The following is a 72089-nucleotide window of genomic DNA, read 5'->3' as shown; positions in this document are numbered from 1 at the left end:
AGCCCATTCCTATGAAGAGAAACCTTGCTCAACCCAGATGAGGGGGAGGGCCTTGGTCCTGCCTCAGTGTAGGGATGTGACAAAATTCCTTGACTCCCCATGGGAGGCCTCACCTTCTCTGAGGAGCAGATGGGGCAGTGGGGTGAGAGGAAGGTGGGGGAGCAGGAGGGGAGAGAAGAAGAACTGGGATTAGTATGTAAAAAAAAAAACATAAAAAAGAGAACAGAGAACATTCTAGTCCTTTAAGTATCTACGTGAGGACATTTGTTTGGAAAGAACTTAGTGCTCTCCACTTAAAAGCCCCAGCGAAAGCTGACCTAGCAATGAATGCTCTTCATATCTAGATTGTGGTCTCTAAGCACCATATCTTACCAACTTCTGCTCTTCATAGACCTGCCTGGTGCCGTGAGACAGCCTGGAAGCCCTTGGCCTTCGTTCCCAGACTTTCCTGAGTCACAAGAGTGTCTCCAGCTGTTCACAGCGACCCCTGTCACTCACACCTGAGTTGATGTGACACAATGACCATTGTTGGGCTCTGGATGTCAGATGGGACCGAGTTCCCAGCAGAAACAAAAGGTTTGGAACTCCCATTCCTTTCTCCTTATTAGCTGCCTTGCCATCTCTGTGACAAAGAACCCAAGGTAGTCGTCTCAGACAGACCCACAGTTGTAGTGATGGGGCGAGCAGGCCTGCTTTCATCCTGCCAGGCTGCTGCCCAGCTAGCTTTACACCCAAAATGACAAGACACAAATTGTATTCATTTAAACACTGCCTGGCCCATTAGTTCTAGCCTCTTATTGGCTAATTCTCACATCTTGCTTTAACCCATATTTAGTAATCTGTGTAGCACCACGAGGTAGTGGCTTACCAGGAAGATTCTAACCTGCATCCATCTCGAAGAGGAAAACTATGGTGTCTGACTCACTTCCCTTCTTCCCAGCATTCTGTTCTGTCTACTCCACCCACCTGTGTTCTGACCTATCAGGCCAAGCAGTTTCTTTATTAATTAAACAATGAAAGCAACACATAGAAAGAAGACCTACCTACATTACAGTCAGAGGTTACCATGGCTGCTTGTGTCTTTTCCATTGTCCTTGTGGTATCTTGTTCATCTTTCTAGGGGCCATGGTGAGGAGGCTTGATTACCTCCTGGAAGCCAGGAAATAAAGACCCAGGAAGGGCATGAGTTCCCATTGTGCCTTCCAATGACCTAAGTTCCTCCCAGTGGACCATGGCTCCTAAAGTTTCCACTATTGAGGACTAAGAGACGACCACATGGGCCCTCCAGGGACATCTTAAACCCAAACAGCAGCATCCCTAGTCTTCTGCGGACAGAGGAGGGCAGGGTAGGCTGTTTATTCACCAGGGGTCAGTGGTCTAATTAGTTATTCCACAGAATGTAGTTTTTGTGGTGAGTTGTAAACAAGGATGGAGCTGCTGTCATTGCCTGTGCATTCTGCGTGGGGAGGTGGGGAGAATGCCCAGAGAACATGGTAGTGAAGGATCCCTAGGATCAACACCTTTAGAGGTTGGACAGAGAAATCAGGCAGAGACCCTGCTTACCTTACGGCCTTGCACTCTGACCCCTGGCTCCTAGCCCTTTGCTGTTGACAGATCCCTTGATACTGCTGCCCCAGGGAAAGACTGAAGACCCGGTGACTGGTGACTGATGCCTGGCATCTGCAGCTAACTGGGCTACCCCTCACTTGTAATGGGACAGATGCTCAGTACAATTCAATGCCCCGGCGGATGCTTGAGAAGGGTGAGGAAACTTTGACGATTCTTTACAGCCATGCTTTAAAGTTTTCTGTTAGTGAAATGTGGGGGCATAGACCTGTAATCTCAGCCTTGGTAGGTAGAGATAGGAGGACCAAGACGTCATGGTTATCTCAGGGTACATAATGAGCCAGAGGCTAGCTGGGTACACAAAGTTCTACGTCAGGCCCGCCTTTTAAACCAAACCAAATGGTATTTATCTTTTAGACATAGCGGTCAGAGACACAGATAATTCCTAATGAAGTGGTATCACAGATGTAATTTACCTAAAAAGAATCTGTGTGTGTGTGTGTGGGGGGGAATGTGAGGGAAAAATAAACTGCAGGTTGGTAATTGTTGAGTTTGGTGACGATGTGTGAACTTTGGCATACTACCAAACTTTTCTACACCTTGGATATATTAACTTTTTCCATAATTAGAAAAGTAAAAGATAATACAATTAAAATTTTCCTAATGCATGTCTGTCAGCAGGCAATAGATGGGGTGGATTCCTGGGAATAGGGGGTCACACTGTCTTCAGCTGGCCCTTCCTTTCTGTATAACACTTATTGGGTGGACAGTCGCCTTGCATCTGAACTTCACGGTGAAGGTGGTAAGTCAGCTGTGTTGGAGAGGGAAGAGTTTATGTTGGAGTGAAGAATCAACCAGTTCCCCTGGAAGAAAAATGTTATTAAATATCGGACCAGATCACTGGAGAAGTCTTGGAAGAAAAATGTTATTAAACATAGGCCCAGCTCACTAGGAGAAGTGCAACACAGATGTCACACTGTGTGACAGATGATACACTCTGACACACGCGGTCAAGACACAGCCATCACGCTGCCGCCGTGAGGTTGGACTGTTCATCTTCTCAGTGCAGGTCGGCTTTTCCCCTTTGAAGTGCACCGTGGAAAAAAAGATAGTTTTTTTTTTTGTTCTTGGAAACAAAAGGTTTGCATATCCAGTTTCAGAATCCATACTTGATGAAGACAAGTTAAAAATAACAGAGCATTAGTGTCCACATCTTTTTTTGTTCAAATGAAATTCTTACCCACAGAATGTTTCCTGGATGTGGTCTCTAATGGTTGTCATTTATCTGAATTGAGATATCATGTCACTATAAGACATGGGCCATATGAACCACAACTAGAAGTGGTGTGCGTGTGTGTGTGTGTGTGTGTGTGTGTGTGTGGTGTGTGTGACAGAGAGAGTTGTGCTGAAATCCTTTGTTTTTATAGCTTTAATTAAGCTTGTAATCCACATAGCAATCTCCCTTGTGTGTCCCACATCCATCATTAATAATTGGAAAATCCACAGCACTGTGTGGCATTGTGTCATTCCAGTGGGGACTTGTCTCCGTGAGAAGAATAGAGGAACATCTGTTCGAGGCCCCTCCCCGGGGCCTGATTTGGCTCTCCCTGTCTGTGCTAGATTCCTACCAACATGGGGTGTGGGCCTCAAGTCTTCTAATTAATCTTGCCTTTTGCGTGGCTATGTCTCTTCTCACCTCGCCTTCAAGTCCCTGTCTGAGATGTCAGCCAAGACAAGTTGGGGACCCACTGGGAGGCCAGAGGAAACTTTATAGATACCATGGATTTCCCAAAAAGTTGAATTTAGACATGGCTACGCAGAGTAAAAGTGGAACATTGATGCCCTGCTGAGGCAGCATTGGTGTTCATTGTCTTGCAGATTCCCTGGCTGTCAGTCAGGAAGACATCTGCTCTGTTCATGGAGCAGACAGCTGTTTCTCCCAAATGCACCCCCTTCCCTGAAGCACTTTGCACCCACACCATATCCTTGGGGTGCGCGGTCTTCTGTCCTCTGTACATGTGAGTTCTTCATTCTCCTGTCATTTTCTTTACTCTGTCTCATTCCTTTATCCTTCCTGTATCATGTCACTGTCTCCCAAGGCTAGCCACAAGTATGACGTCGAAGAACGTGCCTTCCCCTCCTGTATCATGTCATGACCTCCCAAGGCTAGCCACAAGTATGACGTCAAAGAACATGCCTTCCCCTCCTGTATCATGTCACGACCTCCCAAGGCTAGCCACAAGTATGACGTTGAAGAACGTGCCTTCCCCTCCTGTATCATGTCACGACCTCCCAAGGCTAGCCACAAGTATGACGTCAAAGAACATGCCTTTTCCCTTCTGTATCATGTCACGACCTCCCAAGGCTAGCCACAAGTATGACGTCAAAGAACATGCCTTCCCCTCCTGTATCATGTCAGGACCTCCCAAGGCTAGCCACAAGTGTGACATCGAAGAACATTCCTTCCCCAGTGCTCCCTTATTTTTGTCCCCTGAGTCTGTTGCTTGTCATCCTGTTAGTTCCATGGCGGCAGCACGTTATCTCCTTTTACTTCTTCCAAAGGGGTTGGATGAATAAAAGTTTCCTTTCTTTTTTACTTCTTTGACACTTTTATACATGTATACCATGTACTTAGCCAGATCCATTCCTTTCTCTTCTCATCTATCTCCCCCAGGACACCATTGCTTCTTCCTCCCAACTCCATGTCCTCCTTACTGTTATACCCTTACCTGTGGCTTCCTCCTTGTGGGTCATGACATCTTAAATCTTCCACCTTAAAAGGGAAATCTGTGCCTAAGTCAAGAAAGTAGAAATATTTTTCCTTTGTAATTTGTTTTCTAGAAACTCAGAACTCCTGTCGACAATAACTGACATACTTACCACAGAAAGAGATTACTGCAGATCCTCAGGGGTCACAGATGTCAAGAAGGGGAAAACACACACTCTTCAGAGAGACACCTCCAGTGACTCAACTCCTCTAGCTGGATTCCCACTTTGCAGTGTGTAGAAGGAGAGAGCTGCTTGTTGGTTCCTGGCTGCACAGCTAGCTTAGACCCAAAATAATCACACAGAAACTGTATTAATTAAATCACTGATTGGCCCATTACTCTAGCTTCTTATTGGCTAACAATAATATTAATTTAACACATTTCTATTAATCTGTATATCGCCACGTGGCTGTCGCTTACCAAGTAAAGTTCCAAATTTCTATCTCTAGCGGCTCCATGGCTTCTCTCTGACTCCACCCTTCTTTCTCCCAGCATTCAGTTTAGTCTTCTCCACCTACCTAAGTTCTACCCTATCAGGTTAAGGCAGTTCTTTATTTATTAACCGATAATAGCAACACATAGACAGAAGGACCTCCCATAGTGTTTATACCACCTCCAAGAATACTTCCAGTCAGGGACCAAGTCTTCATCACGTGATCCTTTTGGGGGACATTTGGTCTCCAAGCCATGATGCTAGCAGACTCAGAACTTTGGGCTATTCATGAGACTTGACTAAACCAGACGGCAAATGCATCAGAATGCAGAGCTGGTCCACTGCAAGTGCCTTTCAGATACCAACTAATTCAATCCTCACAACAGTCGGTAGAGACAGGCAGAGCAGGAAACCAAGGTATGGGGACATCTGAGAGTCAGAGCTAGTACTGTGTAGGACAGTGTCAGAATTCCAGCTGGTAGTGTGGATCAGTGTGTGCTCTGATGGACAGGGCCATATGCACAGTGGGCTCTGTGCTGTGCACGTGTGAATGGGTGCGCTTGCGTGTGGAAGTCAGAAGGTAACTTCAGGTGTGGTTCCTCAGGTGCCATCTACCTGGCTTCTTCAGACAGGTTCTCTCACTGAACATAGAGCCCACTAGTTTAGCTGAACTGACTTTTCAGGAGCACCAGGGACCTGTTTGTCTCCACCTCTCCAACCCTGTAATTGCAAGTATTTGCCACCATATCAACCTTTTACACACATGTGGCAATGGAATTTAGGACTTCACTGTTGAAGGCAAGTGCTTTATTAACTGGTCCCCATCTGGCTCTTTGTAATAAAAAAGTACTTACAGATAGATGTTTTAGATCTTATTAATCTTATGTATGTGAGTTTTGCCTGCATGTATGTCTGTGTACCATGTGCATGCCTGGTGCCCATGGGGGTCCGAAGAGTGTGGTGTGTCAAATGCCCTGGAACTGGAGTCAGGGATGGTTGTGAACCTTCCTGTGGTTCCTCTGCAAGAGAAGCAAGTGCTCTTAACCGCTGAACCACACTTCCAACCCCTCAGCCAAATACAGGACTCTGATAATCTCATCCATGTTGGGGAGATTTTAAGTGGCAATTAATACTCCCACCGCATGGGGGAGCCTGGGGAGCCCGTCCATACCTGTCCCCATTCAGATGTGACAGCCAGGATGCAGAAGTCACTGCCACACAGAAGCCAGCAGCTGGCATCTCGGGAAATTGGATGCCTGGACGTAGTTCCCAAGAAGTTATTCGAAAGCCCTTGACTTTATTTTTAGTTTCCTGTAGATTCCTCCCCGGAGCCCATCTCAGCAGTGTCTCCCTGACACCCCTCCACTTTTCCAGAAAGAGAGACACTGAGCCCTCTCTCCTCCACACTAAAACCTCTTTGTCCGGAACCACACATGTCGATTTTAAACAGAAAATAATATGAAAACACAGAGATGCCTTTATGCGCTTCCCGCAGCCCTCGGTTCCAGCGTACCTGGATTTACGATGTGCTCCGCGCTTCCCACCTTCTCAGCACTGCTCCCCCACATTTGAAGGAGAAATGATCAAGAGATTTGTGCAGGGGTAAATTTATTCTGTCTTGAGCTGGGTGAGGTTCCAATCCGGCACAGCATGGAAACTAGAAACGCTGCGAGCATAGTTTTCTTCTAAGGTGGGCGGGCAGACAAGGGCCAGGCAGAGGGGTCGCTCGCACCTTCTCACAGGGGTCCGCTGCTCACAGCTAGGGGGCTTTTCAGAGTTGGGAAACAGGAGCACAGGGAGATGTCATGACCTTGACAGTTGACTGGGAGACAATGTCATTGTGCCCCCTTAACACCTTCCCTCCCCAGAGTGAGGAGAGTGACATGGGCTTTGGTCATGGAAGAGTCATAAGTCGGGATATTGCGGGAACAGCACACGAGTGTGTGAGAGACATTCAGTCATTTTCCCGAGATCACAGGTTATTCTGTTCCTCAGGAAAATCTGGGGGCAGCCTTCTACATGGTGGTTTGCTGGAGGTCAGGGACATTGTCTTCTGGGTTCCTTGGGTACCTTGCTCTTAAGCATTGTGTGAATGTCTGCTTTCTTCTGTCATGTCAAGAAATGTCCTTATCCAAGGGACTTAGCCCTTTGACCAGAAGAGGCCATTGCAGGTTCTTTGGGGCTCAGTGGACAGGTGAAGAATGGAGCCCTTCAGCTGACATCTGTAGTCATGAAATCCCCCACCACAAACAGGTTTTCAAGCTGTTCTATTAGCATATATCTATTGCGTGTATGGTTTTGTTGTCAGGCATTTGATCCCTTTGCCCTCCCTACCTTGTCTCCTTGGCTCCCAGCCTCTTCCTGAGCAACACTCCTACTTTCATGCCTACAAAACAAAACAAAAACAAAAGAAACCCCTAGGTTTCATGTATGGCAGAAATTTCTGAGTCTGGTTTATTTTGCTTATGATGATGATCTCTGTTTTTTAAAATATATTTTCATGAAAGTGGCACAATTTCATTCTTCTGTATTACCCAACAATACTCTATTTTGTTTGTTTGTACATGTAAATTGCACTACATTTTCTTTTTAAAAATTTGTCATTTTATGTGTATATGTATTTACCATGAATGTATGTTTGTGTACCATGTCCATGCCTGGTGCCTGTAGAGGTTAGAAGAGGGGTTCTATCCCCTAGAAGCTGGAGTTATGGATAGTTGTGAGTCTTCATGTGGATGTTGAAAACAGATGTGTGGACCTGTAGGAACCAACTGGTGTCCTGAGAGAATGAGTGTATGTATTAACATGGGCATGGCCACATCAAGGACCAAAGCCTCAGAACCATGGGTAATGGCAAAGTGTTTTATTTGCTTGTTTGTTTGTTTGTTTTTCTTTTGTCTGGGTGAAGCCCAGAGGGATGGCACAGCCTGCTTCTGGTCTGAGTGTGAATGTTGACAGTGTGTGTAGAAAATGTCACTTTGGTACCCTCTACCCTCACACTGACCTTATAGGGTGCTGTGGCTTCTCCATTGGAGATCCTAGATCAGCTGAACACTGTGTTACTCTGTGTGTGTGTGCGCGCGCGCACCTGTGCCTGTCTATTCTCCCTGCCTTCCCTCACTGCCCCTAGTCTTGGCTTCTTGAGTTCTTTATGTAGTTTTGACATGAGTCCTGTTGGGTGAATGGCTGGGACCCTTTTGTAATATTCTGTCAATCATCTCTTCATTCTGGTGACTGTTTCCTTTGCTATGTAAAGCTTTCAATTTGATGTAATATACTTATCGATTCTGTCATTGTTTCCTGAGCTATTGGAGTTTCATTCAGGAAAATCCTTGTACGTGTGTCCACTTAAAAAATCTCTTCCCTGACTTCTTCAGAAGTTTCAAGCTTTGTATTAAGGTTTTTCATCTGTCTTCAGTTGACTTTTGTGTAGGGTAAGAGATTGTCTTAGGTAGGTTTTCTATTGCTGTGAAGAGACACCATGACCATGACAACTCTTTTTTTTAAAAAAATATTTATTTATTATGTATACAATATTCTGTCTGTGTGTATGTCTGTGGGTTAGAAGAGGGCACCAGACCTCATTACAGATGGTTGTGAGCCACCATGTGGCTGCCGGGAATTGAACTCAGGACTTTGGAAGAGCAGGCAATGCTCTCAACCACTGAGCCATCTCTCCAGCCCCCATGACAACTCTTATAAAGGAAAACATTTAATTGGCTCATTTACAGTTTCAGAAGTTTAGTCCATTATCATCATGGTGGGATATGGTGGTGTGCAGGCAGACATGGTGCTGGGGAAGGAGCTGAGAGTGCATCATCCTGACCCACAAGCAATAAGAGGTGAACTGTGTCACTGGGCGTAACTTGGCATAGGAGACCTCAAAGCTCATCCCCACAGTGACACAGTCCCTCCACCATGGACACACCCACTCCAGCAAAGCCACACCTCCCAATATTTCCACTCCCTATGAACTTATGACAGTCAGTTACATTCAAACCATCACAGAGATAGAAATTCAGTTTTGCATTGGCACAGGAGACCACTTCCTAAATACAACCCCATTAGTACAGACACTGAGATCAACAACTAGTAAATTAGTAAATGTGATCTCCTGAAACACAGAAGCTTCTGTAAAGCAAACAGCATGATCAATAAGACAAAAGGGCAGCCTACAGAATGGGAAAAGATTTTCACCAACCCCACATATGACAGAGGACTGATCTCCAAAATATACAAAGAACTCAAGAAACTTGACATCAAAAGAACAAATAATCCAATACAAAATGTGGTACAAACCTAAACAGAGAACTCTCAACAGATGAATCTCAAATGGCTGAAAGACACTTAAGGAAATGCTTAACATCCTTCAGAGAAATGCAAATCAAAGCAACTCTGAGATTTCATCTTACACCTGTCAGAATGACCAAGATCAAAAACACTGATGACAACTTATGCTGGAGAGCACGCGGGGGTAAAGGGAACACTTCTCCATTGCTGGTGGGAGTGAGAACTTGTACAACCACTTTGGAAATCAGTATGGTGATTTCTCAGAAAATTAGGAAACAACCTTCCTCAAGACCTCACAATACCGTTGTTGGGTATATACCCAAAGAATGCTCAATCACAACGAAGGGCATGTACTCAACTATGTCATAGTGGTATTATTCATAATAATCTGAACCTGAAAACAACCTAGAGGCCCCTCAACTGCTACACAGCAGTAAAAAATAATGACATCTTAAAATTTATGGGCAAATAAATAGATCTAGAGAAAACTATATTGAGAGAAGTAACCTAGACCCAGAAAGACAAATATCATATGTACTCACTCATAAGTGGCTATTAGACATAAAGCAGGGCACAAGAGGACCCTAAGAGAGACATACATGGATCTATATGGGAAAGATAAAAAGACAAGATCTCCTGAATAAATTGGGAGCATGGAGGTCACAGGAGAGGGTGGAAAACGAGGGGAGGAAGGGAGAGGAGCAGAGAAAAGTGTATAGCTCAATAAAACAATAAAAAGCCAAAAACTACAACAAAAATAAAATACCATAGTCACAAAAAGAAATTCAGTTTTATTCTATATACAAATATCCAGTTTTACAATATCATTTATTAAATAGACTACCTTTTCTCCAGATTTACTTTTGGCATCATTGTTAAGAATTGAATGGCTTAAATCCTCGGCATGTGTGTTATATAGCTTGGTTTTTTAGCTTGGTGTTCTTGTAAGTCTCCTAACAGTGGGAATTGGGGTGTCTCCAACCCTTTTACTTGCTCTTGAGACCCCTTTTCTCCTATTGGGTTGCCTCATCTAGCCCTGCTATGAGAGTTTGTGCCTAGTCTTATTGTAACTCGCTATGGCATGTTGAGTTGATGTCCCTGGGATACCTGCTTTTTTTTTTTTTGAAGGGAAATGGAGGAGAAGTGAATATGGAGGAGAGGGGAGGGGAGGGTACTGGGGGGGGGAGTGGAAAGAGGGGAAATTGGTCAGGATGTGATGTATAAGTGAAGAATAAATTTAAAAAGAAAGAAAGAAATGAAGCCAGGCGATGGTGGCGCACACCTTTAATCCCAGCACTCAGGAGGCAGAGGCAGGCGGTTCTCTGTGAGTTCAAGGCCAGCCTGGTCTACAAGAGCTAGTTCCAGGACAGGAACCAAAAAAGCTATGGAGAAACCCTGTCTTGAAAAATCCAAAAAAAAAAAAAAGAAAAAAAAAGAAAAAAGAAAAAGAAGTAAAAGAAATGAAAAGTTTACAATAGAGGAATAAAAAAAATGGGTAGCTTAACTGAGTGGGTTTATTTCCAGACTCTGCTCCATTCCACTGCCTGATTCACATGTGTGTACACGCATGTGTGTGTGTGTGTGCATGTGCGTGAGTGTGTATTGGAACCATGATGGTTTTGCTATGGTGGTCATGTATATAATGTGAAGCCTAGCATTGTGAGCACTCCACCACTGGTATTTGGTACTCAGGATTGATTTGATTATTTAGGGTCTTTGTTTCTATATGAATGTTATGACTCTTTTCTAGTTCTCTCTTGAGTTTTTACTCTCTTGAGAGTGCTGAGGGTAGACACCCTTGTCCTCTGATTTTACAGGACATGCTTCCGGTTTACCCATTTAGTATAACATTGGCTGCAGATTTGCTATGAATAAACCTTAGTATGCTGAAACATTGGCTTTCTGTTACCATTTTCCAGGAATTTCATCATATTGATATTTTTGTGTTTATTATCATCATGTAATATTTGTCACTAATTATTTTTATGCACCGTTCTACCCATAATAATCTCATATATTGAACCATCCTTGCATTTTTAGAACAAAGCCAACTTTGTCATGGTGTTGAGATAGAAAGTGTTGCTGAGTTCAGTTTGCAGGGGTTGTATTGAGGATTTCTATGTCGATTTTCTGTGGTCAGCAGTTTTCCCTTCACTGTGTCCCTAGTCTGGTTTTAGTATCTGGGTACTACAGGTTTCATAGACTGAGTTTGGAAGCATTCCTTCCATTTCTGATTTTTGGACTTTTTTGAGGAGTTTTGGTTATTAATTCTTCCTTACAGACTCAGTAATTTTTAACAGCAAATCCATGTGGTGTTGTTTGTTTTTTGTTTGTTGGGAGATTTTGTTACTGCTTTTCACTGTTTTTTTCCCCCTGATCTCTGTAGGTTGTTCATAGCTTCTCTCATCTTGGTTTAATTTCAGTAGATGATATATGTCTAGAAATATGTACGTTTTATTCAAGATTTTCCAATTTATTGAAATACATCTTCAACATATTTCCTCATTATCGTCCAAATTTCAGTGTTATCATGCACATTCTCCTTTTTGTCAATGATTTTCTCTAATTTGGTCTTCTTCATCTGATGAATTTGGCCAAGGTTTTTCTATTTGTTTACTTTTTGGAAGAATTAGCTTTTCATTTTGTTGAACCCTTATATGTCTGCATTTCATTAATTTCTGTACTAATCTTGTTCTCTTTCCTCTACTGATGTTGAGCTTGGCATTTCCTGGTTTTATAACTTCAGCTCTTCCTTGGCATGGTTCCTGTTTTTCCTTCCTTCCTTGTTCTGTACCAGTTGGGTTTCCTTGCTATTTCAGGAAAAGCTGTGAAGCACTCTCTCTTCAGAAAGGTCTTTGTTCTTGCTTTTACTACAGCCTGGAATTGACTAAGAACCTCACATTTCCAAGTCTTTGTTTACTTTCTCTGTGAGGCAGCAGCCTGTTCTCTGCACTTCCTATCCTGTTCACCCCTTTCCTCCTTACTTCCTGTCTTCTCCACTTCCTGTCTTCTCCACTTCCTGTCTTCTCCACTTCCTGTCTTCTCCACTTCCTGTCTTCTCCACTTCCTGTCTTCTTCATATCCTGTCTTCTCCACTTCCTGTCTTCTCCACTTCCTGTCTTCTCCACTTCCTGTCTTCTTCATATCCTGTCTTCTCCACTTCCTGTCTTCTCCACTTCCTGTCTTCTTCACATCCTGTCTTCTCCACTTCCTGCCTTCTTCATATCCTGTCTTCTCCACTTCCTGTCTTCTCTACTTCCTGTCTTCTCCACTTCCTGTCTTCTTCACATCCTGTCTTCTCCACTTCCTGTCTTCTTCATATCCTGTCTTCTCCACTTCCTATCTTCTCTACTTCCTTTCTTCTCTGCTTCCTGTTCTAGTCACTTCTCCTGTCCTGTCCACTCCATTTACTTTTCTGTTCACTTCCTATGCCCCAGCCTTGCTCTGTGTCTTCATTCTGCTCTACATCTTCAATCCATGCATCCCAAGAGCTGTAGCACGAGCTTATGTATGCATCTAACATACGTGTGCGCTGTGTCCTCACATTAGAACTCCTGGGGGCAGGGGTCATTCTCTGTGTTGTTCATGGATATATCCCAAATTTCTAGTGCAGTGGGTAGATGTTCCCTGTTGCCTTACAGTGTTTGTAGGAACTCAGAACTGTTGAATTGGTTATTGCTCGCCTGTTTGCCAGCACCTTTGATGGGTTGCAGAGGATTTACAGATGTGAGATGCTGACACCTCCTCCTCCAGGTGGCTGCCTTGAGTATCGGACAGCTGAGCACCTAGGGACAATTATGTGCTGCTCCAAGCAGCCAGCTCTATTTATCCCAATACCTCATAAAATTACAATTTTCTAGGCATGCCAGGGTATTAAGGGTCTGAGAACCCGTGTCTTTGTCATGTAGGAATGGGCACAGCAGGCATGCACTCTTCACTTGGTTGGGTGGCATGCCTGTGTCTCCCCCGCTTGCTGTCAGTTTTCCTATGCTCTGTTGGTATAACGCCTTGTCCTTCTCATCTTGACATAAACATTCCCAGGTTCAGACAAGCATTGGTTCAGGAATAATGCCCATTGTTGATCAATGATATATAGTTTTTTTTAATATATGATCATGCTATAAATTATGTATTTTGAAGTATCAAGAACACTACGTTAAGTGAATAAATTAGTGAATATGAAACAGAAAAGTAAGGAAAATGACTCGGAGCTTTGAAATGATTGACAGTTTTGAGAAGATGTACAGATCTGAAAGATCTGGGGGATCCCATCTTGAGTATTTATGCTCTGAAACAGCAGTTTCTTTGAGCAGAAGGAAGTAAGTGGGAATTTGGAGGCTTTTCCTACGAAGACTTCAAAGTATGGATAATAGGTTACCCAAGTATTTCTCTCCTTCCTTATTGTCTAAACCACAGAACTCTTACTGTTATTTTCTCTTATGCTCAGAGACTTCATGGAGCTGGGTCTGTCTGCACTAGGGTGTCTAGGAAACACGGCATTGGGGCAGACATATGCCTTAGATGCTTGGTGAGTGTGCAACAAACCAGAACAATTAAGGACCAAGATGCCAGGATCAAAAAATTAGAATCAAGACTATCAGAGCCCTGGGAAGCCTGGAAGAAGAACTCGGGGCCAGACCAGGCACTTGATGTGGCTGGGAGTGCCCAGGACCTGGCAAGGAGGGTGAAATTGGAGTCAGGAGTTAAAAGAAGCCAGGAAACTCTGGGTTCATGAGGTGAAAGCTAAGTGGAGTAGGGAGAGAGGGTCAGGACGGAGGCAGGAGAGACCTGCAGAAGGGTTGATGTGTGATCAACGCAGTGGCCGTGACCGGATGCCTCCCGTGTGCTGCTGGTCAGGGAAGGCTGCAGCACGAAGCCTGCAGGTGTGAGCAGGAATGGCAGACGTGGAAACAGAGCCAAGGGAGGGTCTGGCACTCATCCCCCTCTCTGAAGGGGTGATGCCATCTTCGGGTCCCCTTTCTAGAGCTTATGCAGATGTTTTGACCTAAAGACTCTGAGACAAACAGACCTGAAAGCCGGGGTGAGGATGTGTGAATTCTGAAGTCCCTTTACCAGCAGGAGTCAGGGCAGAGGCATTAGTGTCTGTCATCTCTGAGGAGTCAGGGAGAGGACGGAAATGTCAGACTGGACATTTGAGGTCTCCCCATCCAGAGCTTCAGCTCCATGTTAGAGGCTTTGACTCCACATAGCCTGCTCTGGCCAGTTCCGGATACATTTACTCTGTTGGCTTCCTCTGTCTGTCCCTGTAACTCGGACTTGGCTCCATGAAGGGTGTTTTCCAGTGGTTCAATTTCCTTGCCTATTTTTTTTCCTCCATAGTTTAGATTTATTTTTTCTTCTGGTTTGATAGCTGTTTCGTTTACTTTGAAGACTGTCCTGTAGAGGCCTTCGAAGAGTTCCTGAATCTGTGCCTTTGTTTGTTTGGGTCTTCTCTAAGTTTGCCACTTCTTTAAAAAAAAGTAACCCTCTGAATTCTCCTCAGACATGTCAGCTCTCTGGGATTCTGGATTTAGGAGAACCCTGAATGCTAGGTGGCAAGGTTAGCCTGCTGGGGACCACGGGCTCATGGGTAGTGGCTGTCATATCTATTTCTATTGTATTTCTAGTCATGTTTCCCACATTTGTTGGAGTAGGTTCATCTTTCAGTTTTGACTTCTTCCTTTCCCAAGTATATCTGGATGTTTGTTTTCTGGGATCAGCAAGCGCTATACCAGGTGAGAACAAGCGGAACACATTAGCCTAGCACGTATGGAAGCTGAAATGTGGACCAGGCACTGTGCCAAGGCCATGCAAGCCCCGACTCAGGTAGTTAGGATGGCTCAAGGAGCCAGGGTTCCTGTCCTGGTTCACTCAGAGAAGCTAACCTCGTCAGGATTGTTCAGACTGCTATCAAGGGAGCTAGGATCCCAGCCTAGGTCTGGCCACTGCCAGTGATTCCCATCTGGCACTGAGAGCATTTAGGGTCCCCACTTTGTCCACTATGAGATGAGAGACTCTCAGAGAGAACTGATTCTGGCTCTCAGAACTGGTGGATGCCTGGACCCATTCCCCCTCCGTTGTTTGCATTCACTGCTGTCTGTCCTGATGAAGCAGGGTGTGATGGACAGTCTGGGCTGCCATGTCTAGAATCAGCTAAGGCACAAGCCATTGGACACCCTGTGAGGATTTTCTTGATCAGATTATTTGAAATGGGAATAAATACCCCACTCGTCAATCTGGGCGGACTGTCTGGTGGCATCCAACATGAGGGGACCTGAGGGCCGACCGCCCACAGGTCTTCAGTCAAAGCCTTTCTTTTTGTCTGCTTCCCCTCACCCACTGGCGGGTTCCTTTATGCTGTTGCTGGGCTTTCCTGTGCTGGTATTAGAACCAGCCTCTCAGGGATTGCAATGCAGATCCAAGACCAGCAGTCATCCTGGTATCCTGGTCCTCAGCACCAGATTGGAACAGCTGAGGCATCCAGCCTCGCAGCCTGAGAAACTTCTAGATTCTCATCTGCGCCAGCATGAGGACATGAGGTAGCCATTATTGGATTAACAGACTACATCCTGCAGCCAGTTTACGATCTCCATGTATTCTTTCTCTCTGTTTGGTTCCTTCGGAGAACCCTGACTAACATGTAGGGCTTATCTTTGTCATCCCTGCGGTCGCTCCAGATGCCTGGCTGTGAAGAGGTACAGCATCTCTAGCCAGCTGATAATATGTGGGCTGGCCTGCTCCTGGTTTCCCTCACCAATCCCAGGATGCTTCCCTTCCGACTTGGAATCTTCCAGAGAGCATAGACTTGGAAGACGGGACTCTGCATGACTGCTATAACAGGCAGAAGGATGGCAAGGAGACAGAAGAGGAACAAGTTCTTCATTTCTAAGAAACTACATTTCATTCATTCGTTTATTCAGTGTGTGCATGTGTGTAAGCGTGTGCCTGTACATGTGTGTCCGTGCATGTCACACCATGGCGTATGCGGTCTGAGGGAGTCAGCGCTCTCCTACCGTGTGAGGACAGAGCTCAGGTGCACAGCTGCAGCACACACCTTTCCCTGCCATCTTGACAGCCCAGCATTCCGATGTCAAGTGTCATCCTCTTATCTCCGTGTGTCTCGGTGATCACAGTGGGGTTACTGGGAGCTGAGCAGGAGCTGGGGTGGGGATCTGCCCGCACACTGCTTCCATTTGTGGTGGTTGCGGAATATCGGCCATGTCTCACGGGACCTAGCATTGAGTCACTCCTACATGGGGCACCATTCTAATGGGAGGAGGGGTGCAGTGCTTTGTCAAACCCAGCATGTACATACTAGGACACGGAGTTGGAGAAGATGGCATGCAGAATGGAGAATAAAATTAGAAGGTGTGGGGGCACAGGATGCTAACACAACCCTGACAGAGCCTGAGAAGCGTCAGTTCCTCGGGACCAAGTGGTGTTGATTCTGCTGTTACTAGGGCTTCATCCGTCTCACTCTCTTTGTTCCACAATACTCTGCCCTGGCTGAAAGTTTTCATTTGCTTGTTTGTTTTGAGATAGTGTCCTGCGTAGTTCCAGCTGGACCTGAACCTCTTTATAGTTGAAGGGCTCCTCTGAAGGCCTGATCCTCCTCCCTCCACCTCCCACATGTTGGGCTTACAGGCATCCTCCTGCCTCCACCTCCCACGTGTTGGGCTGACAGGCATCCTCCTGCCTCCACCTCTTACGTGTTTGGCTGACAGGCATCCTCCTGCCTCCACCTCTTACGCGTTGGTATTACAGGCATCCTCCTGCCTCCACCTCTTACATGTTGGGCTGACAGGCATCCTCCTGCCTCCACCTCCCACGTGTTGTGCTGACAGGCATCCTCCTGCCTCCACCTCTTACATGTTGGGCTTACAGGCATCCTCCTGCCTCCACCTCCCACGTGTTGGGCTGACAGACATGCATCATCACACCGACTTCTTTGGCTGGATGTTGAAAGAAAGGAACACTGCAGGGAGTAGAACAGGCTACAGTGTTGTCTTTAATAAGCAGAGCAGAGTTCCCCAGTGTGTGGCCATCGAGAAGCTGTGTGGGCTGTGTGCTCCAGTGAGAAGCATTCTTCCCTCTGCAGAGGTGGTTTTGAGGCCAGCGTTTCGCCCTTAGAGCCGAGCATAAGTGGAATAAGAATTTTAATTCCTCATTAAGAAGAGAATCTGTATTTCCACTGGGTACAAAGCCTCCCCAAAGCTTCCATGAATTCTGCTCTTCGTTGTGGGCAAGCATTGTTACCAGGCAGCCGCCCACTTCCAGCATTGTGGTAATTATTTGATCTTTTATTAAAGAAAATTCTTCCAAAAATATTAATTTAAAAAATTATTGTCAACACTTTCTGACATTCCATCCCTGGATGTTGAAGAAGAAAAAAAGCTTTAGAGTTTTTTAATAATCTTGGTAAATATTATTTGAACTTTACTTCAAGCCAAAACAAGTTTCATGGGGGAAAAAAATCCTTTCTTCAGCCATGGGCAATAAATTTGGCCAGGAGGATCTGGAAGCAAGAAATCCAACAAACTAAATACTAAGTGGGTATTCATGCCAGTGGGCACCATGAGTGCAGGGACCGTTATTCTGTTGCCCCAAGTGAGAAGCCTTCTCAAGAGAACTCTTAATTCTTGTTTTTCTTGTTTATCATTTCTGTTTCTCAGAGCACGTAGGTCTCTCTCTCTTTCTCTCTGTCTCTGTCTCTCTGTCTCTCTCTCTCTCCATCTCTGTCTCGGCAATAAAGGGTTAATGAAAAAGCCACTTGCTGGAAACATTACCCAGTGTTCCTCATTTCTGGTGGAAAGAACAGACATGAGAGACTAATGACCCTCTCATCTCTCAAGTCTAAGCTTCCTTACCGACAGGGGTGTGCGCCTTGTCTCATCTCTCAAGTCTAGCTTTCTTACTGACAGGGGTGTGTGCCTTGTCTCTGCGCATAGGACTGAGGATGAGCTAATTACTTTTTCCTTCTTTCCTGTAAGTGAAATTTCTTTTTTTTTCTATTGCTTCTTATGACAGTGTATCAAGATCCTGAGGTAAGAGAAAGGATTCCAGATGGTTCTTTTCCACCAAGGAGAGTATATTTAGCTCGTGTTTAGGAACTGCTTGAGTCAGTGGGGAGGGGATGACAGAGACAACAAGGAGAAGAGAGTGGAGGGGTTGAAGGGGTCCTGTGGTCTCCGAGCTGGTTCAAAGCTAAGGAATTAAAACACCCTGAATGGTGGGTCGGTGAACCTCTCAACCCCAGCCACCAGTTAAAACTCACCTCAGAGAACAAGGCACAGCAGAGGAAACAAAGTTAAGCTCAGCAACAGTATCTAGAGAAGAAAGTAAAGCTTTCATTTTCTCACCTAACCCAATCAGCCTGGGACACGGACATAGCCTGGCCTTCAGCCTGGCTCTACCTCCCTAATCTAATCAGAATTCTCCAGCATGTGACCACTGAGAGGCACATGGGCCATGTACTTCCTTAAGGAGCATCTTACCTCGGCTAGCAGCAAAGATGGGTCAGTATTTCAGACTTAGAGCTGATGATGAGTTAGAATAAGTCTTTAATAATCATTTCTAAGGGGCTGGAGAGATGGCTTAGCAGTTAAAATCACTGGCTAGTCACCCAGAGGACCCAGGTTTGATTCCCAGCACCTACTTGGCAGCTCATAACCATCTGTGACTCCAGAACAATGCTCTCTTCTGGCCTTCTTGGGTACCAAGCATGCACGTAGGCAAACACACACACACACACACACACACACACACACACACACACACACACCACACACACACACACACACACACACACACAGAGAGAGAGAGAGAGAGAGAATTTAAAAAAAACCTGTATTTCCATAGTGGTACAAATCCACCTGGGAGCTTGCATAAAGGTTCTGTACTTTAACATGGGCGAGCATCGTTAGCAACCAACCACCCACTTCCCATATTGGAGTGATAATTAATATTTGACTTTCAGCAAAAGACAACTGATTATTGAAGATTATCTTGAGCAAATGAAATAATTATTACATATGTATTCTTACAGTCAGTAAGTATCAAAAACTTACTGCAAAACGTACAAGTTTTTGCCTGACGAAGCTTACACTGTAGGTGTGTTCTGAAACAGTATCTGAAATGTGTGCGTGTATTTATGTATGTGTGCACTCACACACATGCCCACACATACAAGAGCATTTTCCTTCAATCTGTGAAAACGGTGCTTCTCTTACTTAGGGTGGGATTTGATAAGAATGAGTTCTGGCGTGTTGCACCTATGTAAAGTTGCATGTAGATGTGAGCTGACATGTAACTGAGCACCATGTGTGTGAGTGGTACACATTTGGCCACATCTAGCTTTTCTCTCGAATTTAGATTTCCGGTGGACAACAGACTCTGTGTTAAAAGCTAAAAGCAAAGCAAAGACGTTTGTAGGAACTAAAAGGCAGGGACCATTTGCTTCAGTTTGCAAAGACTGCTCACACTCAGATTGGCTCAGGCAGGAAATCTGCTGCAGACTAACTTTAGCCGAAGAGAATTTCCTTGGGGAAGGTTATTGCTACAGCTCTTGTATCTGAGTGAAATGTACCGGGATCTGTCCTTGCTTAGAACCTGCACACTTTCTGGACAAGGACCAGGATCTGACTTCAGCCTGCTTCCTCATTCTCTCCTATTCCAGCTTTGTTCAGATAGCTAAGTGTGAGGCACAATCCATCTCCTGGGTAGGATGCAGTGCAGCCAAGCAGAAGCCTAGCAAGCAGACAATCCTCCCCTTGCTGCCCCAGGCAGCACCAGCGTTGCGGGAGACAAGATGCAGGAAGGAGCTCGATGCTCTCAGAGATGAAGATTTGTCGTACGGAAAGAAAACCTACAAATCTTTTCCTTTCTCTTCTATATGAAAAGGAGAATGAAGCCTCTAATTAAAAATCTTAGGGAAATTATTGTTAAGAGAGACGTTCCTAGAATTTCCTTTTTACTTCTGTGTGGTCTGTTTCTGGAACACCCCTATGTACTTGTTTATGACTTTGTATTTCTGTTTCCCGCCTTAGTTCATATGAGAGCTGCTATAACAAAGAACCACATCACTTAGACCAGTTTCTTCCAGTTTGGGAGGCTAGGCAGTTCAAGGTCTGGGTGCTTTGATATCTGGTGAGAACATGCTTCCTAGGTCACTGATGGCTGTCCTCTCACAGTGTCCCTCATGGTGGGAGCGATGAAGGAGCTCTCCTGGATCTTTTATTTTTAGCACTAATGCCATTTATGAGAGCCCAACCCATGTGAACCTTCTCATGCTTCTCCTTCTATTCATCTTCCTTCTTCTCTTCTTCCTCCTTCTTCTTTGCCTTGTCCTCCTCTTCTTCCTCTCCTCTTTGTTTTCCTTTTCCTCCTCCTCCTCCTCTTGTTTTTTTTGTTTGTTTTTTAGTTTTTGACAAGGTTTCTCTGTGTAACAACAGAGATCTGCCTGCCTCTGCCTCCTGAGTGCTGGGATTAAAGGTGCACTGTAGGGATAAGTCCCGCCCCTTAGGGGGCGTGTTCGCCTCGTGCTAATGTCTGCCTATAAATTTGGCGAGCGTGCTCCGAGCTGTCGCTTCTACTTTCCTGGTCTCCGCAGGAACGGTGGTTCTGTAAGTCTATTTCTACATTAAAACTATATATATTTTTACAAACTGCCTGCATTCGTTTACGCCGCTACAGTGCACTCCATCACTCCTGGCATAAAGCAAGGCTGTTAGGACTGCATTGGAGATTTAGGAAAAGCATGAGCATTCAGTCTGTAGTCTTCTTAAAACCTTTAATTTTTTTGAGAATTTTATGCATGAATATTATATTTATATTATTTCTATCTGTCTTGGTTACTTTTCTACTGCTGTGATAAGACACCATGACCAAAGCAACTTACAAAAGAAAGCGTTTAATTTGACTTACAGTTTCAGAGGGCCAGAGTCCATGATGACAGAGGGAAGCAGCAACTGAGAGCTAACGTTTCGATTCTCAACCAGGAGGCAGAGAGAGGCACACTGGGAATGGGCCAGTCTTTCAGAACCTCATCATGTGACCCAGTAACACCCCTCCTCCAACAAGGCCACGCCTCCTCTAACAAGGCCACACCTCCTCCAACAAGGCCACACCTCCTCCAACAAGGCCATACCTCCTCCAACAAGGCCACACTTCCTCTAACAAGGCCACACCTCCTCTAACAAGGCCACACCTCCTCTAACAAGGCCACACCTCCTCTAATAAGACCATACCTCCTCCAACAAGGCCACACCTCCTCCAACAAGTCCACACCTCCTCCAACAAGGCCACACCTCCTCCAACAAGGCCACACCTCTCAATCCTCCTCAAACAATTTCACCTACTGGGGACCAAGTGCTTAAATACATGGGACTTTGGGGGAAATTCTCCTTCAAATTACCACACTATTTCTTGTACTGGGTTCTTTCTTTTGGGCCATAAATCAGCTCTCAAATCATGAGACAGAGGGGGCTGGAGAGATGGCTCAGTGGTTAAGAGCATTGCCTGCTCTTCCAAAGGTCCTGAGTTCAATCCCCGGCAACCACATGGTGGCTCACAACCATCTGGAATGAGGTCTGGTGCCCTCTTCTGGCCTGCAGACACACACAGAGAATATTGTATAATAAATAAATAAACAAACAAACAAACAAACAAAAAGCTCAGGGATGTTTTAAAAAAAATCATGAGACAGAGACTTGTTATTAGTTTTGAATGTTTGGACTAGTTTAGGCATGTTTCTGGCTAGCTCTTTTAACTTAAATTAACCTGTTCATCTACCTTTTGCCCCGGGGCTTTTTACCTTTTCTTACTTTCTTGCTGTCTGTGTGTCTGTTGGCTGATGGCTGCCTGGCCTCTGGCCCCAGGCATCTTCCTTTTTCTCTCATTCCTCCTCTTTCTCTTGAGCCCAGATTTCTCCTCTTATTTATTCTCTCTGCCCACCAGTCTTACCTAGCTATTGGCCATTTAGCTCTTTATTAGACCAATCAGGTGCCTTAGGCAGGCAAGGTGAAACAAATACAACATATCTTTAATAATTAAATACTCATCTTTATATCATTAAACAAAGGCAGTATGAGGAAAAATAGCACACCTTTACACAGTTAAAGTAATATTCTGTAGCATAAACAAATGTAACCGATCTTTGTCTAGTAAATACAATATTCCATAAAATTCCCCCTCCCAACTCCTCAAATTCATGGCCTCTTATTCTTTGTTGGCACAAATATGCATACATATAATCTATAAATAACAGACTGTTGGGTTCATTTAGGGTTTGCATGTATGTGTGTCTGTTGACTGTTTTATCTCTTGACCTCAGATGCTACAGAAAGCTAGTCCTCAGGGCAGAAGCTTCCAGATCAATTGCTCCAAATCCTATATCCAGGGCATGTGGTATCTTCAGCCAGCCTTTTTCTAGCTCACCAAAATCTACTACCACACATATCCTTGGACACCAAAGAGAGAGACTAGATTCATAAAACTGTAGGAGATGAATGAGCACAGTGACCTCCTTCATCCTCCGTACCCCTTCCACATTATCTCCACTGTGCTGGTAAGCTAATGAACTGTTTTGTCTGGTTACTTTATCTCGCCAACCACTCGGTGTAGGTGAGCTTCATTCCTGTTTACAACAGGTGAAGTGAGTCTGAAGGGTTGAGCCACTTGTCCAAGCCATCGGCCTGGTGAGTAATGGTACAAGCTTTAAAGTACTGACCCAATAGCGTCCTCTTAGCCGTTCTGCCATTCGGCGTCAGGTTTTTCTCCTTGTCCTGACGTCACAACAGCTTTTCTTTCCTTCTGCTCCACTCTTCCTCTCCATCAGATAATTATAGAAACCAAATGGTAACATTTCATTAAAATCGACCAGCTAAAGAGGTAAAAGCTAAGAATACTGACAGCATTAATGTTCCTTTTTTCACTCTCATGTGTTTGGAAACGGACGTGTCAGTTTTATGGCGGCTTGAGAGCCGAGCCAGCAATCTCCCTTAGGCATTTTGCACAAGGCCTCCTCCAGGTTTAAATGGTGACAATATTTCTTGGACATCCTCAAAGATTCCAGGCAGAGAGCTTGCATTTTATTAGAGAGCTGTTTCCTAATGGCTCGATGCTTGCCAACAGCAGCACCATCGGTGGTCTCCCGGCAGCTGCGGTGGTAGGGCTTTTCACTGCTACCCCTCCCCCAATGACAGAGAGCAAGTGTCCAGAGATGTCCGCCATCAAGAACGTTCAATAGAGGAGAAGCAGAGGAATGCACGCGGGGGGCATTTGTGCAAGGAGACGCAGCAGATGTGCTAGCCCTGAAAGGAAGGGGCTAAGTATCCTGTGTGGCGGGCACCATGTCTTCCGCGATCTGTCCAGGACTGCTTCTGTGGAGCCGCAGTGCCTCAGTGGATTCTCCTGGGTCAGGGTGGTCTGAGAAAGGGAAGGGACTCCAAATTTCAAAGCTACATGGGAGAGTGAAGAGCGTGGCTCTGGTTGAGGGACCCAGCAAAAGCAACACAAGTTTACAACGCGCTAATCCCACCTACAGACCTTTCCCTGATGCCAGGCCTGCAGCAAATTAGGGTGGAAAATTCTGGCCCATGCAGTTCACTGAGACTCTTCGGTGTGGGGCATTTCAAGTACAAGCCTGGCAAATGTGTTGGGACTGTTGCTAGGGGTTTCCTGTGAACATATAATGCCTATCTAAAATGCTAATATTTAACCATCTTCTCCGGGAATAAACTTGAAAAGTACCATTCACCAACAAGAGCCTAGCCCTGGTCTTTAAACTTCTAGCAGCTCTTTCCGCTTGGGCTTGGGTAGAGGCCCCTGCACTGAGTCCTCCAGGCCTCACCTCAGGTGTTGGCTTCTTCCTCCTGTGTCTTTCCTTGCCAACCTCTGGTTTGGATTCTTGCATCGGTCTCCACCTTGGGACAACTGTTTAGGGTTTTAAAGAGGTCACTATGAGCTTTGATGCCCCTCAGCGGTAGGTTGTATCCTTATACAAGACCCTAGCTTCATTTCACAGTGCAAACTATATTAAGGAATGAGTATAAATGATACATAAATAAATTTTGGTCGTTGTTTTCCGTGTGTCTCACAGTGGAGTTAACCCTGTCTGTTTCCAAGACCGGACTTGGGAATTCCTTAGATGTATGTGTCTGCAGGTAGGCATGCTGCATAGTGCAGGTGCCCTGGGAAGCCAGGAAAGTCCGATACCCCGGGCTGGAGTAATAGGTAGTTTCTGAGCCACCATGTGGGTGCTAGGAACTGGACTCAGGTCCTTAGCAAGAGCATCAGGTTTATTCATAACAGTAGAACCATCTCTACAGCCCCTAAAAGAAAAATATAAAACAAACTTCAGAAAAGCATTAGGGGCCTTTCAGAATACAAGGTTACTGGAACAAGTTCCCGGCCCAGAAATCAACCAAAGACAATCCCTCGGGGAAAGGTTTTTAAAAGCAAGCAAACAGACAAACAAAACAAATGGTGCGGGGATAGCCAGCTCTCATCATGCAGGAACAGTTAGCCTGGACCCTTATTTCACATCGTATACTACATCAGCTCAAAGGGGGCCATAAAATAATTGTAAGAGCTAAAAGGACTGAAAACATCAGAAAAAAGAGGTGTTGTTTCATTAGGCAGTAGTTTCTTGACATGACATAAACGACAGAAAAATAGCTAAATTGCTCTTCATAAAAATGGGAAATAAATTCTATTTCATGCCTGCTTTTTCATACCAAAAAAAGCTGATTTTTATACGAATTTTTATACAGAAAATCCTGGCAAAAAAAAAACCCCAGCAGGAGCAAACCTAAAATGAGATAAGAGCACACAGATTGGGGAGGGAGAGAAGAACTATCTTTGATTGCAGATCAAGAGAAGGAAACTCCAGCACAGATGGGTGATGTGGGAGTGTCATATATCAATCTGTCGATTTCATTGGTTAATCAATAAAGAAACTGCTTGGCCTGATAGGTTAGAACATAGGTGGGTGGAGTAAACAGAACAGAATGCTGGGAGGAAGAAGGCAGTGAGGTAAGATGCCTCAGACAGACGCTATGCCTCTCCTCTCCAGGGCAGACGTGATGGAGCCAGCCACCAGGTCTTACATGCTGAATCTTTCTCAGTAAGACACAGCTTATTAGAAATGGGTTAAAAGCAAGATATGAGAGTTAGCCAGTAAGAGACTAGAGCTAATGGGCCAAGCAGTGTTTAAATGAATACAATTAGTGTGTTATTATTTTGGGGCATAAGCTAGCCAGGCGGCTGGGAGCCGGGCGGCAGGAACACGGCCCACAGCTCCTTCTACAGATGGGGGTACAGTTTAGTTGCTGTCGTCAGGGTCTGCCCCCAACAAGCAACAGGAAAAGAAACCAAAACCGTAACTAAAACACAGTATGGAAAGATGAAATATCGCAGAGAAAACATAGGTGCACACTTCAAAGCTAATCCAGAGGCTACCTTTTAGATGGATTCAGTGATAAGTTAATTCCAGAAAAGACCCAACTGCGGGAAAGTTGATGGGGAGATGAAGATGAATAGGCAAAATACAGAGAGCCCTTAGGACCATGAAACCATAAACTCAAATTCCATAACAAATTTCTTCGATGCCCATCATCCTCTTTGAAGTAATTGGTGCTGTCAGGAGCAGATGTGTCTCACTGTGGAGAAAAGTCTAGGTTCTTAAAACATTTTAAATGCCATATTTTGTAGGTCTTTGAGGTGTTTGAAGATTACCTGTCTATTTGAAATATATCTTTGTATACCTAAAATAAAACCTAACTAATATGGCTATAAATTTGTGTATTATAGATGACTAACTATTAATCTGTATTTTTTAATTTTACGTTACATTTTTAGATGAGCTGCATAAACATAATATTTTAATTAAGATTAGAAATATACAAACAGTATAATAAAATTGACCTTAAATTTATATCAATAAACTAAAATCCAGACCAAGGTACAATATTTTGGTACTAACATTTGTTTTGTGAATAAATGTAAATTCAGCAATCTACCCCTTTCCTCCCTCGATTTCTTCATCAGTTGGGACTCACAGACCATGTAACCCCTCGGGTGACTGATCATGCCCACTGCAGACAGCGGGTGAGACTATGCCACCCTAGTCTCTTTACTGCAACAAGTACCATAGTGTGGTATTAATAAAGGGGAAGGCTACTCATGTGCTGCACAGTGGGAATATGGGAATCCTTGGATCTCTCAATTTTGTGGTGGACTTAAGATTTCTCTGAATACATAAAGGCTACTGAAAACAAGTCCTCTTGGTCAGATGTGTTTGGGAGCTTGTATAGAAGACTTTAGGCAGACCTAGAGAAGATCTAGTGTAGACCCACCTTACCATAGACCCTTCTCTCAGCACTGGGTACCCTGTAGAAGTGACAATCTATAGACACTGGGGCTCAGGGCCTGTCTATCTGAGGTAACTCACTCCCGGCTGCAATCAACCGGGACCTTGTGATTGAAACCACCCCAGGTTCCCTAATCAGATATTTATAAAACAAAGATGTTCAGCATCAGAAACAGGCCCACTCTTTTCTGCTATTAGAAATTCTTCCCCTTTAAAGGCATGGGGTGGAAAGTGGTGAGCACTGGACAGTGCTCTGGTCTTCCATGCACCCATGGGTGGACTGTGCAAAGGGAGGCGTGTTTGGGTCAGAGCTCATATGTCTGTAAGCCCCACTACCTTTTTATGCTTTAACTAGAGACTTTGAACACAGGGGCCCTGTTTTCACAGCCAAAACTTAGCACAAAAGAGAAGACACTTTCTGTAGAGGGCAGAGAGTCCTTGTGCACACAGGCAGCGAAGGATTAGCTGTGGACGGTACCTGCAGGCTTTCTGGTTGTCAACAAAATGGTCGATGAAGACCGAAGAGTGAAACTTGGTTCGGTCTGACTTAGGTACTGTCATTGGAACAAACTTCAAAAGTCTGATGCTAGCTCATTTATGTTAGCCATGTGTAACACAATTAATAAAAACTCAGAGAGAGAAACTGGGGTTCAACCTGATGGTTAGAAGCAGCCACTGGCTCTTTCCTCTACCTCAGTCTGAAATGGTGATCCTAAATACAGGAATCGTCTGAGACTGTGTGTGAGAGCTGTCTCCTCCTGTCTTCTATTCTTCTTTTATATGCACCCACTACTGCCTGTTTCTATGGCAAACTAGTGTGGCTACTGGGATTAAAGCTGTGTGTCACTACTGCCTGGTCTGTAAGGCTGATCAGTGCACCTGTTTTGCTCTCTGAACTTCAGGCAAGCTTTATTTATTAAAATACAAATGAAATATCATTACAACTGTATTTAAGCACAACACAATTTTGGAAAAGAAGGTTTTCTACTAACAATGCAGTACTATGAGTTCTGTAAAGTTGCAGATGTGGTTTCCTTGAAGCTCTTTACAAATTACGTTGGGTTTCTTCTGTAAACATGAATTCTGTTGGCTCAGAAACAGCATTCTAGGTGAGAGCTCCAGGGAGAATGACTGAGGTTAAACATAATGCCTATGGGAGTTAGTGTCAGGATTGGCCTGGCCCTCAGATAACATAGAAGTCACTTAGGCTGTTGTAAAGTACAAGTGACATCTCTCTCAAGGATGAGTTTTATGGCCTAGAAGTGAAGCTCAAGGTTCTAGGGGAAAAGTCTGAGATAAATAACCATTCTGGGGGATATGGGCAGAGTCTGCCTCAACAGGTAGCAAAAGATTACCAGGTTGCAAACTATATTTTCCCCAGCATTTTGTAAGAAACAGCTAAATATTTTCTCCCCTTGGAGAGATAAGTTGCATGTTTAACTTTCCTGACTTTTCCGGAGCCTATCTGCGTGCACAAGGACCTTTTCCCTTTACAACTTCCCATCTATGAAAATGTGGTGGATCTGCACACGCCTGTGAACAGTCTCACTGTACTGTACACAAACAGAGTATAGTGAGGTGCAATTTAGTCTATGACTTGAATTTATCCAGTTACAATTTTATTGGATTGTGTGACCCTAATGTGATATGAATCTATATAAAGTATATTATATTTGAACTCAAAAGACTAGACAGTATTTTGAGATTTTTAAGGGAAGCTTTTGCTTTATACATTTTATGCATTATCTAGCTATTTTTATTTATTTGTTTTATGTATGTATTTATTTAAGTCTTCAGTCTTCCTGCCTCAGTTCCTGAATGCTGGGTTACAAGAAGGAGCCAACGTGCTTGGGCAAGAATGGTAACATTATTTATCATACAACTCTTTGAAGATCACAGCTTCTGCTTTGTAGCTGTTACTTGGCTCCCTAATCTAGCAGGCTCAGTTCTGGTACAGGTGGGTCCTCATGGGAGTATTCCCCTTCCCGGGGACAAGTTCCTTTTATCACAAGGCAAACTATGCCAAATAAGCAGATACCCAAGCAGAAAAGGGTGAAATTTCTGTGCTAGGATTTCCGTAGATTAATTGATCCACTAAGTTTTCAGAAGGGAGGGGCCAGACAAAATGAATACATTTGTTCTTCAATGGACTTCTTCAAGAAAGTGAGATGGAAAGCAGACCAGACAAATCATGTCTGGTAAGAGACTCAGAATGTGTGCGTAACCTTTGAAACTCGGCATTGCATAACCAAACTGAAAACCTTGTCCCCAGAGGACAGGAGGAATGGCCAGTGAGCCTTAAGAGATGCTAAACATTGTAGCCATTAGAGATTGCAAAACCCCAAGGCGTGTCAAGTGCACACTAATTGTGTGGTTGAGAAAAAAGAAAAGCGTGGGTGATGATGTGGAAAACCCTGCACCTTTTCTTATTCCTGGTGGGAATGTAAAATTGTTCTGCTGTTTTGGTGTGTATTTTGAAAGTCCCTTAGAAAGCTAGCCACACACCCAGGTGTCACCGTGTATACCTGTGATCCCAGCACTAAGAACAGAGCCAGAAGGACCATGACAAGTTCAAAGCCAGTCTGGGATACATAGCGGGTTCCTCCTGACCAGCCAGCGCTGCATAGGAAGACCTTGAAAACCCTGTCTCAAAACCTTCATGGACTCAGGAAGACAGCATTCAATGCTAATTCCACCAATCAAAATCTGTGTGGTTTTGTAGTTGATATGACCTCTTTCAGTTTATGTGATTAATCAATATAATTAGCCATACACAGTGGTGATTCCTACCTTACCACCTTAGTATAAGGGCTAATGATAACATGAGAAAACAGAGCTGTGGAGTTCAGTATACATTCAACCGAACACAACTGTTATAATAAAGTTGATCACAGCAAAGAAAATAAATTTTAAGAGATGCATCAAAACATAAAAGCGTTCACATTATTTGTTCCCATTGTTGACCTCTAGGCTTCACATACATACGTGTGCATGCATGCCCTTCCCCAACACATTCACACACACGACACAGGAAGAAATGACTTTTATGCATAAAACTCTTGTGTGTCTAAGAGGGAGGGCTAAGGAAAGCATGGCGCTACACTGCCTGGGCAGAACGGTGACGTCGGTTTCACAAAGCAGTTTCCTTTTAGAATGGGTTTCAGGTCAGGTGGGCATGCACCTTTAATCCCAGCACTGAGGGCAGAGGCAGGCAGATCTCTGTGGGTTTGAAGGCAGCCTGGTTTACTACGTAGTGAGTTCCAGCCGGGATACTTTGTGAGATCCTGTCTTTTAAAGGCTGTGTTGTTTCAATGCTGTGTGTCAGGAAACTAACAGAGAGAGCAGGCATGTTGCAGATGGGAGATGATATTTGTAAATCACACATCCAATGGGGCTTAATAACAAGAAAACAAAGAAATCTGCAATCCAGGAACAGAAAGACAAATTACCAGATCTAAACATGGATGAAAGGTGGACATTTCCCTACATGATATACACAGGGGCAACAAATGTGTAAAAAGATATTAATATCTTTTCTATCGTCTTAGAAATACAAATGAAAAAATCATAGCAATTCATTGTTTTAGCTATCAAGAAGTGGACAATAAGATTGGTGAAGATTTGGGGAAACTAGAATCCTTGCACCATATTTGTGGGAATAAAAATGGCACAATATAATTTTTTTTTAAACTCTTGGGTGCCCACCACCCAACTCCCAAATAAATACATAGAGACTTATTCTTGTGAACACCCAGCCTTAGCTTGGCTTGTTTCTAGCCAGCTTTTAGAACTTAAATTAAATTACGCTGTTTCTCTTCTTCTATGTTTTGCCTCTGGGCTTCTAGCTTTTCTCTACTTACTCCAGGGCCAGTTGTGTGGACAACATAAGTTGTCATCAGTGTTTTTGATCTTGGCCATTCTTACAGGTGTAAGATGGAATCTCAGAGTTGTTTTGATTTGCATTTCTCTGATGGCTAAGGATGTTGAACATTTCCTTAACTGTCTTTCATCCATTTTAGATTCCTCTGTTGAGAGTTCTCTGTTTAGGTCTATACCCCATTATTTTATTGGATTATTTGTTCTTTTGATGTCAAGTTTCTTGAGTTCTTTGTATATTTGGAGGTCAGCTCTCTGTCTGATGCTAGGTGAGAAGATGGTGATGGAAAACTAACTGAAGGCTGGAAGGTGTTGAGAAAAATCTTAATAAGAGCCACTCCGCCAACACAAAGAACTTCAATTAAACCAGATTAGACCAAATTAATTGGCTGTGTTTGATAAATGGCACACTCTCTGGTGGCTGGGAGCATGGCAGGGGTAACTAGAGAGAACACACGCAAACCCAAAACCATGTGTTCCTTTTTCTGGCGCAAGCCTAAATACCCCGTGGGAGTGGTCCTGACCCTCCCTGGGGAGGCATCAATGCTTGCCAGGCTAAGAGTTGGAGTCCAAGTGCTTGGCAGTCTAGGAATTGGAGTCCAAGTGCTTGGCAGTCTTGGGTGACACTTCCGACTCAATATTGCAGATGGGTTCATCAATTTCCAGTGTGTGTGTGTGTGTGTGTGTGTGTGTGTGTGTGTGCGCGCGCGCGCGCGCGCGCACGTGCGCTCGTTCATTGCACAGAGAAGCCTTAGATGGTTTAGCGAGGGGGGGAAGATAGAACTTTTCCAAGTTTTTAAAGGTCAGGCTGAAAGCAATGTTGGAAGGCTCAGAAACAAATTGTATGTGTGTTATAAGTCAGTAAAATATGAAGGGAAAAACATATGAGCAGTTTTTAATCTTCATTAAATATTCTCCTGCTTTTGTCTTCTCTAAGCTGCCTAAAGTGTGGCTAGCAAGAACACACAGAAATCTACCAAGTTTGGTTCATTCCAGGCTGGCTGGCGTCGGTGCTGCCACCTACTGGTCACTCCCAGATCGTCATGGAGTTAAGCTTGCTCCAAACACTTCATTTCATGACAAATAACTACAATGCCCGAATATGACTGAGATTATTCTCAGTAACCTTAAGATGTATCTCTCTGAAAATGGACCCGGTGGCCTCTGCCTGTAAGTCCAGATGCTGAGGTGGGATGATTGTAAGTTCAATGCTTTGCCTGGGCAGTAGAGAGGGCAAGGGAAGCCTGGGCAACTTTGTGAGAATCTATCTCAAAATTAAATATAAAAGGGGAGATCTTCATATAGCACAGAGGTGGAGCACTTGCCTAGCACATGGAGGACTCTGAGCTGCTGGGGTTTGTTTTTGTAACTAGGCAACATGTAAGTCACACCAAGAAAGCACAGACAAATGTAAAAATGAATGCCTGTACCCCCAGAGTCTCCTTCATAAGAAATAAAAGATTCCAAATGGAGTTGAAACATCTTCGACAGCTTTGACTCTCCTAGGGGTTCTCGGTATAGCAACAGGGAACATAATGGAGAAAAACTTGGGGGATTTGGCTTAAATTAGTTTGGAAAGTACTGGGATTTAAAAAGTAAAGCAAGGTCATTTTCTGCAGAATTCCTCAGAAATTTCCCCAGCTGAGCACAGGAACCCTGCAACATGCCTTTTGGTAATACATGTCAGTTAAGACAGTTTTGGGACCACCGATCTATGTCATCCTTCTGCCTGAGCTCCATAAAAACACCAGTAAAGGGGGCGGGTTGCCTTCAAATACTAGGTTTTAAAAAAGAGATTAATAATCTCAGTGGCAAGATAGTTGGAGCCAATGGGTATTTCAACACCAGAAATCACGGCCCTGTGTGAATAGATTATGTATAACTAGTTTTCTCCATAACATCCCCATTTTAGCTGGTCCATGGTTTTTCTGTTCGGGACTCTTTTCAATTGTATTGTGCGCTGTGCTATTGTGCTTCCTCCCAGATTCTTTGAGGGAACGAGGCCAGGGGATAGATTCATTAATCTCAAATGAGCTGCTCTTAACTGCCTGCAGTGCTGACTCAATCACTCCTGACCATTTCTGTTGGTTCCTTCTCAATGCTAACATTGATTAATTCTGAGATTAGGCCTTTACTATTGACGTAAGCCAGGAATTGAACTACGGCCACCCCGTACTTATAAGTCCAGTCATTTCAAGGCTGTTCTGTGGTAGAAGTCTGGGTTGGTGGTGATGTGATGAATTGGAAGATGGGTGGCAAAATGTTTAGAAGCAGCTGGACCTTGAGCTGGGATTCAGAGAAGGAGGCTGTGGTTGGGTGGCTGTTCCAGAGATATGGAAGAAATTGAACAAGGGCTCTGAGCCAGGAGAGGAAGAGCCCAGGGCAAAAGGAGCCACACAACAATAAATTAGCTGGCTGGAAGGTGAAGGCCAGGACAGGGCGGGATACGAAGCCAGCCAGAAAGGGCTCTGAAAGCAAACTCAGAACATTTGTGTTTGGCTGGAGGTGCAGTGGCTGTAAGGCCAACAAAGGATAAGGTCAAAAGATAAAGGGAACAGAGAGAGAAAGAGAAAAATAACGACAGTGGAAATCTAAAGTCCCGCAAGCATAGTGTGTAAGAAAACATTTTTGTGAGATTTGAAGTCGAGTAAGTGGTGTTTGTGGACTTTGTGCACAGAAATGGTGGCTGGACAAACAGCTATGCTAAGGGAGAATTACAGAATCAGTTAGGAGGCCATAGTCAAGGCAGAGGTTTGTCAGACACTTCCTGGGAGAGACCCAAGGGGAATACGAATAATTACAAACACAAGTGTGTGAATGCGGTCTCTACGATGCCAGCCACTTCTGCGAGGAAACCTCAGTAATGAAGGAGTGTAGGTAAGATCCTCGCTTAGAGAGATAGTGCATTTATACGCTCCCAACCATCCCATTCTGTATGCTCTGAGAGCCTAGGAGACAATGCGTGTGTTGGGTTGGGGGTCAGGTGTGCGGAGCTTGAAGAACAGGTAGTAAGGAACGTGAAGGAAAGGTGAAGATTCTCAGAAACTGGCGACACGGAGACCTTGAGAGACTGTGAACTAACGGCTTCTAAACCATGGCTGCCTTCCCTGTCAAGGAAGTCTTCCTTCATGAGGAAGGGGTGATGGGGAAATACTGGCAGTCTTCCTTTCGGGCCCAAGATAGCAAAGGAAGCAAGAATCCATTCCCAAGATGATCAGAAGGGCCCTTGGAAAAGGATTGTTTTCTGAGACAGGGTCCCTCGTGTGGCTCTGGCTGTCCTGGAACTCACTGTCACTGAAATCTACCTGTCCCCGAGAGTTGAGATTAGAGGAGTGTGCCACCACGCCTGACAGGACTGCTGTTTTTATTATCACTTGTTAATTATATATAATAACGAGTTTCCTTATAACACTTTCGTACATCTACAGTGTATTTTGATCATATTCATCCTCATGGTCCTCTCTCTGCCCCTCCTAGCTCCCACTGGTTCCGTTTCTCTTCCCTATGAGTTCCTCTCCTTTCATGTCTTTCTGTTCGGTGGTGACTCAAGGAGTTTAATTAGAGTTGCTTGCAGGGAGCACAAGAGCCTCACTGGTTGTCACACTTCTTAAGAAAGCCCTCCTCATCCCCCAGCAATCATTAACTGTATGAGTCTCAGAGAAGGGTGGGGTCCTGTGAGCCCCTCCTCCTTTGTGACTGCTTCGAACACGCCACACACAGAATAGACTTCAGTAGCATGCCTCCAGCGTTACCTTCTTCTTTTTTAAAGTAATTACCTAATTACTAGCACTATTTTTCTTGAGACAGGGTTTCTTTGTGCAACAGTCCTGGCTGTCCTGAAACTCGCTTTGTAGACCAGGCTGCCCTTGAGCTCCCGAGTGCTGGGATAAGAGGCGTTCATCACTACTGCCCAGCTCAGCTCTTGCGTTCTTCTCACCTTCTCATGCACGATGATCCCTGAGCCTTGGAAGAGGACGACTTGCAGGTCCTACATGGCTGAGCACTCACCAGTCCTGATCCTCAGCACTTTAGTCAGGAAAGACTCTGTAACAGCCACCCTTACGGGGCGCTTCTGACCAGGCTGACAACAGCACTGGGATTGGGTAGTTTTGATCACATGCTCATCCGTAAGCCAATCACTGTGGTTGGGCTTAAGGCACGCTCTTGTGTGACTAAGGCTTGTTCTACCTGACTTTGAAAAGTACACAGAATGGCAAAAGGTAGATTCCCTCAAGGGGTAAAATAACTTTAAAAGTAACATCGTATTCTATACTGATACCCAAAGGGACAGTGTTAAAGATTTATTTTACTCAATAGCTAGTGGAGGAGCCAGTCGCTCACAAACGAGAAACTGATACGGGATGTTGAGATGAATGTTTAATTGGAAGCATCAGTGTTTTTTCCACAGTGGGAGAAATACGGTCTATCGAACCTCTACCAGACAGGAAAAAACGTGACACAGTCACCTACAGCTGCAGAGCTGTGGGAAAGCGTGTATGGCCCACTCTGGTAACTCTGGTGGATTGCCTGCAGAGCCCAGGTCACGAGGCAAACACACACCACACAGTCACCAAACCAGAGACTCAGCTTTTGGAGGAGAAATAATTCCTCCTAACTCTAGGAGGCACCAGTAGACTGCTCACCTAAATTCGGGTGTTTTATGTGTGTATGTGGGGGGATATACTGATCCTTGAGTCAGGTCTGTGCCTCTGGGTCTTTATCGAGCCCTCTGGGCCTAACACATGAGAAATGCTTGTTAAATGTGCAAGGTGCCTGTCACGCCAGACCCCTGCTGTGTGTGTCTCCTCTGGAAGTGCAATGGGCAGTCTCTCTGTCTCTCTCTCTGTCTCTCTCTGTCTCTCTCTGTCTCTGTCTGTCTCTCTCATATGCCTGTGCTTGAGTGTACATGTGCCACCTACATGCAGTACCCACAGTGGCCAAAAGAGGGTGCTGGATCTCCTGGAACTGAACTGAACTAAACTGGTCAGCTCTGAGTCACCCAATGTGGGTGCTGAACACTACACCTGGGTCTTCTGCAGTTAACTGATGGGTCATCTCTGTAGCCCACAAAGCCAGGCTCTCCCTGCTAAGTAATATACTGTCAATGGTCAGAAAGATGACGATGGCTGAGTTGGGTAATAGGGCTTGCCCATACCATACCCAACGATTCAAGGTTATCCCCAGAACCTGGTGTGGGATGTCCTTCTGTATATGTGTTGCTTTTATTGGATAATGAATAATGCTGTTTTGGCCAATGGTTTAGCAGAGCAAAGCCAGGCAGGAAATTTGAACAGAGATACATAGAGAGAGTAGGCAGAGGCAAGGAGACACCATGTAGCTACAGAAGGAGGACACCAAAACCTTACCAGTAGGCCACAGCCTCGTGGTGATACACAGATTAATAGAAATGGGTTAATTTGAGAGGTTAGAGCTAGTTAAGAATACACCTAAGCTGTTGGTCAAACAGTGTTGTAATTAATATAGTTTCTGTATGATTATTCAGGTCTGGGCAGCTGGGAAATGAAAAAGCAGCCTCCAATGACAAGAACCCACATGGCAGAAGGAAAGAGCCATCTACTGCCACAAGCTGTCCCTGTGGCCATGGATGCTTCCCCCACCCCACAGACTCTAAACACATTATTAACCTTTTTTTTAATAAATGCATTGCCTATGTAAGCATGTGAAATGTTGGGTGTTTGGATTTTTATTACTGATTTCTTAGGGCTAACTTTGGTTCTATATAGACATGTTTCTGTGGTGGTTGTTTACAGTTACACTGAACATAAATATAGTTACAACTTCTTGTGGCTGTTACATAATGACATCATATTACATTGTTCCTATGGTAAAAGCAACAAAAAGTAAAGCATGGTGGTGGCAGATTTGTAACACTTCATGCAGCAGCCTTGGATAGATACAGCCAACTCCCCTTTCTGATGGGCAAGACAGTCACCGAGTGTTCACTACACAGCAAGCTACTGCCCGAGTGCCTCTTGAAGCAAACCATCACCCCAATAGGAAGTGATGGCTGGAAGGTTCCAACAGCAAGAACAGATAAATATCTGTTTATTTTGTGTAGTATGTGAATTATACACCAGGATCAAACAAGGGCAGGACTGCCTGAATTCAATTTAATCCACATTGACAATTGCTTTCCACCCTCCTGCGCTCTCGTCTGTGACACTTTAGGCAGATGTGACATGACAGAGTGGGAAGGCCAAATGGCCCAACCCACAGGAGCCTCAGGAACCTTGCTTGACCTTTAGACTCAAAGGCTTCATGACCTGGGCAGGTAGATGTGACTCTTGGAACACATGACAGTAAAGGACTGTGGGAAAGATGAGCCCGTTTGATGGATTCTGTCTCTCAATGCAGTGAGAGGCATATGCATCCCACCTACCCCCTCCTTTAGCGAGTCAATAAAAGTCCAACTCTCCATTTCCCCAAATTTGTGTTTTTCTTTGGGAGGCAATAACATCTCTTTGGACCATTTCTTTAAGTGATTTCTTAGTGTGAAGTGGGAAGGCAGCCAGCTTTGAACAGCTCAAGAAACCTCCCCAGGATACCAAGAGACATAAAAAAAGGAAGAGTGTGCCACCGACTTTATAACTGGAGAGTGCCAGGTTTTCCCAGGAAAGTTTGGGACGATTCTACTGACCCAATTGTCTGTTATCTGTCTCTGGCTGATTTCCAAAAAGAAAAACATCCACACCCCACACCCCTTTTCCTAAATCAAGCAGATCTGAATGGAAGCCTTTTACCTTAATTGTCTGATCCTGGAAATACCAGGGGAAAGGTGTTGTCTCCAGAGGTAGGCAGACAAGACCATAGTTACTATGGAAGCAGACAGAACATGCTCTTCTCCCTCTTTTCTCTGTGTCCTTAGAAGAAAACAAGTCTCCCAAAGTCAACCGAGAAGCAGAAACCTGGAGAAAGGAATGTTTGATGTATGGCCATTGTTTGTCCCGCTGTGGCAGTGGGCACACATGCCAGTTAGCTGGTGGAATGGGTGACGGCCAGCAGATTTCTGAGCGTCTGCGGAGGAGCGAGAGGGCTCTGCAAGGAGCCCAGTGTTCAGCAGAAAACCAGCCTGCCAGAGTAGGGGGGGCAGGGAGAGCAGGCCTTGGAAAAACTGAATACTGAAGTTTTGGAGCAGGTTGAGAGGTAACAGGAGGGGAACGGTCTCCTCTCCAAGGTGGTCCCATTTTAAATATGTTTTAACCTTCTTACAAAAAGTGGTTCTCTGTGCATGCTTGCACACTGCCTGCCAGCCAGCGCTCCCGCCCACCCTTGCCACCTCCCTTAGGGCAATAGCTGCTCACTTCTGGGTTCTGTAACACCTGGGCTTTCTGGCGTTCTCTCTCTCTCTCTCTCTCTCTCTCTCTCTCTCTCTCTCTCTCTCTCTATCTCTCTCTCTGTGTGTGTGTGGGGGGGGAGGCACAAAACCAGAAAGTCATCAGAAAAGAGAAAATGAGAGAAAGACACAGAAACGCACACACACAGATATAGAGAGACAAGGAGAAAGAGTGTGGGCTAGAGATAGAAACAGAGATAGAGATAGACACAAGGAGAGATAAATAAACAAAAAGACCTTTAGGGACAGAAAGAGAAAGAAAAAGGAAAATAAAGATAGGAAGGAAATCAAAGAAAATGGTGAGGTAGAAATAAAGATACACTCACAGAAGAGAAAGAAAAAGAGACAGACAGACAGACACACACACACACACACACAGAGAGAGAGAAACAACAGAGAAAGAGACAGCCAGCCAGCCAGCCAGACACACACACACACACACACACACACACACACACACACACACACACACACAGAGAGAGAGAGAGAGAGAGAGAGAGAGAGAGAGAGAGAGAGAGAGCAAGCCTTAGAAGAGTCCCCTCAGGCAGACGCTAAATGGACAGGGCTTTTGTGGAGAAGGAAGCAAGTGACTGGAAATGTATTTCTCAGACCCGTGATTTCCCTGAACTCACTGACAAGCGACTGGAATGTGGCTTTCTTGTGAAATGGGTCAGCATTGAGCACAGGATTCTCCGGTGTCAGGTGGAGCTCGCCGTGGACTTGTTTCTGTCTCCACTGACTGGGCAAGCTCTTGTCTATGGCAGATTGCACAGCCTGCACAGCAGACTGAGAATCCCAATTCCCGGATGCTGCATACTGCAGATTGCATACACATAGCAGGCTCCCAGAAAACAGTGAACATCCACTCCGCAACTGTGATAATTTATTCTCTCTGACACAGTAGTGTTTTTAATGTTGTAAAATGTTAGAAAACATGTCTTTAGTTCTAGAGGAAGGTACCAATTATGGGTCCCTCCTTGAGACATCAAAAAGATCTTCTCAGGCAGCCGAAGTCCTGATTGTGCTGGTCAGGCTACCTCTTTGGCATGGGATTTTGCATTTTGTGCTGACACCTGGATTCAGGAGCCCTTAGGATGGCTGAAAGGAAGACTGATGGGAACATGGGCTTGCTAAGTGAAGTGTGGCTCGGTTTGTTATTATTTTGCATTTATTTTGTACAATATGGACCCCCCCAAAGCGTCTACCCAGCAGTTTTTCAATGACAACCCAGTGATCTGAGACCATCAACTCTCTTGCTCAAATGGAAGATGGAAGGACCGTTTTCTTTTTCAGACTCCCAAGGTTGCACGGACTCAGCAGGGAGTGGGACTCTCTAGCAAACAATCCATTTTTCAAGGGTGATGCACCTTGTGTTTATTCTAATCTATAAATGTCTTCCAGCTCTTAGGGAGATGTTTTGAAGTTTAATTAAAATGCAATTTAAAAACATAACCCATCTGCATTGCACGCGCTTTAGGGACTTACGGAGGCGGCGTCTGTTTGCATCCTGATGTTGGTGGGTCGGGTCGGGAGCTGTGTACATCAATCTTCTGTAGAAAGAGCAGCGTGCCTCGTCTGCACAACCGGGCCCTGTGGGTAACTTCTATGCCGTGTATTCAGGGGAAGAGAACCTGATATTTTAAATTCCCCTCCCTTCCTGTGGGAGGTTGCTGTACCCTCCACACAAACCCTTGCTTCTTGTGCCTCTGGAGTTGGAAAAGTCCCCGTGAAACCAGAGGCTGAGGAACAAAGTGCACTCTGGTGCACACCGGAGAGCAGAGCTTGGAGAGCTACTCCCCAAACTTCCTGTGACTGGAATGAGAGAAGGGCTCGAGGTGGGAAACACCCCGAACTCGAACCATTTCCTGCCTCCAGCAGAGGCTTTGTTCAATCTTCTTGATATTTTGAAATCTTGCAGGGAATTACTTGGACACCTCCTGTGTGATAAGGCTGCTGTGTGGTGGGTGGGTGTTGGATATTGAACAAAAGAATCTACAAAACGATTAGCAAGGCAGCAAGGGTTAGTGTTTGCCTTGAGCAGTGAAGCCCAGTGCAGGGAGGCAGGATTCTTTGGATATCACTTTAGTCCCTGGCTCTCAGAGTTTTCCTTCTGCCTTTCAAAGCTCACCTGAGACTCCATGAGCGACCTGGCACCTGGCAACTCTACAATAGAATCTTTCATGGTAGCCTTGTGTGTCATACCTTCTGGGTCACGAGAGAAAGGGGAACGCTGGCACTTGGGACAGCTTTCATCCTTAGTTTCAGGAAGTGCTTTAGGAACACTTCCTAGTTCAAGTTCCCAATACAGTCTCCAGCACTTAGAGAAGACAAAGGTCCTGCTGGCTTGGCTTGTGTCCACAGTAAGTTCTGTCTTACCATGAACTTTGTGGGCTGAGGGATGAGTAGCAACTGAACCAGAAGGAAGTTGCCCTAGAATTCAACTGTAGGTAATCCAAAGGTAACACATATGCATGGAATAGAGTTCTGCAATTTCTTATAAAGGCTGGAGTTTGGGCATGTCAACGGTGGTTGGTTATCTGTGATAGACAGTTCAATGTTTGTTAATAGACAGGTACAGGATAGAAAATAAAGTCAGACTTGATCCTTGTCTTCCTCTTGAGCCCATTCCATTGGGTATTAGAGCAACTTGGATTTGGAAACATTGACTTTCCTTGTCCTTGTGCAGAGCAGACGTACCATGCTTCATGAGCCTTAAAGCTGCGTTGAGCGTTCAGCATCATGAATAGGCAGAGGCACTCTAAACATTACCGTATACAGTCTTGCCTTCTCTTAAGAAAATGTCCACTTTCTTTACATTTTCAGATTGACACTGTCAGTTGGCCAAACTAACACTTGTTTAGTTAACACAAGGAAGGGGGAGGCCAGTGCTGGCTTTAACTTTTCAGAGCTGATATCGTGGACCTGAGTTTTGCTTAGAACATCTGAGCCTGGTCATGAAGCCATGTCTCCCAGTGATAGCTAGTATATGCGTGTTTTAAACCTAACTCCACATTTGTAAGTATAGTGGGTGCTTAATTAACATCAGATAGATAAAGATTAAGTGCTCCGTGGTCAGGTTTAGCTTTCTTGTCGTAATTTTAGAGTACTTAGTGCACTTCACCTTTACCTAAATTGTTGGCGCTTTATGAAGATTGTCTAGGTCTAGACTAAGCAGTAGTGATGGAGAATGTAATCTGCTGCATTTATTTATGTTGTTTTCTAGTTTTCACTTTGTATTTGTATTTTTCTGAAGGTAGCCTTGTTCCCTTTGTCTTCCTGTCATATCATTCTTTAGTTCCGTGCTGCGCCACTGCCAGGGAAGCCAGTGTGTGTGTGGAGATAATGATGGGATTGATGAGGCTTTGCTAAGAATGGGTGGCAGGAGGCCACACGTTGCCTCTCTCCTGCTCCCAGCACCGGCATTCTTAGGAAGACAAACTTCAAAATGGCTTTCATTTTAAAGTCAACGGTGCCTCATTACCTGAGTATTTGCCAAGTAAGTATTCCAGAAACACACACCAAGGTTGAGACTCTCACCCGGAGTGCTGTAGAATGGTCTGTAGCTGTTTGGTGGAATGTTCCACGCACTTACATTAGGCAGGGCTAACCTCCGAACATCCCACTGACGTGAGCCGTCCCTGACACAAACGTAAGTGAAAAGAAGCACGCTAGCTCTTACTTGCCTGCCAGCGTAGGTTTGGAATCTGACAAACGATAAGAAGAATCTTGTTTTGAAGGCTGCGAGACTAAAGAGACAGTATTGACAAAGCCAGTCCAGCTCCTATTACAACCTCTGCATGTTCCTTTCTTTTTGCTTTTTAGAATACACATGGGTTTTGCAACTTTTCATAATTTTTTTGTAGACAGTGTTGTGTTGATGTGTGTAAATCAGTGCATTGGTGTGGAAGAGCCCTGAAGGAAGAAGTTACTGCATCTTCGTTCTTAAGTGCCCTCAGACTTCTATAGACACTGAATAGGAGCCTTGGCATGGGTAGATCTTTCCCGAGCATGTGTGTGTCTGGTTAATAGAGTTTGGGTTTGGATTTTGCTGGTGTATCTTATGCTGAACATGGTTAAAGAACACAGTTTCAAGCCAGGTGGTGGTGGTGCACACCTTCAACCCCAGCACTTGGAAGGCAGTAGCAGATGCGTCTCTGTGAGTTCAAGGCCAGTCTAGTCAGTCTGTGGAGTGAGTTCCAAGACAGCCAGAGATGGACAAAGGGACCCTGTCTTTAAAAACAACAAAACAAAACAAAACAGAACATGATTTCACCTGAACATAGAGCGAGGGAGCTCGAGTGACGTTCAGATGGAGGAGGCTTCCTGTGTGCTGTTGACATGCACGCAGACACGCAGCCTCGACCTGCATGCAGACACACAGAGCTGCTGTTGACATGCATGCAGACACGCAGAGCTGCTGTTGACATGCACGCAGACATGCAGAGCCGCTGTTGACATGCATGCAGACACGCAGAGCCTCCAGGGGCCGAAACTGCAGCCCAGAGACCCTCACCTCGGAGCCTTTCAGATCATCCTGCAGCTCCCAAACTACCCTCTCATCTTTCTCTGCTGGGAAACCCTACCCACAGAATTCCCGAGCAGATCTTTGTTACTGTTATGAGTGAGAGCAAACTCTCGCAAACTAAACTTTACATTGGCAAGATTTATTCAGAATCTTGAAGTCTTGGGCCCTCTTCTGTCTGGGTCTTCACTCTGGGCAGCCCTCTTCGACCTTTTCTCCTGACTTCTCTGTTGATTTTCTGCTCTTTCTTGTCTTCACTTCAGCTTGAAGTCCAGGTTATTCGGACATTCTATTGACTTGAACTGAAATATTGGACAAAGTACACTTTAAGTGGTTGTTAACTAAAAGTTAATGTGGGCATGTTGGAATAAATGCCCATATCAACATACTAAGCTTAGGACTATATTCAACTAGAATTTTTTTTTAAAAAGATGATATTGTGTTTTTCAGATGAGAAACTTTAAAGGATAAAATTCTCATTGTGATTCATGGTGTATTTAGATTATATTTTATTAGACATTCTTTACAAATTTAAAATATTGCCATTTTTACATGCACAGAGGGAAATCGATCTAGATCATTATATTTCAGCATTCATTAAAATCAACCACAAAATAGAGACACTTTTTCATGTTAAATTCACCAACATCCTCAGTATGTAAACCTAAAGTGCACTATGTTACAAAACATAGACAGAGTCAGCAGCACCAAGATACATTTACAAAATAAATACATCACTCGACAAAATAAATTATGGTAACAGTGATAATAATAATTGGATTAGCCTTGGCAAAAAAAAAAGAAAAAATATTCACATGACCAATGTGCAGTTTCCTGGGGAGACAGTTGGATCCCAATGCATTTACAGTATGTACAGGCAATAAATATGTCTAATACTTTCCATATGTTTACTATTACAAAATCCTGTAACGTGTCCTTGGAAGATCTGCGATGAAAATTTCAAGGCGTCCTGTGAAGACAAGGAAGGGGAGGAATAGAGGTTAGTCTCCCTCACAGACGGGACAACCTGCAGTAAAAATGAGAACGAGATTCAGTGGGAAGAGAAGGTGGGACCTCAAGTCGTACCCTATGGGAGATACCCGTCTCAGGAACCTCGGCTATGGGTAGAGTCCTGGATCCAACTGAAAAGCCAGCGTGGCACAGACAGAAAGGAGGGCCTGAATATCTAACCATAGTCGGCCAGAAAAGGAGAGCTGCCATGTCTGGCAGTCGGCATGTGGGGAAAGAGGCTGGGTGAAGAGCCCGGAGATGGAGCTAGGCTGGAGCTCCGGACATCAACACTCCTCACTTCGAGTGAGGTGCGTGTGGGGTGTGGCCCCACACAGGAGGTGGAGTTAAACAGAACATGTTCGTATAAAATGACCTGTCACTTTGGAGCTGTCTTGATACATTTGTAATGAGACTGCTACTGGATCTTAGTATACAATGCGAGGTTCTCACTACATAGCCTGGGCCAATCTCAAGCTTGCAATCCTCCTGCCTCAGCCTCCCAAGTACTGGGATTACAGGTGTGCACCACTCCACTCCACATAAAAGTTTATTTCCAATGATGAGATCCCTGGGAATAACTCGAGGGGCCATTGCTCTGTCTGCGATGACTCAGAGCTGGTGCTGGGGTCCATGCATTTCCTAATTAGTGTGATGACTGCAGAGACAGTGTGCTGGGGGGGGGGGCGCTGGAGCTTTGGGGCTGGCTCTCTGTGCAGCATTTCAGTGATGAACACACACTCATTTCTAAGGAAACGGTTTCAGGCTAGGAAGGAACTGACTGTGTCACTGGCAGGCGGATGTGTGTGGGTGTGAGAGTCAAACGCTTTGGACCGTGTTGGAGTGTCGCACTGCAGCTTAGAGGAAGAAAAGCTGTCAACGGGTCGGGTGTCTTGAGGGGATGACTCGTCCCCGGTAGTGTTGGTTGTAATAGTTAAACAGCCCCTAACTGTGAAGAAAAGGAGAGTTTAAGATGGATATTTGAGCTGGATGGATGTTAGCAGTAAAGCAAAATAAATAAATAATACTTCAAAATGCACTCATCTGAGTATTGTGCTGACTAAAATGTATCTCACTAAATGCACTCATCTGTGTATTGCGCTGACTAAAATGTATCTCACTAAATGCACTCATCTGTGTATTGCGCTGACTAAAATGTATCTCACTAAATGGCATGGACTGAACTGAGTTAAAGAGTAACAAAAGTGGGAATCAATAGTATTTCAAACAATTATTTTTCCCAAACATAAACGAAAAGGAAACAATATTTCGAGGACTAAATTTCCGCCCTATCTAGGCCTTACTTGGATCTTTCTGAATTCTTCTTTATAAAAGGTACATATTTGGAAAAGCCAAGTAAAAGATATTACATGGCCAGCTTGAAAGTAGGCATGTGTGTGTGCACGTGTTTGTGCGTGTGTGCACATGTTTGTGTGTGCATGTGTTTGTGTGTGTGCATGTGTTTGTGTGTGTGCATGTGTTTGTGTGTATGCATGTGTTTGTGTGTATGTGTGTGTTTGTGTGTGTGCATGTGTTTGTGTGTGTGTGTGTGCTTGTGTGTGTACGTGTGTGTTTGTGTGTGTGCATGTGTTTGTGTGTGTGCATGTGTTTGTGTGTGTGCGTGTGTTTGTGTGTGTGCATGTGTTTGTGTGTGTGCGTGTGCTTGTGTGGACGTGTGTGTTTGTGTGTGTGCGTGTGCTTGTGTGTACGTGTGTGTACGTGTGTGTGCGTGTGCTTGTGAATGTGCCTTGTGATAGCAGGTGCTTGCAGCCGTGTAATCTCATCTACCTCTCACTTAACTCCATGCACTTGGAGCTTCTTTCCAGAAGACGAGTGTCTTGGACTGAGCCTTCATTCGCTCAAGGTGGTGGATGCTGATGTTGGACCTAAGACCTAACCCTGAGTTACTCTGCTTTACAACCCGGAGTGCCTTGAGCTCCTGCATCTGTGTGTGAAGGGTAAGCCAGCTTCGAGATGTGATATCTCCTTACTTCCTACTGTGTTACTAAGGGAAGTGATGCCAACTTGCTGATACAGAAGGATGAGGAAAACTTAGGTCTAAGACTGAAACGTCAGAAACCATTCCTTCTCCTTGAGCTGGTAGAAACCAGAAGTAGATGTAATTAAAAATCCAATAAATTCCGAAAAAATAACTTAATTTGTTTATGTCAAAACAAGTCAGAAATGTAATGAAATACATTTCATTAAATATTGTGTGAATGGCTCAGAAGTGCTTATGTGATAACCTGCCTGGCCATGTTGGTGGAGATTATCAAGGGCTTCTGAGTTCTTCCTTGAAGAGAAGGAAAGAAAATAAAAAACTAGTAGGAAGGTTTTCCAAGATGTCGACATGGGGAAGATGTATAATTTCCCAGTCAACCATGAGGAGGCTCACTAGGTTCAGAAACGCAGGTAAGAAATGGAATTGCTAAAACTCTGTTGGCGGGGAATGCTTTTTGTGCCAGCATTTAAGAGGTTAGGGCGGGAGGATGACTTTGAGCTCACAGTCAGTCTGGGCTATGAGGAAGAACCTGCCTCAGGATAAACAAACAAACAAACAAACAAACCAGAAGGAAAAAGGGAAGGGGAAGGAGAGGAGGGGAGGGGAGAGGATGGAGGAGGAAGGAAAGAAGAAGGTAAAGGAAGGGGAATACTGGAAGGAAGGAAAGTTGGGCTGGAGGCAGGGAAATGGGGAAATTAAATTGTTTAGTGGAGTAATAATGAATAGGGCTGGGAGCGTGGCCTATATTGGTTTTAAATCATGCAGCCACAGATCGAGATACAGAATCAGAGAAAGTTCTTGATATGTTGGACCATGGCAGAGGGAGGCAGGGGGCCCTGCTGAACACAGGGGCTGGTACCTTGAGCTGGGTTCCAGCGAGGTTTTGGAGGTGTGAGGCAGAGGGTCCTCAAGCAGGCCGTTCCCAGATATGCTTGGCCAGGCAGACCGAGTCCTTCGCTTCTTCTTCTCCTGCTCCTTGCGCTTCCCGGGTTTGCTCTTCTTCTTCTTCCCAGGTGTTTTGAGCGGCTGTTCTTTGTACGTCTCCACCTTGTTGGTTTCCTGAGTTAGGTATCTGCCCTCGTCATCTGACCCGAACCGCACGGGGTGGTTTTTGGTGTTGGGAGCAGGCTTGGAGTTGGGGGACACCTCCGAGGTAGCTCTGATTTCGGCTGTGTGAATCTCCGCAATCAAGTGGTGGAGGAAGAAACGGCGGCGCAAGTCTTGGATGGACTTGCCCTTGTCATGCAGTAGCTGATGCTCTGATACCGCGCGTTTTCTGTAAGGAGAGAAGGCAGGGTCAGCAGAGTCCCCAGGGCACTGCTAGCGGGTCCTTGCAGGGGTAAATTGGGGGAGTAACTGACTTCTGGATCAGTGAAGGGAGATAAGAAGTAGAGACCTAGGAGCCAGCCCCCAAGTCTCTCCATGGTGGTAACAGGAGTATGCTGTATAAATGGGGGTCATCTGTATAAAGTAAAGGGGTCCTCAAATTCAGTTCCCATGCCTGCCGCAAATCATACGCAGACTAGACAGAGATGAGGCTCAGTCACAAAGCCCCTGCTCAGAGTGTGTGAGGTCCTGGGTTTAGTCTTCAGCACCAGAAATACATAATAAAAAAATAAAATAAAAAATTGTTCTGACGTATTGCTGCAGAAGATCTAAATATGAGATGGACCCTAATCACGACCATCTGATCATGCTCCCCAAAATTCTGTTGGAGAAACAAACCCAGGTGACCAGCTGCCTGCTTTTCTGGGATAGAGCCCATCCCAGGAGATGCAAATGAATTGCTCTAAGTGAGCATCCTCCAAGCTTACACACACACACACACACACACACACACACACACACACACACACACACGACCTTGATAGCATAAACAGCTGAACACTACAAGTGTGAACGAAAGAGGCAAGAAGGCTGAGGGAGAATTGAAAAAGAATGGTTGTCTAGGCAACCAGGGGGCCCAGATGCAAGAGTGTAACATGTATGATCAGTCACCAGGAACATGTGTGTGCAGGAGGAGGGAAAGGGGGAAATAGAAATAAAAAGTTTTCCCCTCGAGGAGCAGCAGGAGGTCTATCTCCGGACTCCTCCGCCCCAATGAGACCCCTCTATTCCTTTGGTGTGTTACTGTTTTCTTTTTAAATCTCAGGGACTCAGTATGATGGGGAATACTATAGTTCTAGTGCTTGGGGGGCTGAGCCAGGGGGATTGCCTTGCATTTGAGGCCATCTATATCTTAGGATGACACACAATGCTCTTGTCGCTTCAATTTACACAGTCTTATTTTTCTTTCTTTCCTTTCCTATTTATTTGTTTATTTTAGGTAGGGTCTTACTATGTAGTCAAGCTGCCCTGGAAGACTCTATGGATCCTAGGTTGGCCTAAATCCCTCTTCAGCCTCTTGAGTGCTGGGCTCACAGTTGCGCACCATCGCCTAACGTTTTAAATTAAGCTTTAGACCAAACCCCAGCCTCCACCTGTGGTCCAGCTGTCTGAAAAGGCTTCTCTTCAGAAGTATCCGGGTGTACTTCGCAGGCCTACTCTATGAGCATCCTTCCTTTGCTCCCACAAGAGTGTTTGAGGCCTTCATGTCTTTTTAATAGAACTCCATCAACTCCTCAGAGAAGCAGGGGAATAGTAACCAGCTTCATTAGGCCCATTTTAAAGATGGGAGATTTGAGGTGTGGAGAGGAGATGTTCTTTTCATAAAGCAGGGTTCTGGTTCTTGAAAGTCAAGACTATCTTCTTAAGCCCCCCAACACTTTCTCAAGCCTAAGTGATGCAGAAGCAAGCACCGCAGAGAGGAAACAAGAAGTGTGGGGCACAGCATAGCAAGCCCATGACAGTGGGCTGACGCCATGGAAAAGGATCATCATTCTTGAAGACCAACTCCTCCGAAAGTCATTTCCATCACCGAAATGAGAGGATTCTCAGAGCTCAGTTTCTTGTTGGGGGTAGGGTGGGATCAGAATACCAGATTCCTGGTAGTATTTTGGTATGGGGACTGACTTTAAGCAATATAGGTTATTTTAAAAAAAAAGACATGACTTCATGGAAAGGAATTTAACAGGAGCCTGGTTTAAATGAGGCATGAAGGAGGCTCTCTTCCTTTCTGAAGGTGCCACATGTGAACAGATTAAAATTCTCTTACTCTGGTAATAGTTAGTAATCTGGAAACTTTTAACAGGCTACAGATTTGAGGTTTGGGTACAATGTATTTATATCCTCTAATAACATTTTTAAAAGACAGGATGACTCTAATGGTGGTTCTCAAACTCCTGCAGGTTGGTGAGTATCTTCTAACAAAATGTTACATTAAAAAGAAACATTTGCTGGTAATGAATCATTCTAGAGACTTTTATTTCTTTCCCAATTCCTGGCCGTTTTATTTTAATGTCCAAGCTTATTGATTGCAGAGTTCAATTCTATCTGAACTTGGAGCCAAGCCTTTCTGTTTGAATCAAGTCACCATTGCCCCTTCCTCTGTGACTGGCATGGGTGTCTGTCACCTTGGCCAGCCTGGCAGTCATGAGTCATGGCACCTTCACAGCTCAAGAGCTGTGCTTTCCCAGGGTGGTTCTCAGGGGAAATGCAACAATGGTCCATTCTTGGGTTTTATAAAATTCATGTAGTAAGGTGTTTGGTATCTTTCCCATGAGGTGCAAGGTTTTTTATCTTTGTTTGAGAAGATATTGTTAGCATGGTAGAAAACACATTTAAAATTTTTTCTGGTGTGCATTTTTTGCAGTATCCCTGGGAATGACCCTGAACTTCTGGTCTTCCTGCCCTTAGCTCTCCAGTGCTGGGATTAGAAGGTACCACCATGCCTATTTTACATGATGCTGGGGACTGAACACGGGGATTCTCCCATACGAGGCAAGCACGCTATTATCTGAGCCACTCACCCAGCCTAGAGAACACACATTTTCTTAGATGCTAATCTTATGCACAGTTATACAAACTACTTAAAATCTTAAATACAACTGTAGCTACACATATCTGTCTGAGAAACTGCTTTAGAGGAGTAGAAGGACAGGGAAAATAAGGTCCAGGAAATGATCTATTTCCAAAATAAGATAAAAGATGACGCAGATGATTGACATGAACTAGCAGCATAGATCTTGGTGGTATGCAATAAATGAAGGGGTTTTCAATGTAGATGACTCTGAAACACCTCAGCTGCGAATACGACATCAATCTTTGTTGCTCACGAATTCTGTAAACACCTCATAGCACAGTGGCTTGCAAGGGTCTTATTACAGACCTGAGAAAAGTGAGTACATTATACTTTATCTTCTTTGATGATTGTTTAAAAAAGATAAAAATTTGGGCAAAATGTTTAACAGAGGTAACTTGGGCTTTAGTCAAAATAGCAGTTCTGATAGAAAGAAAAAAAAAAACCCTCTCAAGGGAGTTTCCAAGGAGGGCAATGGAGCGCTGAGGAGCTATCAAGGAATGGAAGCAGCAGTCATGGAAAATTTTCTGCCCGCAGCAGCTTGAGGGTGCTGATGTGAGGATTGGGGGCGCACTAGGAGTCTGAGGACACAGAGTTAGGGTGTCAGAGCTGGTGTGACTCACAGCGCTCCCTTCCAACCCTCTGACTCAGTCAGACTAGACCCAATCTGGCCTAAGCAAGACAGCCCAGGGCTTCCGTGCCATGCCAGACACGGAGGACCCTCTCGCCACTGTGTTCATCCTCATCACTGCATCCATGCACCCCAACTTAGTAGTTGCTAACTTGGTCACGAGCTAATAATTATTAATATCCCTTTACAGCTTAAGAGGCACACTATGATAATAGCCTTCTATCTCTAAAAGGTACTGATTTCCAGCTTTAAGAAATCAATACTTCTTAAACAGTGTTCCTGAAACTGGATATTAATATGGCTCGATGGTAAGTTAAGATTTCTTTCAAGGAGCTAGCCCGATCTTGGGAATAGCAGAGAAATGTTTTGTCCAGCACACAGAGTACACTGTTGCTTGGCAGCCATAATAATAATAATAATAATAATAATAATAATAATAATAATAATAAAAAATAATTTATAATAAAGAGGTTTTTTGAAAAATCTGTTTAACTGTGATGATTTAATAAAAAATCATTTGCCAATGATTTCAACTCCCTTGACAAACCTCAGCTGTGATGTGATGAACTATATTAGGCATCAGGTGTGTGTGTGTGTCTCGTAGTTTTTAATAACCGTAGCTAAGTGTGAGCATTTAACTACAATATTATATTTCACCTACCAACAGAACCGGAGCAGAGTCCCTGGCTGACAATTGGAAAGTTTTGTAAGGTGCAACAAAGAAAGAGTTAAAAATAGCTCTCAGGACAGCCTGGTCTATTTTTACGCTGTCATTGTAGACGCAAGCATGGCTCATTTACTCTTTCTCTAAAGAGAAAATAGGTATTAAGCAACTTTAAAGAAAAAGTTGGCTCTGCTCCAAGACAGAAATTCTTAGCCAATAAATACAGTATGTAAGTGTGCCTTTAAAAAAAAATCCAGTTCATCTATATTTATATTTGGATGTTAGGTAATTGAATTTCACACAAGTCTCAAAATGAGCAAAAAGTTTGAAGACAGTTTTCCGAAACAGGCAGCAGAACACTCACTCTTGGGACACAATACTGCTCTATCTCCAGTACAATGTTCTACACAACTCGCCTTAGGAGATTCATAATAGATTTTCATTTTGGTGCCAAGATCCAGACATGTCTAAAGTAATTTCATTTAAAGATTTTCTGCCGAACTAATAAGAATAGACCCAAAGCAGGCACAGAACAGTTGCCTTTTTGTACACCCTCGGGAATTTACATGAAGCACCAGGAACCTCCTGTAAATACTAGGTAGATATTACTGTTTCTATTGTGAGGAGAGAAAATCCTCCTTAATGCCTTCTCCAGAACCAACCTCTGTTCAGTTCTTCAACTTTATGGTTTTCCCATCCCGAACACGGAGTCTGCTGCTGAGAGAGCAGCCCAAAAACGGTGTTATATATAAGTCGATGAACTGCTATGCCCAATATACTGCGAAGACAGCCAGACTCAAGCGCGCTGACAACTTCCCAAACACTGCAGCGATATTTTGCTGGTGTAATTAGATGTATGCTTATCTCAAAGTAAAAAAAAAAAAATCACTTTTCTTTAAAAAAAAATCAACTGAGAATGTCCATCCAAACACAAGCTTTCAGTCCACAATGCAAATATTTCGATTCTGGATTAAAGAACCGCTAGCAATAATTCCAGAAAAAAGAAAGTTTCCACGCCTAAAGTCCATTTTGGAGGCAAGTACGCCAGCCTTCCTGAATGATATCGATACTAAAGTTGGCAGTTTGCCACTGAAAAGTTGCTACTACTAAATTATATAATATGATTCGTTATGTAACACAGTCCAGTTTTATATGCTTAAAATTATGTCATTCATAATAAAACTAGACACAAGGTTTTTGCTTTCCACAGACAAACTGCCACCCACATTTAGACGTACCCACGCGCGCTCACACAAGCACACAAGCGGCTCTGGAATCCCTCCACTTTCTGCTGAGTTTCTGAACCTTGGACTGGTAAAGGAACCCCTGCAGGCAGAGAGCTTGCGGGCAGAGATTCAGGGAGAGGCTCCCTCTTACGGAAAGATACATCAAGCTGTCTTTTGCCTGTTTAAGTGTCTCACCAGTTCTTCAGATGACTCTCCTGGGCACAGCCCCTTGGTAGCAGGTACCCAGGGTGTCTAACTCAGGCTGGGAGCATCAGGGATGGCTCCGAGCCCTGGGCATCGGCATGGCTCCAGCCTGGCCACCTCTGGTACTGGCCTTCCCCTGCCCTACCCTGCGCCCCGGGAAGCCTGGGTACTTACAGTCGGCGGCTGAGTCCCTCCACCGAGCGCCCGCAGGAGGGCACGGAGTAGCTGAGCAGGAATACCAGGACGCTCCACTGCTGAACCAGCCTCCGCAGCATCGTGCAGCTCGCTGGCTCTGGGACCTGCAAGAGGGGAACCTGAGGGTCAGTCCGGCTCTCCATCTCTTCCTCGCACTGCCCCGCTCCCTCTTCTGGATGCCCATGACTTCCCAACAGACACTCCAATGTCGAGAGCATCTCACAAGTTACAAGGAAAAAGAAAACAAGAAAAAGAAAGCGAAAAAAGTTTCTTGTAAGCCCCCGAACACTTACTTCTGTAGGAATCAGCGCCTCCAACTGTGCCTCTCCCAAACCACACAGGCAAAAAGGGACCAGAGGGGAAAAAAGCAACCCGAGAGCTTCCTCTGAAAGAAGAGCGAAAACCCGAGCGTTTTACACAGGCGTCGGGGATGCGTGGCGCGTTGCTGTGGCTCCCATAGCAATGCCTAATTAGTCTTGGCGGCAGTAGTCTGGGGTTCCTGGGGCAGGGTAATCCCCTTCCTCAAACGCGAGTGTCCCGCGGGAGTCAACTGCCCTGCGACCCGGGCCTCTGGGTGCACAGCCACTTGCGGGAGAGCGCGTATATATACATAGCTGTCGGTCTACCTCCTCCGGTGGGCTGGTTGCTTCCGGAAAGTTGATTCCACAACGCCCTTGAACAAGTTGCAGGCGCGCGTGTCGTGGATGCGAGGGCCAGGTGGCCGTGAGGGCGGGTTCCGGCGGCGGGGCGGAGCGGCCCAGCTGGGGCGGTGCAGGTTGGAGAGGAGCTGCGAGCCCAGCCCGAAAAGGTTCACACGCTCTGGGGCCAACCTGCTGAGAAATGAGCTAGTCGCAAAGAGGTGGCGCCCGAGGAACGCGCGCCGGCGGAGCAAGGGCGAGCTGGCCGGCGGGGGCGGGGAACACAGGGGAGCCCGAGCCACCGAGCCCCACCCCAGCCCCAGCCCCGCGTGGGCCGATCTGAAGCTTTCCGCCTCGTGACCCGGCCTGCTGCCGCCTGAGTTGTAGGTCCAGGAGCCCAGGTCGCCAAAAGCGGGCAAAGAGGGAGAACCGGTGGCCTGAGAATCCCAGGAGTCCCAAGCCCGCCGGCAAGCTCGCACTCTTGCAAGCCAGCATTCCTGCCTGGCCTGGCCTCTACTGGGGAGGGGACCATCTGCTAGCATCCAGGAGAGCAAAAGCGATTTCTGGCCTCGCTGTTTGGGAAGGGTTGGGGACATCACATCTGGAGTGGGTTCAAGAAAGAGTGTATGGTCAAGGATGAAGACCCCCTTTGGGATTTTAGAGGACTGGGAGCGTACACTGAGTCCTGACCCACCCTTCCTCTGATAACCTACTGTATGCCCAGCTATAGGTTCACCCTCTCCCAGCTGCTCCAGCTTCTCAATTCTGCTGGGCTTGGGAGAAAGCTGTGAGTTCCTGGGTCTTATCACATAGCAAAGTGTCCAGCGACGTGGGTGTGGATACCGGTTCCCCCAGGTCCTAGATCCTGCAAAATGAATGCGGGAGCCACTCAAAAGAACTTTGCCTTCTAGAAAGGCCTTCTGGTAGGTTTCATCTGTGCCTCTTGGAGGCTCCTGTGATTCAGACATTTAAGATGATTGGGAGGCTGACCATTGTCAGGCCTGAGCTGTCCGTCCCCCCTCCCCCCACGCTCTACAGACTTCTAGGAGGGGCGAAGCATGAACTCCTCACCCATCCCCTCCCCTGCGGTACTGCTGCAGGCCAGCAGTTAAGACTTTCAGCTGTCTTGGGTGGGGTCCCCTCTCATCAGAAGCCCTTGTCTCCCTCCCTCGGTTCCTTTATACTTCGTACTTGTTAAAAAAAAAATTGGCTTCCTCCCACCTTAAAAAGAAAACCGGGAATTTCCAGAACTTCCTTTAAGTGGTTAAGAATTTGTAACTGTTAGACCTGTTTGTATGGCATGAACAGACAACCTTTGAACTTGGAGCACTTCGTGGTAGAACCCCCTCCCCCAAAGCCCTAGTTCTGAGAGCTGAAGTGGGGGAGACCCGTTAGAGGAAAGGAAGGGGCTCACAAATGAGGTTCTTGAGACTCTTTAACATTAAAATGATAGTATTTGCTTCCACACCAAGAAAAAAAAAAGATCCAAAGGTACTTTGCCAAGTCTCAAATTACTCTGACTTTAAAAAAAAATTTTATCCTCCCTCAATAAAAGGTTGAAACAAAATCTAGATTCAAAATACTAAGTGGTTTAGGTTGTATATACATCCTGCATGCAGGCGCACACTGTGAGCTAGCAGCTGAGATCTGTACACTGCTTTGCTTGATGGTGATTTTTTTTCTAACTAGAGAAAATTGACCCTCTTCTCCCTCCCTCCTTTCGCTACTCTGTGCCCACTCATGTTTCTGATGCTAATGGAAAAACGTCATCCATTTTTAAAGAATTTCCTCTACTCCACGCGAAGAAAGAAGCTATAGAGAAAACATAGACAAAGGACAAATAAGTAACCTTATCTTCTCCTAACACTAGCCTTTCCCTTGAGTTTCAACCTCCTTTAAGTTCTGGCGGAAGAAGGGAGAGCCTGTCGGTCTCTTAGAAATATTTGTTCTGTAAAATCAGGTCTTTAATGAATTAAAAGCTTCCTCTGTGCAGTGTTTTCAGCTTTTAGAAAGCAGGCTGTCCCTCCGGTGGCCCTTGTTCATTTCTTGCTGAAGTTTTTAAACTGAATTTGAATTTCGTGAGTAAACTCCCCTCAGCATCTATCTGATACCGCAAAGGGTCTTTTCTGATATTACAGTCTAACTCCCAATCATGCTCAGGACGTGGGCAGGCAGGAAGCATGGTGGGAACCCAGCCTGCAGGCTCATGAACAGGTCATGGGTCTGACCAGGTGAGAACGTTACTTCCTGTCACACAAACGCGGTGTGACAAACAGGAGGCCCTGAAGGTCTGTCTCTCCTGGTCCACATGTATGGCAACCCTCAGCTCAAGAGCAGTCTTTACGCTTCCCTTTCCACCTCCAGCGTCAGTGCGGGTCCCACACCCCTTAACTTCATGCTACCACCGGTTTACAGGTGTTACCTGCATGTTTCTTCTTCAGAAAGGAATAAACAGAAAACTAAAAGTTGCCACATTCTGTCTTCCTTTTTGGGTCAAATAATAAGCAAAGAAATAAACATTAGATTTACCTGTTTGAATCATGCACTTGGATTTAGGATTAGTAAAAAGGTTTCACATCTGCCTGCCAAGGAGGGTCTTCTAAAACCCATGAAACCAAACAAACACATCATTTCTCTCCTCTGGCCACTTTCTAATGATAAAGAGAAGTTATCACTTCAGCGGGGTCCTCATTTGTTTCCACGGGATCTCTGCTCTGAGGACAGAAGGAGGCAGGGTCAGCTGACCTCAAGGTTGCCAAAAGGAAAAGGAATGTGAGGTTTGTGTGTCCGCAGAGGAGGAAGGCACTGGCCCGTGATCAGTTTGTAGTGGGTGGGGCTCGTTAATACCTGGAAGGCTGCTCCTGGGAGGGGTTGATCTGTGTGCCAGGTAGCTGCAATCCCCTTGTTATTAGAAAAGTGGAGCCCACCTGGACGATGACCTGTTTTCTCCACCTGGGAGACGCTGACCCATCCAGACACTCCTAGGTGGGGCCCAAGAAGATGTGAGATGGAAAGATCTTAGGAAAATGGACTCCTGATCCACACTTGTGTGCATGCACACCCATGGCTAGCAAGACGTATTTGAGGAAGAAGGAGAGGAGAGGAGAGGAGGGATGGAGAGAGAGAGAGAGAGAGAGAGAGAGAGAGAGAGAAAGAGAGAGAGAGAGAGAGATATCATTTGGGCTGTAGTCACTGGAAGCCCTTTGCTGAGTCAAGTCCTTGGTTCCCCTGAGCAGACAGCTCTGGACTTGCCTGTGACCACAAAGAGGCTTCGAAGACACCCCTTTTTAAAGGACAACCCACAATCAGAACATCTCTTGCCATCCTTTAGAAACTTCTAGTCATGGCCCGCTTCCAAGTGAACCCAGCGGCCCCACTGGCTTGCCTAGAAGGCCTCATGTCCCCTAGTATAACCAATCAACTTGCAGTCTGTCCTTGGGGCGGCCCCTGTGTCAGGCGCCTACCATCTCAGGCAGGAGCACTTCCAGATATAGGCATGTAGGTGAGGTCTTGCGCCTGTTTTGCTTCTAGCCGCTGGGTGTATGGCTCTGGGGCCTGTCTGCTTTTCCTGGATTGTTCGTCAGACTAAGGCCATGACAGAGCATGACCTCCTCCCTGGCTTCCTCTGACTTTGTTTAGCAGATAGCAAGAAGAGGCCAAGTGCCCTAGGGAACGCATCTTAGGTGTGTGGGGAAGGGGTGGGGGTGTTACAGCAGCAGAATGTAACAGCTTACACCTCCATTTCCAGGGAGGAGGCAGCTTGGCCTTAAGGACTAAACGGAAGACTGGGTGGGAGCTGCAGGACTGGGTTCCCTTGCCTTCATTTTCCCAAGGTTCCTGGGCTTCCTTGGTCATCCCTCCTAAGCTTCTAGGTTCCCCATGACCAAAGTTTTGTGCAGAGCAGAATGGCTGAGGCATTCTCTCTCCACTCCATCTTGCAAAGGGGTGGGGAATGCTGGGTGCCTGGTGATGTCACAGTCCCTCCAGAGTCCCTAGCCTAATAGCCCTCTGTTCTTGCCAAAGAAGACTTGGGGGACGGTGTGACCCAGGGACCGGGCTCAGGATAGTCTCCAAATCCTTTGAGCTGGGCTGTCTTGCTCCAGGTCAGAAGTGTGATAAACCCCAGGGAGATGGTGAGGATAAATTCCTGGTTGGCTGAGGCTGAGAAAAGGCTGGGTGGGGTGCTCCCCTTTTTCCAGCTCAGGGGCCCCCACTACCCTCCCCAGTTCCTTAAAGTTCAGTATTGCCAGAGGTCTAGGGCTGCCTGCTTTATGTCATTTAACACACACTGCACAGCCAAGGCGGGGTGAGGGGCTGCGAGGGAGAGTAGAGGAAATGAAGGAGCACTTGGAGGCTCTCTGTGCCAGAGGTCTCCGGCTGAAGCTCCTGCAAAGATCACATGGCAGGCAAGGAGAGGGTTATTCAGCCCGCTGCCATGCTCCACTTGCATGCCACTTGTCTGGCGGTGATCTTTTCGGTGGGGCTTGGAGTCCACCCTGAGGGTGGATCTCTCGGAGTTAGTGAGCCGCGCAAAGCTGGCTGGGGCAGCAGTGAGCTGTCCATGGTGGTTAGGACGCCTTGACGTGCAAGTGGGCGATTCCAGCCAGCCCTGAGCCCTGGAGCACAGCTTGGGACAATGCCAGCACCTGCGTTGGCTGCATGTGTTGTGCGTATGCACAACTTCTGCGCGATTGCTCGATCAGACACCATTCCTAGGGCACACAGCCAAACTTCTCCAGCCCAAATTGTGGAGTCTCTGTCCTTCTTTCCTTCCGGATGTTGACTGCTCCCTGCCTCCGAGGCAGTATACTTCACAATCTCTAGGTGTCATTGGTTACCTTAGCACCCTCTCTTTCTTTCTTCTTTAATCCACCCTTAGATGGGAAATGAGACCTCTGCAATGATCTTGCCCTATGTGGACATCCACCATCCAATCACTGCATTTGCATGGTGTGATTTGTCCACAACGCTCACTTTTAGCGGTGTGGAAACTGAGTCACAGAGTTGGCCAAATAGCCCTGGGATTTCAGTCCAGTCATTTCCTGGGATGACGGATGGTATAGGCATTACTGACCAGAGGGTCATTTTCCTCAATCACCAGAGTCCCCAAGGCCCTGGTTCCCTCTCTTAGCAGGAGAGGGACCACGTTTACCACGGGAGAATGCTTGTAGGGCCATTCTGTACCATGTACCAGGAGACTCTTAAGTCAAACCTGAATTCAGTTCTTATATACAATAAGGCAAAGACTATTTTGACTTTTAAATTATCTTCACATCTCACTCTTTGTCTTCTTTTCCTTGCTATTTAAGATTTGTTTTGATTTGAATAATAAGTTATATATTACAAAAAACCCTACTGTAGACAATGGTGACTCATCTTTGTATCCTGTACTTTTATCTATGGGCTGTAGAAATGAGAATTCAGCCCATGAGAGACCTTCCATTCAAGACATGAGCTCAGAGCATAAATTTTAATACTTTTATCCCCTTCCTAGTCAGGATCTCAGGACCAGGGAGATGGCTCAGTGGCTAAGAACACCTGCTGCCCACCCGAGGACCTCAGTTCCATGTCCTAGACCTACTACCAAGTACCAAGTGAAAACAACGTGGTATTTTATTAGTTATTGTTTTGCAATTTAGAAGGTTACTTTCATTCTAGGAATTTTAATTTTAAAGTCTCTGTGAGCATTTGTATAGCTGTGTAAATACACTTTTGTCTGTGGGAGTGTGGGAATGTGCGTGATCAGAGCACAGTCTCGTTGCTGGTCTCCACCTTCTACCTTGCTTGACTCAGGGCCTGGTTGGTTGCTGTTGTGCTGTGCACACTGCACTACCTGGCCTATGTATGACCTTCTGGAGACTTTCCTGTCTGCAGCCTAATCCTTTTGCAGAACCCTGGGATTGCAGAATGGTGCTGGCTGGCCCAGATGTCCATTGGTTCTGAGATTCAGACTTGGGTTCTCATCTTTACACAACAAGTGATTTACTTACTGAGCCATCTCTCCAGATTGAATTCTATTTTCTATGTAGGTGTGTGCACAGGAATTATCACACAGAGGCAAGATCAGTGCAATGATTAAACATACCCACCATGCTTGGCTTTTCATGTGTGTATTGGGGGATTGAGCCCAAACCTCCATGTTTACAAGGCTCACACTTTACAGACTGAGTCAAGACTCCAGCACCTGCTGCTCTGTGGATTCTTTGGCACTTTCCCCCATAAGAATCTTCACCATTCTTTCTGTGAATGAAGACCGGATGATATAAATGGCTCTCATTATCTTATACTTTATTGTTCATATAATTTAATGTGTGTGCATGCACCTGTGTGTGTACATGTGTGGCCACTGCATGTAGACACCAATGGTGACCTTTAGGTGTAGCTGGAGAATATTTGTATTAGTTTAATAAAACCTGATTGGCCAGTAGCCAGGCAGGAAGTAGACAGGATGACCAGACTAAGAGAATTCTGGGAAGAGGAACGGCAGAGATGCAGTCACCAGCAAGGCACAGAAAGTAAGATGGGAATGCCTCACTGAGAAAGGGACCAAGTCACATGGCTAACCATAGACAAGAATTATGGATTAAGAGCTAGTTAACAATAAGCCTGAGCTAATAGGACAGTTTATAATTAATATAAGCCTCTGTGTGTTTAATTGGGGCTGAACAGCTGTGGGACTGGGTGGGACAGAAACTTCTGTCTACATTTAGGTGCCCTTCCTCAGGAGCCATCCATCCTGATTTTGGAGATGGGATCCCTCACAGAGGCTTGTGACTTGCAGATTAGGCAGGCTGGCTGTCAGGGAGCCCTAGCAGTCTGTCTGTTCCCCTGGGCTTTACAGGAGGTTTGCGTGGTTGGCTTTTTGTGCGGGTGCTGTGCTGGGGACCTGAACGACTCCTCATCATTCCACATGGCAAGCACCTTATTGACTGAGCCATCTTCTCAGCTTCTTTCTTTCTTTCTTTCTTTCTTTCTTTCTTTCTTTCTTTCTTTCTTTCTTTCTTTCTTTCATTTGAGACAGTGTTTCTCTGTGTTGCCTCAGCTGCCCTGGAACTCACTCTGTAGACCAGGCTGGCCCTGAACCTATTTTTGTGTTTACGTCCTGTATTGGAAACTTTCCATCCTCCTTCCTCCTAGGATGATGCCAAGTCCATTATATTTTTGTTGATTCCTTTGCTTTCTGTCTTTTTGGCAGCTCAGGACCCCATGGTCTCGTTTATGCTGAGAACACGCCCGCCACTGCAATATGCTTGTGGAGTTTTCATTTCTTTTTAAAACAGGGTTTCCCTGACAAGCTGTTAATTTAGTTTTGAGGTCTCATTCTTTTATCTATCAAATTAAAACTGCACTTACTAGACAGTTTGACTCCACACTACCAGCAGCTTGTTTGTGTCTCCTGCTTTGAGGAAAGAAACCACTCAACTGTATTTCCCATGGGCTAAAGCAAATGTGTGAACGGAAATACCCAGTCTCCAGAGTTCCGCTCACCTTCCCGCATACCCGCTGCTCTAGTCAGTTCACGTTCTCGGAGGGCATTTGTGGGATTGAATTGGCCCGCTGTTCTGCGTTCTCACCCTGCTCATTGTTGAGAGATGAAAAGCACACTTAAAATTATTTTAGATGTTGTCCAAAATTCATAGGCAAAGCTCTTTGAGCCACTTTGGGGAGGCTTTCAGAAGCATTTGTTTTAAACCTATGGCAAAGGGTTGTGGAGACATCTCCATGGCTACAGCATTGGGCATATAAGCAGCAACCATGAAGACCAGCTCAGACCTTGACTACCTATGTAATCGCCCTCTGGCTACAGTGACCCCCCCCCTGCCACCTGGAGGTTAGTATGTGAAAGGAGGCGGCAGGATCCCCTGAGAAAGCTGGCTAGATCATCTGGCTTGGTGATCTTTGGTGTCAGCTGAGAGGCTCTACTTTTGTAAATATGTTAGGAAGAGAGAAAGGCAGCTGTCTGCCTCACACGCGTGCATACATAAACATGCATGCACATGTGCTACAAGCCAGTGCATGGGTTCCGTGCCCTTCCCATCTCATTGGCATTTCTCTCCCTGGAGACTGGCAACTGGGAAGTATTTATGTCAGTTCTTGATGTCTCCTCGTATATTGGGATTGGTAATATGGGGCTGAGGGTGTAGCTCAGTGGTCAAGTGTTTGCTTGGCTCGTTCAAGGCTCTGGGTTTGATCCTTAGAAAACCAAAGCAAAAATAGTTATTAGGTAGGAATATTTATGTTAAAATTTTCAACCAGCCTTAGCAGAATTCTGTCACACGTTGCTTCTACCATTTATGCTGCGGTGCTAATAATTAACAAAGGTCCACCAAGAACATGTTATGGTTTTAAAAGAGAGACTGTTTGTGTTGAAAGGATTTAAGAAACTTTTATTTGCCCTATAGAGATGGCCACATTTGTTGCAAAGCTGCTTTCTTGAAAGGCAAAGATGTGAATCTGTAGTGGCTAAATTGGCCTTTAAAAGCCTGTGACAGCCTTACACAGAGGAAGAACTCCAGTGTGGTTGACCGGGTTCCAAAAACCCCATGTCTCAAAAAGGGTTTCACTGTCAAGTACACCGGGATGTGCTTTTTGGTCTCTAATACATGGGCTGGGCATCTGAGCCACATTTTTTCCCTCATCTCATTCCAACCCCTGTGTGGTAAAAACCAGAGAGGCTCTGGACCAGGAGAGGATGGAGGGTTTGTGTGGAGAGGACCAAGCAGATCTCTAAGATCCTCCCCAGCCTTCAAGACAGTTGAGAGGTTGCCTGTCTGCTAAGTAGTGCGAAGTGTCTCAAGGTCTGTCGTTGGGACTGCGGACATAATTTATGATTTCATCTGGAGGCTGAAAGAAGGTACTTGTGTCCTGCTGGCATGAGCGGGCCACATTCATGTCCAAGCTCTAATACTTTGGGTTGATTTTAGCTAACAACACCGTAGGTCCTCTTGTTACACACCCAAAACACGAAAGGCAAATATTATATTAGGCTGTAATACTGTCCAACTGTGGGGAGCGTGATACATCCTCAGCCTGTAAACGGCCACCATTATCTGGAGACGGATTGCATTTGAGAACTGAGTTGTTACTCAGGTTAAACTGAGAGAATGAAAAACTATTGAACATACCCTTTACTCAACTCCATAAAAAAAATCATGACTTTCCGCTCTGACCTTATAGGCGATTGCAGATTTTCTTTTTGCCCTGTCTTGTACCACGGGATTGATGGCAATCCTTGAGAGTTAATTACGGCACTGAAAGGCCTCAGTCACATTTCTGCTAAAAATAAATCGGAGGCAGAATAGTGCCCTGGATTCTCAATTGCTTACATCTGGTTCCTATTTCTGAGAGACACATTTGGCTCTTAGACAGTTCATTCACAGCCATTGGAGGTCCAGTTTCCTGTCTTCCGACGGGGAGAGTTTGTGATGACCCACCGGGCTTTGATGGTTTGGTTGTGAACCTGTCCTTTAATAGCCGAGCTATCTCTGCACTCAGATCCACAGACTTTTATTTCCTTAGGAATGCTGCAACTTTCTGCATCAAGAGATGAGAAGAACTGTATGAGACCGGATCCAGGCATTCTGGAAGCAGCGTAGGTGGTGTTGGTACTCTAGTACCTGGTTCACAGAAGCCACTGGCAGATAAGAGCATAGAAGTCACTCCCATTTAGACGTCTTTAAAACATGGCAAAAAGTAAACAAGAAACATGAAGAGGAAGGAGAGATGGAAGAAGAGAGGCAAGGGATGGCGGGAGGTAAAGGAAGGACCTTTTGGCCAACAGGGAGTCATCTGCCCTCTTCATCCTGTTTCTGTTGTCCAGTGGAAAGTCACACACACACACACACACACACACACACACACACACACACACAGATGCACACACACACACATGTACTCATGCACACATACACACACATACATGCACACATACACACATGCACATACACAAATGCACACACACACATACGCATGCACACATGCACACACATACACTCACACATACACCCAGATGCACACACACAGATGCACACACACATAGATGAACATACAGACTGCGAGTGCACACACACAGATGCATGCACACACACATTAACATCAGACTACTCAGGGAAAGAACACACACGCACACACATACGCATGCACACATGCTACACACAGATGCACACACACAGATGCACACACACACACACTAACATCAGCCTACCCAGGGAAAGAACACACACACAGACATACACACACACACATGCAAGTGAGCACACACACACACTACTCAGGGAAAAGATTTAAGTCATATGGGCTGCTAGCTGAAACAGTCTGAAATTCCTTCTCACGTGTGGCATGTCCAGGGCGTGACGCACAGGGCCTGAGCGCTTGCTGATGTGGATGGATACAGATGTGACTCCAGCTCATAAGCCTCCATCAGCTGTCTTCTGACCCCATCTAGAAATTTAAAGTTGTTCTCCGTGTAAGCAGCCTCTAACCATTTCCCAGCACACTGGGAAAGATCCTATAGGCAGATGTGATGGCAAGTGTCTGGAATCTCAGCCACCAGGAAGCTGGGAGAGGAGGCTCAGGAGTTGGAGGCCAGCCTGGACTACACAGTGAAATCCTGCCTCAACCCAAAAAAGGAATAAGTAAACAAATAATACAAATGGTTAATATCCTCTATAGATGAGTCCCAGGCTCCAGCTATCTGTATTTTTAGTCCAATACATGGCTTTTCTAAGTCTTCCTATTGATAAGCCAGTCATCAAGTATCTAAAATATTCCAGATATTGCTGATCTTAGGTGCCCAGCCCCGTGGTGACAATAGTATTTCTTCATTCAGAATTGGTCGATCCTTTGCTTTCCAGATAAACAGCTGGTGATTAAAGAGAGAAACTGAGTTCAGTTTGGTTTGATACATTTTTTTCTTGTAGCTCAGGTTGTTAGGAACTCATGATCCACCTGTTCCCATCTCCCGAGGGCTGCAGCCATAGGTGTGTGCCGCCACCGCTGGCTTTGCATTGCCTGTTGAGGACAATGCAGGTTTTGTTGACATTGTTTTGGCTCATTTGGTTGGGTAAGTACTTGGTATTTGCTCTCCTCCATCACAGTGGGTTCCTGAAAGCTAAGCCCTTAGTTCAAAGTGGTCACAAAGAACCATTCTGAAACATAATTAATAAAAACTCAGAGACAGATACTGGGGTTCAACCTGAAGACCAGACAAGCAAAGCAGCCAGCTACTGGCTCTTACCTCTGCCTCAGTCTGAAATGGCTCCCTCCAAGAATCTCAGAAGGAAACTGTTTTTATAATCCTTTCTAGTGCTGGGAGAAAAGGCATGCACCACCCGGTTTCTATGGCAAGCTAGTGTGGCTGCTGGGATTAAAGGTGTGTGTCATGCCGCCTGGTCTGCAAGGTTGGCTAGTGGGGCTGTTTCACTTTTCTGATGCACAGGCCAGTTTTATTTATTAAGCCACAAATGAAATGCTGCTACACCATTCTTATATTTTTGGTTGTGAGCCTAGCCTTTAATGGCTGAGCCATCCCTCCAGGCCCACTACACCATTCTTTGATGAAGGCGTTGAGCTGTCGCACAGAACACTCTAGCAAGGACCCTGTCCCTGCTGAATGCACAACCGTGTCACCGCGCTGTGGAGTCGGCGGAGTCAACTTGACTTTGAAAGTCTTGCATCAGCAGTCACTTAGAACTTATTTGATGCCAAGACTCATTATCAGGACTTTAAAGAAAGACCGGTGTTCCTGATACAGGCCCTGGGCCCTCAGTGGACTGAATGAGAACTGACATCAGTCCTCTCTCAGAAAAAACATTTCTATTTCCTGTCACCCCCCCCCATGTTCAAGGACACACAGTAATTCTTTTTTAAAAGTTATGAGAAAAAAATATGTTTTACCTTCTGAGAAGCTGATATCCTATATACTTTCTCTGAAGCTATTGGCCTACCCACGGTCTATGTTAAAGAGAAAGAAAAGGCCATATGCAAAAGCAGCATTCTTTCTTCGTGGCTTGGCCACCTTCTCTATAGCATCTACACCATAAGATCCCTTTTCAGAGGAAGCAGATGTGGAAAGGAAGGTGTGGTAAGGAGACCAGGCTTGAGAGACAGTGTCAGGCTATCTTTAGAAATCATAAAATGTCTGGGAGCTTGTCCACTCGGTCACTAGAAGGATAAATAAGATAAAGACATAAGAGTCTTTTGCATGTCTTGGGTCTGGGCACTGTGGCAAGCCATCGGGTTCCAATGATAGCCTCCTTCTACCTGTGTGCTCTTAAGTTTGCATTTTCTAATGTACCTGATAAATTTTAAAAGTATAAATCCTTGAATATCACATAATAATGTTCCAGTCACATTACTTTGTTGTCTATCTTTTCCCACTAAAATAAACACAGGCTCCTCAAGAAGGCAAAGAGCTTTATCCACGCTGTTGTAGCTAGGGCATCCAGCGAGCAAACAGCCCACGGAATTCAAGAACACATGAAGGTGAAGTGGTGCCGGTTTTCCTCTAAACACGCACTTGGTGAGTGTGCATGCAGTATTCCTTTGATAAGACATATTTTTACCCTTCATGGTTACTGTGTTCTTATTATTATCTTTTGTCAATAAACTAAAGAATTGTTGATAAAATAGCAATAATGGCAGGTTAAATATGTTGCTCGTAAAAAATATTCTCTATGACAACGAAATAAACTTGCTCAGGAATAAACTGTGTTTGCCGTCAAAGCAAGGCCTGAATCATAGCCCAGCCAGCCTCAGTTCGGTTACCAGACCCTGTGGCTGCAGTAGAGGGTCATCGCTCCACACCTCAGTCATTCTAATTCTTGGGAATTAGGAAAACCGCCTATTGTCTTTCAGGCAGAACTGCCATAGCGGAAGCATTAACTGCAGCTGTCTACACGCTGAGTTAGCATTTCTCCCCTGCAGTAAGTGAAGAGCGTCTGTTGTCGTGTGAATGGGCTGCACAGAGTGGAATCGGAGCATCTGTGAGTCAGAACGTCACTCCTTTCTCCGACTGCCACATCCCGTGCCATGACAGTGCTCACCAATGCAGTTTCAGTAATGTTCGAAACCACAGCTTCCCTTCGCGGAACCCATCATAGCTGTGGTTTCAAAGCGACGTCTTCCTTACAATAGCTCTAAGGCACACCCTTCACTTCATCTTGAAGTCTTCCTTACAATAGCTCTAAGGCACACCCTTCACTTCATCTTGAAGTCTTCCTTACAATAGCTCTAAGGCACACCCTTCACTTCATCTTGAAGTCTTCCTTACAATAGCTCTAAGGCACACCCTTCACTTCATCTTGAAGTCTTCCTTACAATAGCTCTAAGGCACACCCTTCACTTCATCGTGATGTCTTCCTTACAATAGCTCTAAGCAACACCCTTCACTTCATCGTGATGTCTTCCTTACAATAGCTCTAAGCAACACCCTTCACTTCACCATGGAGTCATTTGCTGGATGGAGCTATACTGCCTTGGAAGAATGAAGACTCATATATCAGAAACCAAAAACAAACCTGAGCTGTAAAGCCTGCAGTTTACAATTCTATATATTACCTTTCGTTTGGGGTCCAAGACATCTCTGGATGCACAAGACTTAATTACCTGGGCTCTTTCACCCTGCCTACAAGGGTCACTCTACAGCCGATCAGTTAGTCTCACAGGCTCCACTATTACTGTTAGAAACGTGTCATTGGATAGGACTTGAAAATCAGAGTTGCTGTCCTGCCTGGTCATCCAAGATCTTGGCCCAGAGGTCTTGGCAGAGAGAATGTTTGAATGGGGCCTATCTCAAGCTCTAACAGGAGCACTGGAAGGAGAAAGATTGGCCAAGGACCAAGGGTAGTGGGTACTTTCATCTTACAAATCGGACCCAGCAGAGCAGGGCGCCCTAGGAGTCACTTGAAAGGGACAGCAGCCTTTGTTTAAAGGGGCCACGCTCTTCATGCAGAGGCTGACTCTCAATACGAGGGCCACCATAGGTGGATAAAATGTGACAGAGAGGGGACCCCGAGGAAGGAGGAGAGAGAGAGAGAGAGAGAGAGAAGAGAGAGAGAGAGAGAGAGAGAGAGAGAGAGAGAGAGAGAGAGAGAGAGAGAGAGCATTCTCTCTTCTCCCAGAGCCAGCCGAGCAGGGTACCCTGCTTTCTCAAGTATCACCAGGCACATTTTTTTTTTGCTTGTTCCTCAGAATGTCCCAAGATTTCTGCGAAGAAACATGCCTGTCATCTCATACTGAGCCAAAGAGACGTGACAAGAAGCAAAGCCACAGGCTCCACATACAGGAAGCAGCACTTGAATTGCAACCAACTAGCATCCATTTTTTTTTTTACTACATTTTTAGGTGACAAGGCCTGTCTTTTTAGGTGCTCTGGGCAGAGCTAGGCTTGGAGTAGGAATGGCCCTCATTTGCTCATGGGTGTGAATACTTGGTTCCCAGTAGTGGCGTTGTCTGAGAAGGCTCTGGAAACTTTAGGAGCTGGAACCTTGTGGAGGAAGCATGTCACGGTCCCTGGGAGCAGGCTCTGATGGTCTATGGTCTGGCCTCACTTCCTACTCTTTCTTTGTTTCCTGTGTGTGGATAAAGTCTACTCAGGCAGCTTCCCAATCCAGCCACTGTGCTGTCCTGTCCTGTCCTGATCCTCAGGCGCTAGCCCTCCAGAATCATAAGTCAAAACAAAATCTTTCTTCAGTTACTTTTGGGCATGGAATTTTGTCAGAGCAACAGAAAAGCAGCAGAGAGAGTTGTGATTTTGACTATAGAGCTGTTTTTTTTCTTCTATCAGCTATTTGTACAAACCTAAAGATGACACAAAATATCTCTAACTAAATTTACTCACATAAAATGAAGATGCATTTACACATACCTCCTGGAGCTATGATAATGACCAGACAAAATAGCACATAGAGAAATGTTCCACAGCCTGTGAGGTTCACCACAGTGTTTAACTCAGGTCACTCACTACAACTGGCTCTCTGATATAGACACAGGCAGCAGAGTCTTGTACCTGCCCTCATATTGAATTTTGAAACACGTTTAGCTAATTAGACAATGGAAAGAATCTTAAGTCGAGAATTTTTGCTTTTCTTTTCACTCTGTCAGTATTTTTCCTTCCTTTATGTGACAAGTCAATATTAGTACATGTAAGTCTGTCCAGGAAATACCAAGCTACCTGATAGCCCGTGCGAACACCAGGCTGAGTGTCGTTCAACGAGGGGTAGCAAATTGATTTGTAACAGGGTGTTATCTTTCACAATGGCTGCTAGTTTCTGAACGTCTTTGTTTGGACAGCTACTGCCGCTGTGGCTGTTACAATTCCTGTGGTATCCAATCATCAGCAGTATTGAATTTTGGGAGTGTCACTCTGACCCTCTGTGTAACCGTGGTAACTAAGGACTTTTTCGGCACAATAACCAACTTTGAGGTTGGAGTTGGAACACAGAGATGGGAAGGGGCAGTGAAGAGGACATGCAAGAGAGCGTGGATTGGGACATTCCGCAAATAATCTTTACCCCAGCAGAAGGGGAAAGAGCCACGCGACTTTTACAGGGGAGATGAAATGAGGGAACAGGGCAGTAAGAAGAAGGAAGACTCTTAAACCCCACGAAAACCTTACATAAACTCTGGTGTACACGTGTTCTGAACACGTTCAAATTCTTGATACTCTCTTTGATGGGGTCCTTAGGTCTGCTGACTCTTAGGAATGCCCTCCATCTAGATGGGAGAAGCTAGAAGCAGAGATCTTGTCAAGACTGGGCTTTCTCTAGACCATTCTTGTTGGGCTCAGGGCCTGTGGTTTTCTCTCACGCCTGTTCACCTCATGACATTAAAGCATGGTAGAATCACAGCTGAAGGGTCCCTGAAACTGGGCACTGTCTGTGATCTTGACTGCAGTGAAGAAGGCATCCGAAAGCCGGGCGGTGGTGGCACACGCCTTTAATCCCAGCACTCGGAAGGCAGAGGCAGGCGGATCTCTGTGAGTTCGAGGCCAGCCTGGTCTACAAGAGCTAGTTCCAGGACTGGAACCAAAAAAGCTACAGAGAAACCCTGTCTTGAAAATAAAAAAAAAAAGAAGGCATCCGAAAGCCCGGGGACTTCGCAGGTATCATTTGCTAATGGATGCTGCCCGGACATGGACCATTTCTAGCCCGGAGCTTCAGTTCTTGCGTCATAAAAGTTTATATCAGGTCTGGAAGGAATTAATGAGGTCCGTAACTCATCATCTGTTTTTAGAACTGAGTTCCACAGGAGGCACAAACACAAAAAGGATATTTTCTTTTACTTTAGAGAGAGAATTCACAGCTTTATGTGTTTGAGACTCATTAAGCTTATTAAAAAAATAATCAAACTTCCTGTTGTTAGTCAGAAGAGTACAGAGAAAAAAAATTCAATCTTGGGCCGCCATTTCTCCAGTTAGGAAGCACTTATAGAAGCCTCCTGCTGCTTGCTTTGGCCCCTGATTTCCCAGGGACGGAGGACAACACCAAAGGAGATTCTTAAAGAATACATCATTCTGTCTTTCAATCGTTAGAATATACTAGGAGCAACTAATGTTTCAGGGAGATTACTTAGGAGGTACCTGTGGCCATCTGATAGCTTTTCTCACACATCCTTCTTCATTTTTAATAAGACTCTGGTCTGTTCAGATATCCACCCAAGCAAACAATTGCATTCTTCAGAGCAAGCAGGCTCCAAGCCTGACCTCAGCCCCGTGGCATCTCTTTGCAGGTTTCAACCATCCATAGTCTGTCAGTGACTAGGTGGGCATGGACATATCCTCTAATTCTACGAACGGTCTTGAGTGATGGATACTGGGGCCTCGTGGAAGGTTACCTGCTCTTCTCTCGACACTGCTGCTCTAACACTGCCGTATCACACACAGCTTCCAGGTCCACTGGTAGCCGTCTCTCGCTCAGCCGTGCATGACGCTTACTGAGGAGGGAAGATCTACGAGTATTTTACAGAAGCAGAGTCAAGGTCACTCAAGGGACACACAGAGTAACCTGATGAGGGACTTCTGCTTTCAAATCATAAATGTCTTGCCCTGACTGTTCTGTTGCCAACGAGGCACAAAGTAGAGCCACTCAGGATAAGGAACCTCACTTGGGAAGTCGCCTCCATAGCAGTGGACTGTGGGCATGTCTACTGGGCATTTTTTTTAAAAATTGGCAGTTAATGTGGAAGGGCTGTGCCTACTGTGGACAATGCCATTCCTGGATGGGAGGATCTGGGGGCGGGGACAAGCTATGGGGAGTGAGTCAGGAAGCAATGCTTGCTCTTCCATGGCCTGTGCTTCAGATCCTGCCTCCAGATTTCTGCCTTGAGTCCTGACTTCCCACCCTGCTGCAGCTATGAGGATTATGTGTGTTCACTACCTTGCCCAGGTCTATGTGAGTTCTGGGGATCCAGACTTAGGACTACGTACTTCGTCAGCTGCCTCAGCCTTTGGGACACCATGGACAAACATCTTCCGCACCATCTCTTATAGCAGTTGGATTGATGTGGGTTTAGGTTCTGTCTTTTTGGCCCTTCCCACCTCCTCTCTTCTACCATTTAAGAAAATGGAAGTTTTTTAGGAGAAAGGTTGTAAAGCGTGATAAAGCTTGCCGGTTTCCAACAATCCTGTGAGCGTTACCATGACACTCTCTTCCCTTTCTCTGTGTGTCTTTCCCCTCTTGGCCCTCAAACCTTAATTCTTATTCCATGCTATAAAAGCAGAGTGGAGTTCCCCTCTGATGGGAATGGATTTAAGTGAGGGGTATATCTAACCCTGGAAAAGCTGAATCTCAGTGATTTTCTCTCAAAGTAAAGTGACCAGTGGAACAGAGTGATTGACAGAGCTGTAGTGATTGACAGCGGGTTATGGGTCAGGGTTCTGCAACTTGTATTCCATTGTTTTCCAACAGCACAGCCTACGTTATGGAGTACTGTTTTCCTTCTCTTCGTCTTGCGTATGTGCAGTTCTCTGGGGTTGTAGATTGCTATTTTTTTGCCTTCCTTCTGTGAGAGTTAATGCTGTCAGCATGGTATCTGAAATCGCCCAGGAGACCATGGCCCCAGGCACACCTCTAAGGAATTGTCTAGACTACGTTAGCTGACACAGGAGGTTCAATTGTAACTGTGGTTAGAACAATTCTAGGAGTGGAATCTTGAGCAGAATAACCAGATGGGCAGGTTTAACACTTAAATTCATCTCTCTGCTTCCTGGCCACAGATTTGTTGTGACCAACTGCCGCCAGATCCTGCGATCGTGGCTTCCCCAATGTGATGGACTCCACCTTCGAACTGAGTCCAAATGAACCCTTCCTTCCTTAGCATGTAATCTTCAGGTATTCTGTTACATGGCAAGGGACCGATACGCTGTCTGATTCTTTTAGGTGTTGCTGCATTTATTGATTTGGTCTATGTGTAGGCTCATAAACCACACAGTTTGAATGTGGAGGTCAGAGGGCAGCTTGTGGAAGTTGGTTCTCACTTTCTACTGGGTTGTGGCCCATGAATTGAACTCAGCTTGTTGGGCTTGGTAGCAAGCTACCGTACTTTTCTCTTAACACTCAAACAACTGCATCTTGACCCAGAGGATGGGCCCTGAAAGGAGCAGATGGAAACTTGCTTTTATTTTGATGTGTCAATAGTCAGTGGGCCTTTTGTCAGTTAGAGAGCTGCATAGCTTTTGAAGTTATTTCTTCCTGCACAGAGTCACATGGCTTAGGGGGACCGGGTACTCATCTCAGCAGATCAAGTAACCTTAAAAACCCACACCTATGGCCTTTAGACCAGGCAGGCACATCGCACTTAAAGGCTCTTCGAGTCTCGCCTGCATCAACTGCAAACTGAGGAGGAAACCACGGAATTCAACACCTTTTCATGAATAAAGACACATTGCAGAGAACAGAAGGACTGATCTCAATATGATAAAGGCTATCTAAGAAAAGCCTGTGTCTAATACAGTATGCAACACAGAAAACCTGTAAGGTTTTCCGCAGAATCAGGGACAAGACCACTCTTACATCTCTAATCAACATCGTACTGGAAAAACAGGACAAGGAAATAAGAGTTCAGTGTGAGAAGGAAGGAAGCCGGATGTTCTCCTTACAGGTAGCAAACTCCCCAGACCACCCTCCCCGACCCTCGCTAAAGCTAACACACGAGTTTAGCAAGATCGTAGGATATGAGACTGACTTACTAGGTTGGCAGCTTGTATACACTAATGTGAAACTACCTGAACAGAAACTAAGGAAATAAATCAAAAAGTGTAAAAATAAGAAACTAAGTTGTAATAGGATCAAAAGGTGTAAAACAATCCGGAACAAGGTGACAGGGGGCAGGACTGAAAGTGTAAAACACCAATGGAGAGACGGGCAGATGGAAAGATAAAGCGTGTTC

The 72089-nt window shown here is 45.3% G+C and overlaps 1 protein-coding gene across 2 annotated transcripts; it reads right to left on the bottom strand.

The window, feature by feature from the left end:
- Nucleotides 1-42667: 42667 nt before the first annotated feature.
- Pthlh (parathyroid hormone like hormone) lies at nucleotides 42668-53019 on the bottom strand. 2 transcript variants are annotated; one of them, XM_075981902.1, is made up of 4 exons: nucleotides 52359-53018; nucleotides 52045-52169; nucleotides 46047-46463; nucleotides 42668-43147 (listed from the first exon to the last, which is right to left on the bottom strand). In XM_075981902.1, the coding sequence occupies exons 2-4, from the start codon at nucleotides 52143-52145 to the stop codon at nucleotides 43138-43140; spliced, it is 528 nt and encodes a 175-aa protein (XP_075838017.1). In that variant the 5' UTR covers nucleotides 52146-52169; nucleotides 52359-53018; the 3' UTR covers nucleotides 42668-43137. The 2 variants fall into 2 exon arrangements, with proteins under 2 accessions (XP_075838017.1, XP_075838018.1); XM_075981903.1 differs by having other exon boundaries at nucleotides 42678-43147; nucleotides 52692-53019.
- Between the last annotated feature and the right edge of the window lie 19070 nt (nucleotides 53020-72089).

The sequence above is a fragment of the Microtus pennsylvanicus genome, chromosome 8 (assembly GCF_037038515.1).
Source record: "Microtus pennsylvanicus isolate mMicPen1 chromosome 8, mMicPen1.hap1, whole genome shotgun sequence".
Lineage (NCBI taxonomy): Eukaryota > Metazoa > Chordata > Mammalia > Rodentia > Cricetidae > Microtus > Microtus pennsylvanicus.
This window is presented reverse-complemented; position numbering and strand designations above follow the sequence as displayed.

Bases quoted from the DNA above. Each gene is read 5' to 3' on its own strand.
- Pthlh (XM_075981903.1), bottom strand. From the start codon at position 52,145: ATGCTGCGGAGGCTGGTTCAGCAGTGGAGCGTCCTGGTATTCCTGCTC. The intron at 46,464-52,044 runs GTAAGTACCCAG...CTCTCCTTACAG, and splicing joins GAGGGACTCAGCCGCCGACT to AAAACGCGCGGTATCAGAGC.